Source organism: Capricornis sumatraensis, chromosome 13 (assembly GCF_032405125.1).
Source record: "Capricornis sumatraensis isolate serow.1 chromosome 13, serow.2, whole genome shotgun sequence".
Taxonomy (NCBI): domain Eukaryota; kingdom Metazoa; phylum Chordata; class Mammalia; order Artiodactyla; family Bovidae; genus Capricornis; species Capricornis sumatraensis.
The window spans coordinates 47,767,753-47,839,841 of NC_091081.1; positions in this window are offsets into that span (position 1 = coordinate 47,767,753).

Below are 72,089 nucleotides of genomic sequence, written 5' to 3' on the forward strand. Positions count from 1 at the left end.
ACCATGTCCAAAGTAACATTGGAAGAAACTAAAAACAATTACCTGGAGAAAAGACTTGGGGTAAAAATGAAAGATGGAGCCATGACTGTTCCCTAACATGTGTATGGGTGTTATCCTTACTCCGGTGACCCTGGAGGGCAGACCAGTATTTTTAGGTTATAGGGAGGCAGATTTGCCTGAGAGAGAACTCTAATGATAGATGCAGTGATGTTGTGCATATAATTCCCCAAAATAGAATTGACTGTTTCGGAGATAGTACCTTTCTTCTCACTGGAGGAATTTAATCAGAATCAACCACTTGGTGGTCAAGGCTTTGATGGTGGATTGTACCATCTAGCCCTTAAAATGCCTCTCACCTTGTGATAGTGTTGATGGGTGTTTATTTTGTGGAGCATGTAAGTTTGGTTTTCATCAACCATCTAATGCTCAAAATTCTCCAAGCCAGCCTTCAGTAATACATGAACCATGAACTTCCAGATGTTCAAGCTGGTTTTAGGAAAGGCAGAGGAACCAGAGATCAAATTGCCAACATCCACTGGATCATCGAAAAAGCAAGAGAATTCCAGAAAAACATCTATTTCTGCTTTATTGACACAGCCTTTGACTGTGTGGATCACAATAAACTGTGGACAATTCTGAAAGAGATGGGAATACCAGACCACCTGACCTGCCTCTTGAAAAACCTATATGCAGGTCAGGAAGAAACAGTTAGAACTGGACATGAAACATCAGACTGGTTCCAAATAGGGAAATGAGTATGTCAAGGCTGTATATTGTCACCCTTCTTATTTAACTTATATGAAAAGTACATCATGAGAAACGCTGGGCTGGAAGAAGCACAAGCTGGAATCAAGTTTGCTGGGAGAAATATCAATAACCTCAGATATGCAGAGGACAGCACCCTTATGGCAGAAAGTGAAGAGGAACTCAAAAGCCTCTTGATGAAAGTGAAAGAGGAGAGTGAAAAAGTTGGCTTAAAGCTCAACATTCAGAAAACAAAGATTATGGCATCTGGTCCCATCACTTCATGGGAAATAGATGGGGAAACAGTGTCAGACTTTATTTTTGGGGCTCCAAAATCACTGCAGGTGGTGACTGCAGCCATGAAATTAAAAGACGCTTACTCCTTGGAAGAAAAGTTATGACCAACCTAGAAAGCATATTGAAAAGCAGAAATATTACTTTGCCAACAAAGGTCCGTCTACTCAAGGCTATGGTTTTTCCAGTGGTCATGTATGGATGTGAGAGTTGGACTGTGAAGAAAGCTGAGCACCGAAGAATTGATGCTTTTGAACTGTGGTGTTGGAGAAGACTCTTGAGAGTCCCTTGGACTGCAAGGAGATTCAACCAGTCCATTCTAAAGGAGATCAGTCCTGGGTGTTCATTAGAAGAACTGATGCTAAAGCTGAAACTCCAGTCCTTTGGCCACCTCATGCAAAGAGTTGACTCACTGGAAAAGACTCTGATGCTGAGAGGGATTGTGGGCAGGAGGAGAAGGGGATGACAGAGGATGAGATGGCTGCATGGCATCACTTACTCGATGGACATGAGTTTGGGTGAGCTCCGGGAGTTGGTGATGGACAGGGAAGGCTGGCGTGCTGCAATTCACGGGGTCGCAAAGAGTCAGACACGACTGAGCGACTTAACTGAACTGAACCATCTACTGGATTAAAACAATGAGCTATGCAGGCCAAGTAAAAAGAGGTGGCCACTTCTCCCATGCTGCTGGCAGTACATGAGGATAATTTGATGAAATAAATATCTGTGAAATATTTTAGTGTTTTTGAAACTTTGGCTGCAAAATATGAAAAGGTCTTTTTCTGATCAGTCCTTATCTCAGGGAAGCAAAGAGAAATCATTAATTGCAGATTGAACACAATGAGCTGCCCCAGTTTTCTTCTCCCTCTTCTGAAGATGGGGTGCTTTAGCAGGGAGCTCTGGAGGGCACAGAAAGCCCAAAGTTGGTGAAGTTCATTAACTCCAAGCAAAAATATTGGTGTGATCCTTTGTTACTGTTATAGAGGATAAACCTTCAGGATTTTGAAACTTTGAGCCCCAAATTTGGGAATTTAAAATCTAAAAATGAGAACTTTTAAAAACAGATGTTGATGATTAAAACTAGAATCATGCCCCATCCTTCACTTTTCTTCTCGTTCAGTTGGTAACAGTAGAATTACCACCCCCGTCAACAGATAAAAGGACTGAAAAACAGGAAACAACATCAAATAGTTTTAAATTACTTTGGGAAACTCCTGAAAGTGGGTGTAACATCCATGGGCCTTTAAAAATGAATCATATTTATGATGTGCAGCTACTTAATTGCTTCTCACCGTTCACCCTAACGTTCACTGGTATTTGTCTCTTCCCAACTACACTTGGTCCTTCCTTGATGTGTCTTAACTGCTGTTGGGTTGGTTCCTGCTGGTACCATCAAGTTGTTAAACTAGCTGCTGATAAATATGTTACAAAGTATGTATGAAGAAAGAAACCACAAGAGATGAAAGAATTGGGTGATTTTTTTTTTAATGAAGCTTTTTCTCAGTTAGCCCATAGCAAGATCCTGATGTATTTGGTGGCAGAGAAGGTAGATGGGAAAACATTTAGCTACCCACTTTCTGCATGATCTCTCCAAAACAACAGTGGAAGAAACCTTTGTTGCATAAGCACCTTGATATTCTGAAAGCCCCTTGCAGCCACCTCAGCTTCCTCACCCAGGGGGTCAGTGTCTGCAACATCAGGATGTGTGATCCCCTGGTGCCCATCTGACCTGGCCCTAGCCTGTGTGCAGCCTGGGGCAAGGGCATAATTGAAACTCAAGTGCCATACATTTAAATATTAGAATGTTCTAAATCAAGCTAATAGACTGGGTGTATGAAATGTGTACTAACCTTTACCGTGACACAGTGACCTTTCAGAGGCCAGCTTTGAGGTCAGAATTCACGGTCTCCTTGGAGTTCCCATCTGGAGCGGGGTGGTTCAGGGAGAGCTGGTGCACAGCCTGCTCCCTTGTTGTTGCCTCTTGTCCTCCCATCCCCCAACTGCATCCTACTCTACAGGGGCCTGGATGCACGCATAGGGAACCCCCAACCCACTCAGCCAAGGTATACCTGCATTTCCTTCAACAGTTGCCACTTGGCTGCTTTAGTCGCCATACAGGTAGAGTAGCCCACTCTAAAGAGGATGGAGAGACTTTCCTGACAGTCCAGTTGTTAAGACTTCACCTTCCAATACAAGGGGTGCAGGTTCAATCCCTGGTCCAGGAGCAAAGATCCCACATGCCTCATGGCCACAAAAACTTAAAGCAGAAATAATATTGTGACAAATTTAATAAAGACTTAGAACGGTCCACATTAAAAAATATATATCTTTTTTTAAAAAAAATAAAGAGCATGGACTGGGGGAAACTCCTGCATTGATGCTGGAAGCTCACTTGGGTGGGAAACTCTGAGGCACTGAATAGCAGGGAGGGTCATGAGTTTGAGGTAGCGTCAAGGGCAAGGGTTTCTTGGCCTGACTTTTGGGGTTGTGCTGCCCATGGGACAGCTCTGTGGACCCTGCTGTGTCTCTGTTCCCTCCTGGTGGCGATTACTTCCCTCCACACGGAGGTGGCTGCTGCCTAGACTCCCAGGGCCAGAGTGAGTGGGTGCGTCTCCAGGAGGTGCCCTGTGCTTCTCGGCATGGCAGGCGCAGGGACGGGCTCAGTTCTGAGGTTTCAGGAGAGCATTTTGCCTCAAGTGTGTGGGTCCAGCTTCTCCTTCAAGCTTTGTTCTTGTTCGCTTCTGCATCCTCTCCTCGCTGCTCACACCTGCATCTCTAACTCGGGACCCAGATTTGAAAACCACTCTTGTTACCACACTCACAGACATAGAAAACAGACTCATGGTTGCAGAGGGGCAATGGGGTGGGGGAGGGATGAGGCGGAAGTTTGGGATTAGCAGATGCAAACTACTGTATATAGAGAATGGATAAGCAACAAGATCCTGCTCTACAGCACAGGGAGCTATATTCAATATCCTATGATAAATCATAATGGAAAAGAATATACATATGCATATATATGTGTGTGTGTATATATATATATGGGCTTCCCTAATAACTCAGTTGGTAAAGAACCCTCCTGCAATGCAGGAGACCGTGGTTCAATTCCTGGGTCAGGAAGATCCACTGGAGAAGGGATAGGCTACCCACTCCAGTATTCTTGGACTTCCCTTGTGGCTCAGCTGGTAAAGAATCCGCCTGCAGTGTGGGAGACCTGGGTTTAATCCCTGCGTTGGGAAGATCCCCTGGAGAAGGGAAAGGCTACCCACTCCAGTATTCTGGCCTGGAGAATTCCATGTGGGCTTCCCTGGTGGCTCAGATGGTAAGGAATCTGCCTGCAAAGCAGAAGATTTGGGTTCTATCCCTGGGTCAGGAAAATCCCCTGGAGAAAGGCAAGGCAACCCACTTCAGTATTCTTGCTGGGAAATCCCAGGGACAGAGGAGCCTGGCGGGCTATAGTCCATGGGGTCGCAAAGAGTCAGGCACAACTGAATGACTAACACTTCACTTCACTTCATTGATAACTGAATCACTTTGCTGTACAGCAGAAATTAACACAGCATTGTAAATTAACTATACTTCAATTTTAAAAAGACTTTAAAAAAAATTGCCCTTGTTTACAGTTGATCACCCAGCCCCTCTTCTTGCCCTCTATAGAATAAGAGACTTTCTTAATAAAACTGCAAGAAATTCGAACACATTTTGTGGAAATAAAATCGCAAGACCCTTGATACCTGAAGACTGTAAATTAGAAGTCCTGTGGGTTGTGTGCATCCCAGTTTGGCCACATTCTCAGTCACTGACCAAGCCACTTACTCTCTCCATACCTCAGTCCGCATCTACAAAACTGAAATAACAATTCATGCCTGTTTCTGGTACTTCAAATGGATATTTTCAGGACAAATTTCTAAGTACATATACAAAGAGTATGAAGAGCAATCAAAATAACTCATCACACCCCCTTCCCATATAACTTCATCTAACTTTCCAAGAGCTTTTTTATATTACCAAGAAATACGATTCAAATTTCCCCAAGTTGACAGAAAAGCATGAAATCTGTTTCTAACAGATGTTCCCCGTGATCCCCCAAATGTAAACATGTTTGCGAGATGATCATAAGACAACCTGTTTACACAGGGAAGTACTTAAAAAAGCAAACACAAAAGCATCACCCAAAGCAGTCATTGTGATCAAAGTGCCTCAATTATTAGGGTGTAAAGGGAACTGATGACTCAACTTAGCACCACCGCGGTCTCCAGATTTCAGTTTCATAACAAGAGTTTCTTTTCAGGAATATTCTTCATTGACACACAAATCCGATTTTCTTTCTAAAATGTTTCTCGATTTTTGTCAAACCGAAATGACAGGATCCCTTCAAAAGATGACTTCGATACCTGTATCATGCTCACATGAAAGTCATGTGGATATACTTTGCCATGGAGAGCTGGGGTTTTCACTCCCCGGGATCTTGGTGCCCAGAAAAGGGACTAGGTCTTCTGCCCAGTGACTCCTGGCTCACAGCTCCTACACCTCCCCAGTTAGTCAGACACAGCACAGAAAGTCCAGACTGCGTAGTGGTAGGAAGTGACTTTCTGAATCAATCAAAGTGTGATATTTTGATCCTTTCACATGCATGGGTATTCTGGGCAAGTGCATGCTTCAAGTCAGTGACTCATGGATCAATATGCAAAGTAGGTCTCTGACTGCTGGCTGGCTGGAAATAAGTTTTTAAAGCTGAAACAAAATACAGTCTAGTAAAGAATAAAATTAGAACTTGTGTCAGGTCTAGCAGTTTTTTGGGAAAATAATCACCACTTGTCCCTCAAAGTAATGTACATTGGGAGGCTATCCTAAAGTGGAAAGCTGTAGGTAGAACGTATCTCTGTGAAAACCTGTAAGAAATCTCGCCTAACAGGAAGGTTCTTTTGTAAAGGTTCATTCAAAACTCCTTTAGGATGTGGTTTCCTATACAAGCGAAACTTTAAATTCTTTTACTCTGGGGATGGTGATGTCAGACTCTGGGGCGTTTGTACCTAATGATGCCCACTTGAATAGACAGACCTAAGGGAACAGGTTGAGGACCTGTCTTTCTAGCATCACTTCTGTGGGCATAGGTTCCTGTTTCACCATGATCCTGCAGTCCCTGCGGTGCAAATCATTGCATGATTGTCAGCAAGAGTAGGAATGCCGCTAAGACTATGGCCCCCAAACAAGAGTGTCACCCAGGGAGGAGGGACTGCTAGTGTGGGCTCTTGGTATTTGCAGTGCAATTTCAGTGCTGGGTTTGTGTGCTAACATCTACCTGTGCTCTTTTAGAATACTTAAGACTCCAATCCACATACACACCAAAACACACACATACACACACACACACACACACACACACACACACAATGATTGTAATTAACAAACAAGTTTAGGATTGTGGGATAAAAGGTTATAGCATAAAAAGGTCAATGTACTAAAATCAATGTTATTTCTATAAACTATCAATGGAACGCTCTGAAAATAAAATAGCTCTCTTTACAACAACATCAAAAAGGATGAAATGCTCAGGAATAAATTTAACAAAAGAAATGCAAGATTTATACACTGAAAGCTATAGAACACTATAGAAAGCAATTAAGAAGACCTAAATAAGTGGAAGACATCCACAATTCATGGAGCAGAAGACTTACTGTTGTTAAGATGGTAATACCACCAAACTGATAAACATATATATTCAACACAATCCCTCTCAAAAGTTCAGCTAGCTTTTTGCAGAAATTGACAGGCTAATTTTTAAAAATTGAAGTATTGTTGAGTTGCAATGTTGTATCAGTTTCTGGTGTACAGCAAAATGATTTTACATATATATATAAGAATATGAAAAAGAAGCCAATGCTCTGCGATAACCTAGAGGGGTGGGATGGGGAGGGATGTGGAAAAGAGATTTAAGAGGGAGGTATGTATGTATACTTATGGCTGATTCATGTTGTTATACAGCAGAAACCAACACAACATTGTAAAGTAATTATCCTCCAATTAAATATCAACTAAAATTTTTTAATGGTCCACATGAAAAGAAGAACAAAATTGGAGAACTCAGTTTCTGATTTCAAAACATACTACATAGCTACAGTAATCAAAATAGCATAGTCATAGGATGGACAGTGGCATAGAATCAATAGTCTAGAAATAAATTCTTAGGTTTGTGGTCAAAGTTTTTCAACAAAGATGCCAGCACTATTAGATAAGAAGGAATAGTATTTTCAACAAATGGTTCTAGAATAACTGATATTCACATGCAAAAGAATAAAGTTGAACCCCTATGTTATACTACATACAAAAACTCAAATTGGATCATAAATGTAAGAGTTAAAACTATAAAACTCTTAGAAGAAAACATAGGAATAAATCTTCGTGACCTTGGATTAGGCAACAATTTCTTAGACATGACCAACTATAAGATAACAACAACAAAAAAATGGATAAATATAATTTCATAAAATTCTTCTATGCTTGAAAGGAAACCATTAAGAAAATGAAAAGAAACCCTTAGAGTGGGAGAGGATATTTGCAAAACATACATCTGATCAAGAATTTGTATGCAAAATATAAAAAGAATTCTTACTAGTTAACAGTCAAAGACAAATAATTCATTTAAGTAAGGAGCAAGAAATTAAAATAGACATCTCTCCAAAAGACATACAAATGGCCAATAAGTGCATGAAAAGATGCTCAGCATCATGTGTCATTGAGACACGCTCAGCTGCTCAGTCATGTCCGATTCTTAGAGACCCCATGGACTGTAGCCCATCAGGTGCCTCTGTCCATGGAATTTTTCAGGCAAGAATACCTGAGTGAGTTGCCATTTCCTCCCCCAGGGGGTCTTCCCTACCCAGGGATCAAACCATGTCTCTTGTGTCTCCTGCATTGGCGGGTGGATTCTTTACCACTAGTGCCACCTGGGAAGCCCTGTTAGTCATTAGGGAAATACAACTCAAAACCACAATGAAATAATCACTTTAGCCCACTAGGATGGCTGAAGATAAGAAAATAGTAATAATAAGTGTTGGTAAGAATGTGAAATAATCTAAACTCTTATGCGTTGCTGATGGGATTGTACAGCTGTTTTGGAAGATAGTTTGACAGTTCCTCAAAATGGACATGAGTCTGAGTAAATTTCTGGAGACAGTGAAGGACAGAGAAGCCTGGCCTGCTGGATGGAGTTCATGAGGTTGCAAACAGTTGGACACGACTTAGTGACTGAGCAACAGCAAAGTGTTAAATACAGAGTTACCAAATGAAATCCTTAAGATGTGTTTGTATATGCAGAAAGAGTGAGATTCATTTTAAGGCATTGTCTACCATAGTCATGAAAACTGTTAAGCCCAAAATCTGCAGGCTAGGCCACCTAGGTCAAAGACTCAGGGTGGAGCTGATTTGCGCTTCATGTCTGAAGCTGTCAGAATTTCCTCTTCCTTGGGAGAAGTCAGTCTTTTTCTTAAGGCCTACAACTGATTTCACCCATTTTATCTAGTGTAATCTACTTTACTCAAATCTACTGATGTAAATGTTCATCTCATCTAAAAATTACTTTCACAGCAATATTTTGACATTCTTGGCCAAATGTATGGGTACCATGACATAGCCAAGTTAAAAATAAAATTAGTCATCACAGCCAGTATTTACACTTCCAGGTATATTTCCTAAAGAATTGAAAAACATATGTCTATGTATATCCAGCTCTACTTAAGTGCTCATAGCAGCATCATTCATGATAGCCAAAAAGTGGAAATAAACCAAAGGTCCATCATCTAATAAATGAATCAATAGAATGTGATACATACACACAATGGATTATTATTTAGCCATTAAAAGGAATGGAAACATATTACAACATGGATGAAGCTTGAAAACAGTATGCTAAGTAAATCCAGATAGAAAAGGCCACATAGTGTATGGTTCCATTTATATTAAATGTTTCATTTATATGAATAGACAAATCTATAGAGACAAGAGTTAGATTAGTGATTGCCAAGGGCTGGGAGTGGGAAGGGGGTGCAGGAAGGAAGAAATGTGGAATGATTGCTAGTGGGTATGGGATCTCTTTTTAAGGTGATGAAAATGTTCTGAAATTAGATAATAGTGGCAGTGGCATGCACATCTCCATGAATAAACTAAAAGCCATTCAACTACACACTTCAAAAGTGTGAATTTTACGGTATGTGAATTAGATCTCAATTAAGTTTAAAAAGATACTTAAGACTGCAAATATAAGTGGTCCTGACTGCACAATAACCAGCATCAAGCATTGCCTCTAAAGTGTAGAATGTATGCTGAGTCCCATTAATGAAGAGTTAGAGGGGGAACATGGGAACCACTATATTCTAGGCACCTTCTGTGTCTCCCAGGTGGCACAGTGGCAAAGAATCCACCTGCCAGTGCAGGAGACACAAGAGGCACGGGTTCGATCACTGGGTCAGGAAGATCCCCTGAAGAAGGAAATGGCAACCCACTCCAGTATTCTTGCCTGGAAAATTCCTCGGACAGTGGAGCCTGGTGTGCTACAGTCCATGGGTTCGAGAAGAGCGGGGTACGACTGAGCACAGCACAGCATTCTGTGTCTCAGGAACTATGCTTATCAGTTCAATCACCCTTAAAAAAAAAAAGGAAAAAAACGTATAGGTTGGTATTATCATCCCTATGTTTTCATATTAGGAAATTGAGCTTTCCTTTAAAATAGTTGGCCGAGGACTTCCCTGATGGTGCAGTGATTACGATTTCACCTTCCAGGTGGGATGATTTGGGAGAGTAGCATGGGAACATACATATTACCATATGTAAAGTAGACAGCTAGTGGGAATTTGCTGTATGACACAGGGAACCCAGAGCCGGTGCTCTGTGATGACCTAGAGGGGTAGGAGGGGGAGGGAGGTGGGAAAGAAGTTGAAGAGGGAGAGGATGTATGTATACTTATGGCTGATTCATGTTGTTATACGGCAGAAACCAACACAACATTGTAAAGCAATTATCCTCCAATTAAATATAAACTAAAATTTTTTAATGGCCCACATGAAAAAAATATGTTAAAAATAATAAAAATTAAAATAGTTGGTCTAAGTCTGTCAACTTAGTAAACTGGGATTAGACCCCCATCTGTCTGTCTTCAGGCTTACCATCTTCCCATTGTACCTACTGCTTCCATAGGAGAAACCCTGTCCCAACTGGGCAGAGACTGCAGACCCTGTTTCTTTGATCCATGGACAGGTTAATCCCAGGGGGCAAAGGGATAAAAGGGAGAAGGATGCTTTTAGAGGAAAAACTAATAAGTTAAATACAAAAATCAAGATTGTTACTTTTATGGTAAGGAAAGAAAATGAATTTTTTTTAAAATTATAAGAGTTCACAAAGACCAAGAAGGAAAGAGACAGGATGGAGAGGGGAGAGCAGCATCTATGACAGCAAATCCAAGAGCAGACCCCAGGACCATCCAGGGGAAGGCAAGTCCAGGAGAGACAGGGAGAAGTCGCATATTCCCAGAGCAGCCGGCTGGCTTGGGAGAGGCGCGGCTGTGTTTGCGGTAACTGACCAGAAGCCTGGTAGGGGTGTTCCTGAAGACAAAACAAGAAAGGTCATTTTTCATCAAGACTCGAGTGACACCAGAGGATGTCAGGTGGGATGCTCCAGCGACCAGGATCCAATACAGAGACCCACGCACAAAGGGAACTGTTGTTGAAGCTCATTTACAGCAGGGGTTTTTAACCTGAGGTCTGTGGATTCTTAGGCTTCCAAGGGCCCTTGAACCCCTCCTGTTACATGGAAAGGTTTTGCGTTTATTTGTGCATCTTTTTATGAGGAGAGAGTTATTAGGTTTTTAAAGGGCCTGTGATGGACGAAAGGTTTTAAAAAATCAGCTTAAGTGTTTCTCTTAAAGTGCCAGGTTCATTTTCTGGCTGTGTGATAGAGTGTGTGAAATGGTCTGGCACTCCTAATTTTTGGAATAAAAATGAATTCTTAGCAAATGATCTCACTGCCTGCAGTGCTGTCTGATTCTGTCCTGGCATTTGATAGAACTTGTTAGGGGATTAGGTAAGACAGGATGTTGGTACATTTGAGGTCATTAAACCAAGGAAGGCGGGAAAAAAAAAGCAATCTTGTTAAGTATATTGTGGAGTTGAACTAAATGCTGAGTAGCTAAGAGATGTTCTTTGTGCTTTGTGCCGAAACTTTTGAACCCTTAAGAGTAGACTGAGGTGGTGGAGAAAGCTCCACTGCATTAAAAGAAGGAAATAGAATTCCATGGACAGAGAAGCCTGGCAGGCTATAGTCCCTGGGGGTCGCAAAAGAGTTAGACATGACTTAGCGACTAAACAGCAATAATGTAGATCTGAGAAAAACAACAAAAGTTGCCTTTTCACCAGGTAACCAGCATTCTCACAGTTATGGTTTCAAGACTAGGAGAATAATGAAAAATATATTACAGGAGACCTCATATGTATGAAAAGTTTTGTTGAATGAAGTGCTGCCCTCCCCTCCTCGCTACCCAAAAGGTTATTTTCCACCTGTCTTTTCCTTCAACCTTTTTCTGGTGTGCCCTTTACTAAGTTGACTGGCAACCCCAGTAAACACACATGCCCATCTCTACTCCTGCAGAGAGTTTAGTCACTGACTGTCTGATTTCCTGGATGTCTTTGACCTAAGGATGGAAAATATGGTACATGAGCCCTAAATGCCACTTCTCTGCTTTGGGTGTTTTTCTATGTGGGCAATCAAGGTCATGATATTCTTCAAAGATCAGGACCCAAAGGAAGGTTCTGCACATACATATCTTCACTGCTATGTCTCATGATAGAGGATCAGTTCAGTTCAGTTCAGTCACTCAGTCATGTACAACTCTTTGTGACCCCATGAATCGCAGCACGCCAGGCTTCCCTGTCCATCACCATCTCCCGGAGTTCACTCAGACTCATGTCCATTGAGTCAGTGATGCCATCCAGCCATCTCATCCTCTGTCGTCCCCTTCTCCTCCTGCCCCCAATCCCTCCCAGCATCAGAGTCTTTTCCAATGAGTCAACTCTTTGCATGAGGTGGCCAAAGGACTGGAGTTTCAGCTTCAGCATCATTCCTTCCAAAGAAATCCCAGGGCCGATCTCCTTTAGAATGGACTGGTTGGATCTCCTTGCAGTCCAAGGGACTCTCAAGAGTCTTCTCCAACACCACAGTTCAAAAGCATCAATTCTTCGGTGCTCAGCCTACTTCAAAATTCTCCTTTGATGTCTCTGCTTTTGAATATGCTAGGTTGGTCATAACTTTTCTTCCAAGGAGCAAGCGTCTTTTAATTTCATGGCTGCAGTCACTATCTGCAGTGATTTTGGAGCCCAAGAAAAATAAAGTCTGACACTGTTTCCACTGTTTCCCCATCTATTTCCCATGAAGTGATGGGACTGGATGCCATAATCTTCGTTTTCTGAATGTTGAGCTTTAAGCCAACTTTTTCACTCTCCACTTTCACTTTCATCAAGAGGCTTTTTAGCTCCTCTTCACTTTCTGCCATAAGGGTGGTGTCATCTGCATATCTGAGGTTATTGATGTTTCTCCCGGCAATCTTGATTCCAGCTTGTGCTTCTTCCAGCCCAGCGTTTCTCATGATGTACTCTGCATAGAAGTTAAATAAGCAGGGTGACAATATACACCCTTGACATACTCCTTTTCCTATTTAGAACCAGTCTGTTGTTCCATGTCCAGTTCTAACTGTTGCTTCCTGACCTGCATACAGATTTCTCAAGAGGGAGGTCAGGTGGTCTGGTATTTCCATCTCTTTCAGAATTTTCCACAGCTTATTGTGATCCACACAGTCAAAGGCTTTGGCATAGTCAATGATGCAGTAATAGATGTTTTTCTGAAACTCTCTTGCTTTTTCCATGATCCAGTGGATGTTGGCAATTTGATTTCTGGTTCCTCTGCCTTTTCTAAAACCAGCTTGAACATCTGGAAGTTCACGGTTCACGTACTGCTGAAGCCTGGCTTGGAGAATTTTGAGCATTACTTTACTAGCATGTGAGATGAGTGCAATTGTGTGGTAATTTGAGCATTCTTTGGCATTGCCTTTCTTTGGAATTGGAATGAAAACTGACCTTTTCCAGTCCTGTGGCCACTGCTAAGTTTTCCAAATGTGCTGGCATATTGAGTGCAGCACTTTCACAGCATCATCTTTCACGATTGAGGATAGGTGTCCATTTAGAAAGATCGTAACAATAACCCTGTATGCGAGACAGCAAAAGAGACACAGATGTATAGAACAGTCTTTTGGACTCTGTGGTAGAGGGAGAGGGTGGGATGAGTTGGGAGAATGGCATTGAGACATGTATAATATCATATATGAAACGAATCGCCAGTCCAGGTTCGATGCAGGATATAGGATGCTTGGGGCTGGTGCACTGGGATGACCCAGAGGGATGGTACAGGGAGGGAGGTGGGAGGGGGCTTCAGGATGGGGAACATGTGTACACCCATGGCAGAGTCATGTTGATGTATGGCAAAACCAATACAATATTGTAAAGCAATTAGCCTCCAATTAAAATAAATTTAAATTTTAAAAAATTCACCTGGAGAGAATAATCTGGGTCATTTAGAAGCCTGATAGTATTTTAAGAAACTGCAATATGAAAAGAATTTTTAATTTTAGTATACTTCATGAAATATAACCATTTTAGTGCTAAAAAGCTAATCGGCTTTTTGCAAAAATATCTATATGGCTGAAGGACCTGTAATTTTGTCACTTTAATTTGACACTTTACTGGTAGCATGTGGAAAAGTGGACCTGTTTGTTTTGTGGAGAGGAATATAGTTTCCCCAGAGTGTAGTGGATAGCAGTGTTCCAGAGGAAAGGGGTGAGCTTTGGAGTCAAATTGGCATGGATACAGATTACATGTGATTCTCTCTTATCTCCTCCAGTGTGACCTTGGGCAAGGCACGTTGCCTCTCTGAGCCATGGTTCTCTCATTCACTCAGTAGGCTAATAATACTCATAATATTCCTAACACAGTTCCTAGAATGTGGAAGCTTTGAGTCATTAAAAAGTATGATTATTACTATGCATAAGTAGAGGCCAGTATTTATATTCCAAAGCTACAGAAACCCCCGGTATATTTTGGATTGGGTATTTTCTTTTATATTGAAGTGGAGTTGATTTTTTTTTTCAAGTATACAAGCAAGTGATTCAAATCTATTCTTCTCAGATTCTTTTCTCTTATAGGTTATTACAAGATACTGAATACAGTTCCTTGTGCTATACAGTAAATCCTTGTTGGTTATCTATTTTATATACAGTGGTGTGTACATGTTAAGACTCCTAATTTATCCCTTCGCCCCCTCCCCTTTGTTATCAGACTGTATGTTTTTAACACTTGTTTCTTTTTAGCTTCTTGTGTATCAGATTGTGTGTTTTCAACACTTGTTTTTTCTAGCTGCTGCTTTTCAGAATTGTCAATGGGGACTTGTTCTGACTGCACTATCCTCTTAGGGGTGCAAATCTGAACAAGCTCTCCACTATATTTTGGGAAGGTAAAACTTTGAGTATCAAAGAAGTGAATTTTCTAGCTGGGGTTCTCCAACTAGAGTAACTTGGCATCTGAAATGTGTAAGTGGAAACTTTCAGAAATGTTTTATCTTAATTAATTTTCTCCATCCTGTCTGAAGTGGCTGCTCCCCAGTTCTTTCTCTGTTGCAGAAAAAAAAAAAAAAGCACATTTCCTCATATCACCTTCCCATGCCAGTAGAACAAAACACAAAAGCCGCAAGACCTATGATTCAAAGGTCTTCTGCCTCATACAAGTGACTGTTGAAATTCTGTTTGAAATGTATATTCAAAAAAAAAAAACTCATCTCTGTAGTTTCTTAAAAAATTAACGTTGATGGACCCCTTTCTTTTCAAAGCCCTTCTGGTCATAAAATAGTATGTGACTACTCTTTTTAGTATTTCTGAATATGAATAAGGACTCCAGGGCCACTCACAAGTTAGCATGTTTATTGCTAAAGCTGTCACCAAATTCCTGGTAATATTTTTATACAGCATGGGACCAGCAGAACATTTGAGATTTAACCTTTTCCAGCAGATGGTAGTCTCAAAATGGAATTTGTAATTTTAGAATTAAGTTTTGAACTCTCATCTCGTTTTCTGACCACTGTAATTTCTCTTTCTATTCAATTCAGAGGGAAAGAGTGATAGAGTGTGTGTGTGTCTATATAAATGGACATTTTTTATTAACTTAAAAACCAATACTGCGACTTTGCACAGAAGGTCAGAGTGGCATTTTGAAGCTCCTGAAAGTCAGATTGGCTCAATGGTATCATCCAGGTACAATCCCATTGTGATGCTGAGCAAAATCAGGTTATTTAGCTTGGTGACTCTCCTCAAGTGAAATAATATAAATACGATGGAGATAATTAGCTTAAAAACACTGTATCCCAGAGCGTAATATCTCTGTCCTCTTAAATTTTGGCAGACCTGGATTCTGGTTCAAATAAGAGCAGAAAACAGTTCTTGAATATTTTGTCATGTTTTCTTATTATCAATCTGAATCCCAGTAAGGTAGGAAGAGGTGATCAGGATAGGAGAAAATTGACCACGGGACACAGGAAGCAATATTGGAAATTGGAAAATCATTAAACCAAACCACTTTTATGTTTCTGAGAAATAATGTAGCTGGTATTAGATTTGGGATGTAGATAAAAATATTTCCACCTGGAGTTGCCTGGGGAAAGCAGAGAAAGCTTTGCTCATCAAATCTCATTCAAGCCACTGTGAAAATTTTAGCTAAGAGTGGAGTTGTAGAGTAAAAGAATGCAATCAGCCTTACTTATACAAGAAGTACCTTCTAGAAAACCTGATCATTTTACAGCTAATTGGAATAAACATTCCCTTGCCCACTGCTTTCAGCTGGAGACCTGCTTGTACTTTTTTATGACTATTGCTGTAATTAAATAACCATTTGCTTTTTCTTAGCTGAAGAATGCAGGTCCCACTGACTTTTTCTTCTAAGTAAATTTAAGTTTGTGCAAGAGGGAATTTCTTACAGATAATTTCCCTTCTCTGGGATATGTGACTTTACTTGTAAGCGAGTGAACAGTAACCATTCAGATATCCCTTTTTTAAACTTTCCCCCAGCTTCTCTAACAGTAAATATGAAGAAACGAAAAAGCAGTGCTTTCACGCTTAGTGTAGCATTACCATATCTCCTCACCCACCTTTTCCTAAGAGCAGTCTGGTGAACCACGTCAAGATTTTGTGAGGTCTTTGGACATCAATCTAGCTGAGAAACACCACGAGAGCAGGAAGTGTCCGTGGTGATCTCATTCACCATTGTTTCGAGACACCTAAATGGTACCCAGGAGGAGGTCAGTAAATGCTTGTTAAAGAGATGATTATGTATTGTCCTGTGAGCTTCTGGGGTCCAAAATACTGCCTAGAAAGCTAGTACATGAGGCAGCCTAGAGCCGCACCGTTTAATTAGGTACCCACTAACCAGGTATGCCTATTTAAATGTAAATCAATTTAAATTGATTAAAATTTAAAATTCAGTTCCTCTGTCTCCCTAGGAACTTTTAAGCTCCCGTATGGCTGATGGCCACCATTTTGGACACCACAGATAACTGAATATTTTCCTTATCACAGAAAGCTGGGTTAGAGAGCCCTGGCAGAGTATCAGTAGTAGAAGCGAAAGTTAGTGGCCCAGCCCTTCTGAAGTGAGATTCCCATGTAACCATGATGTTCGCTCACACTACAGAGTAACCCTTTTAGATCTCTCCTCCAGTACTGTAGGAACTCGGTCAGGAAAGGTGGGTGGCCCGCAGAGGTGCCATCTCTTTGAAACTAATAGTCCAGCAACAGTAGGGCTGGTCACCAGACTGACATTCCCAGGGGTCTACACGTATTTGGCTATACTAGTTGTTAGAATAGTGAAATATTTTACCAGTTCAGTTCAGTTCAGTTCAGTCACTCAGTCGTGTGCGACTCTTTGCGACCCCATGAATCACAGCACGCCAGGCCTCCCTGTCCATCACCAACTCCCGGAGTTCACTCAGACTCACATCCATCGAGTCAGTGATGCCATCCAGCCATCTCATCCTCTGTCGTCCCTTTCTCCTCCTGCCCCCAATCCCTCCCAGCATCAGAGTCTTTTCCAATGAGTCAACTCTTTGCATGAGGTGGCCAAAGTACTGGAGTTTCAGCTTTAGCATCATTCCTTCCAAAGAAATCCCAGGGCTGATCTCCTTCAGAATGGACTGGTTGGGTCTCCTTGCAGTCCAAGGGACTCTCAAAAGTCTTCTCCAACACCACAGTGCAAAAGAATCAATTCTTCGGCACTCAGCCTTCTTCACAGTCCTCCTTCTCACATTCCATACATGACCACTGGAAAAACCATAGCCTTGACTAGACGGACCTTAGTCAGCAAAGTAATGTCTCTGCTTTTGAATATGCTGTCTAGGTTGGTCATAACTTTTTTTCCAAGGAGTAAGCGTCTTTTAATTTAATGGCTGCAGTCACCATCTGCAGTGATTTTGGAGCCCCCCCAAAAAAAGTCTGACACTGTCTCCACTGTTTCCCCATCTATTTCCCATGAAGTGATTTTACTAGTTACTAAAGAGCTATTGTTTTAAGCTCTTCCAGGACCTCATTCCTATGCCCCAGAGGCCCTGGCTGTTCACCTAGGATGTCCCCAGCCTCCCCTTAATCCAGCAAAATGAATTAATGTCCGTCCCGTCCCCAGGGGTGAGAGGCTGCTCACCACCTCAGCCCAGTACTGCAGACTGTTACCTGTTGACCTTGACCTCCAGGGGAGACTGCTTCCTAAGAGTCATTGTTAAGAGTGTCCCATCCCTACAATGGCCAAGTCCCTGATCACAGAACCATTAATCTCAAGAAGAGTTTTTAAAGCATATTATTCAACTCCCTCATTTTGCTGAGGAAATCACGTCCAGAGAGTTACTCAGCGGATTTGTAGCCATTTCAAAGATAAAACTCTCCTTAGTTTTGTTTTGTTTTGGGTTTTTTTTGTTGTTGTTGTTCATTTGTTTTGTTTTTGCTGTTGTCAATTTCCTTAACTGTGAAATGGGGATTAGTATCTTTATGCCTTGCAAAGTTGTTTGTAAAAAGAACAGTGATACCCAACATTTTATGTATGTGTTAGGAGTTTGCAAAAACTCTGTTGTCTGACATCTCATTCGATCTTCACAGGAACCTGTGAAAGGCTTGTGCTCAGAGGCGGTGAATGACCTGCCCTTGATAGCAAAGCTGCTCTGAGTTGCAACCCTCTAAGTCTCTTAGGGCTTAGGAAACTATAAACTCTCTCGTAAATGTAACATAACAGAACCACATGGCATTACTAGTTTTAAGCTTGTGGTATTTTGCCATTCAAGATTCACTGACATTGAAAGTGTAATTTTATTCAAGCAATGGGTTGTTTTGTTTGTTTGTTTTTTTAACAGACTTTGGTTTGGCGTTAAAACAGAAGTGGGTTGCTTCGAAGTATATTCATTAAATGAGATAATCCAAATTTGTAATTAGCTTTAAAAATGCAGTTGTGCAGTTTGAGTAGCTAAAGAGCTTGTGGTTCAGGTGGTGAAGCATCTGCCCACAATGCAGGAGACCCAGGTTCGATCCTTGCGTCAGGAAGATCTCCTAGAGAAGGAAATGGCAACCCACTCCAGTACTCTTGCCTGGAAAATTCCATGGACGGAGGAGCCTGGTAGGCTACAGTCCATGGGGTCGCAAAGAGTTGGACACCCTGACTGATTGACTTCACTGTCAATGTCAATGTCTGTTACTAGTGGTGGCTAATTTTTTAAAATTCTCTCCTCCTCCCAAGTAATTAGGCCCTTTGGAAAAAACAAAGTATGTTCTTTGAGGGTGAGTGGTCATCTCCTCTCAGTTCAGTTCAATCATGTCCAACTCTTTGTGACCCCATGGACTGCAGCACACCAGGCTTCCCTGTCCATCACCAACTCCTGGAGCTTGCTGAAACTCATGTCCATCGAGTTGGTAATGCCATCCAACCATCTCATCCTCTGTCATCCCCTTCTCCTCTTGCCTCCAATCTTTTATCATCACCTATTTTTCTCATCCTATAAGCCTGGTATACTTAGAAAATTAATCGTATACCCTATTGTGGCAAAGAAAAATCACTTAGAAGTCCTTTTACCCGCTTGACACCTAATTATCAGAAGAAAGCTATTTTAAGTATAAAGAAAAGCTGCAGTGGAGGAAATCGTCCGCTTCTTGATACATCTTGGGTTTTTTGATAGACTTGATGGAAGCACCCTTTAGTTTTTGAGAAGATTATTGAGGAGATAAATTTAACTCACTCCTAAAATAAAATTAAATTTATACCCCCCTCTTTTTCTATGAACTGCAGCCATTATACAGTGTATACTAAACTGTGCAGAAACTGAGTTTCTAATGAGGGCAAGAGTGGGGTTATTTCATTCCATATAACAAAAAAGAATATCTCTTCCATTTTCTTTTATCAGTGTATGAAAACTGTGTCCTTCTCTACATCAATTGTAGTAGTAAATGGCAACTCACTCCAGTATTCTTGTCTGGAAAATTCCATGGACAGAGGAGCCTGGCAGAGTATTTAGTCCTTGGGGTCGCAGAGTCAGACATGACTGAGCAACTGGCACACGCACACACTACATCAATTATCCTGCAAGGTTAAATACATAAAGGGCAGAGAGAAAGAAAATTTATTAGAAAAGGCTGTAAATGGAAAGGAACTTGGGGTTGTGAACCCTGATTTAGCATTACTAAACTTGTAGTCTCATTTGGGAAGAATGTATTTGTAGGTTTGGTGGTTTTTTAAAGTATATGTGTGTCTTCATTTTTCTCTGTGTGAACAGACTCTCAACTTTCAACTGTGCTGAGATCCAGCCTCCCTCTTGTCTATATAAGACCTTCGACATGTTTACAATTATTTGGACTCTTCTTGGATTTTATACTATTTTCACTGCTTCCTACAGATAGTAATGGCAATACCAATAGAAAACCATCTAAGGGTAACATTTGGTTTTACAGCTTGACTAGGAGTCATTGAGTCTTTGGATTTTCTTGGAGTCATTCAAGACATTAAACTTGAAGAAATCTTTGAAATTGCAAACCTTTAATTCCTCCAGACTGACTAGGGGAGAAGGGGGATTGATGAGCAAACACGTGCTTTCGAACTTCACCACCGCCAGTTTCTGTACCAGTGCGTTCAGCATTACATGAGATAAAGCATGTAAGGCACTCGGCACTAGAGTTGACACATCGTGGGCACTTGGGAGGGTTAGCCGTGATTATTGGCTTGTCTGATTTAATTTTGTCTTCACATCTCTTTCTGCTCCCTGATGGCCATTCTGAAGACCAGTTGAATGTCCAAGAAATAGGAAAATACCAAATGCAAGGGAAATGCAAGGCTCTGGTCTTCCAGAAACAGAATTAATCAGTGCACAAAGAAAAATGATTGTGTTTTTTTTCCACAATGATATGTCAGTGACTTCCATACTCCCTTCACGGAAGAGGGGCAATTCCTCCCTTGTCCAGATCCAACTCAGTCCCATCTAATGAGGGCCACCTGATAGTAAACTTACCTTATTCCCATTTCCCTCTTTATTATGTGAAAAACAACGAGCTGCTCATTATCATCTGTGTGAGAAAAAAAATACAATCTAAATGTGGTTGTCCCTGATTAGAACTTTGTTCAGGTATGTGACCGGCAAGTGCGTCTCTCCTGTGCCTTCAGCAAAGTGGGTTCAGTTCAGTTCAGTTCAGTCACTCAGTCGTGTCCGACTCTTTGAGACCCCATGAATCACAGCACGCCAGGCCTCCCTGTCCATCACCAACTCCCGGAGTTCACTCAGACTCACATCCATCGAGTCAGTGATGCCATCCAGCCATCTCATCCCCTGTTGTCCCTTTCTCCTCCTGCCCCCAATCCCTCCAAGCGTCAGAATCTTTTCCAATGAGTCAGCTCTTCGCATGAGGTGGCCAAAGGACTGGAGTTTCAGCTTTAGCATCATTCCTTCCAAAGAAATCCCAGGGCTGATCGCCTTCAGAATGGACTGGTTGGATCTCCTTGCAGTCCAAGGCACTCTCAAGAGTCTTCTCCAACACCACAGTTCAAAAGCATCAATTCTTCGGCGTTCAGCTTTCTTCACAGTCCAACTCTCACATCCATACATGACAACTGGAAAAACCATAGCCTTGACTAGACGGACCTTAGTCAGCAAACTACACAAATCAACCAAAACTCATGCTGTGGCAAGAGTGTAAATTGGTACAGCTTTTCTGAACAGTCACCAGGACCCTCAAAGCTCACTCTGCTTGACCCCACAATTCTTTTTCTAGGAATCTACCTAGGAAAATACACAGACATTCAGGCGATTTGATATTCAGACACATCTGTCAAAGTGTCATTTGCAATAACAAAAGAAAAGAAAATAGTGTGTCATTCCCCAGATGAGAGAAATAATGAAATAAAACACTTTTCTACACAGACATCGAAAAGCATGTTTCTGAAGAATTTTTAATAACTTGAGGAAATGTTTACGTTCATATAATACTGAATTAAGAAGGAGAAACTAAGCTCTGTTTTTGTGTCTCTGAAAAGAATACCAGTCCAAATCCCTTGTCTCCAGCACTGAATGCATTTGGTTCAAACATCACAAAGGTCTCTTGGTGACTTGTTGGGAAGAAAAATCTGACCTGAATTAATGTGAAGCTCTATTTTATCTGACCAAATAAGAATATGCATCTACTTTGCTGCAGAGATATCTAATGTGTGTGATTACAGGGTACTGCTTCAGATTCTGATGGGGCATCATACAATAAATGGTAGTTTTGCATCATAATACTCTTTAACAGCAAGCAGTTATGAACTCTGAAGTGTATCTGGCCCAGGAGTTTCATTTAAGGGGTCATGAGCCTATAGAACAAAATATCATGAATGATTTATCAGTGTCAAGGTTGCAATTGATGTTTATTTTTTCTTGATTCTTTTCCATAAGTGTTTCAGATGTTCTATAATAAGCATGTATTAATTTATCCTCAGGCAAAAATAAAGACTATTATTTTCTAAGGAAACATATTTGAAGTATCAGAGGATCATCTCATTTCAGTTGGAATCCTCAAATTTATCACTTGCTTCAAATTTATCACAACTCTTTTTGTTGTTGTTTAGTCGCTAAGTCGTGTCCAACTCTTTGTGATCCCGTGGACTGTAGCCCGCCAGGCTCCTCTGTTCACAGGATTTCCCAGGCAAGAATACTGGAGTGTTCTGCCATTTCCTTCTCCATTGTTTTCCATATCTTCTTGTTAATATAGCCAGTTCAGAAGAGCACCCAGTGAGGGATGTGTTTCACCTGTTAGTGAGCCCTGACATTGATACCTGGATTATTTTATCCTGTTCTATTTAGCTGGACTGGTCCTGAGGCACAGGATGTTAGAGGTCATGAAATCAGAGGATGGGGTGTAGCAGGATTGCAGGAGAGAGGGGGCAGCGTTAACATAAAAGGTTTCCTGTGCTAATGGACCATCTTCCTCCCCAATCAGGTGGATGCTCGCTGACCTGTCACAAGGTGGCCCCACAAGGTTTTGGGGTCCATGTCTGAATGGATTGCTGTAGCCTTCTCTTCTCTCCCTTCGCCCAGTTCCCTGCATCCTAAGACTCGAAGCCAGCACAGGACCTGGAAAAATTACATGTAAGTTTTGACTAAGGTTTCTTTCCTCCAACCAAACAAGGCTAAGAATTTTCTGAGATGATAGTAACAAAGTGTCTTGAGAATTATCATTGAGGAAGGGCACAGGGGTTAGACTCTGCCTATGGGTGGTTCCCTAACTCGGTGGATCTTACCCATTATCATGCTTCAGAATCGCCTGGAAGGCTTGTGAAAGTCCAGCTTGCTGAAACTCATGCCCGGATTACTGGATTCAGGAGCTCTAGGGGCCCCTGAGAATTTACTTTACTAACAAATTTCCAGGTGATGCTGATGAGGCTGGTCCAGGGATCTCACTTTGAGAATCACTGCTTTAACTCAAGCGTGACTGAATGGAGGAATGATAAAGGTAGAAACGTGTATGAAACGAAAATGAAGATATTAATGCTGTACTTAATACATGAACTCAACTCTCAGAAGAGACTTTTAGGGTCTTCTCAGCACCATCACCTTTGAAAGTCCATCCAAGTAGATGCCATTATTCTGTGCCAGCTCAACTCCAGGGCACAAGGACAAGCCACTCTCTGCCCTTGCCTTTCAACAAGGGTGATTGACAGTGCTGTTAACAGGCTGTAGTAACAGCTACCATCTTTTCCCATGTGTCCTCATCATGCTTTGAGACATACTCCAAAGGGAAAATCTTTTTTGTCATGGGCTAGAAAATATATTGTTCCCTTTCAAAGTGAATCATCCCAGCATGATCCTTCCCCTCATACTCTTAAATGACTTGATTTGCAAAAGGCATATGTGAAGGAAGATGAACTTCTAATCAAAAGTCTAAGCCAGCAAACCAGTGTTTTGTGGGCTTTTATGTTCTCAGGACTGACATAGTTTTAAGATAAGCATGTTACTGTGTTAGCTTTGGGACAAGCCAGTCACCTCTCTGCTGAAGACAAGAACAATTTAGTCCATGTTCGTAGAATAAAGTAGAAGAGTTTGACTCAACAACTGTGCACTTGGGTATATGGGAGCATACATGCTAATGTACACGTGTACCTATGAACCTGTATGAATTTTGTTTGTTTCTAAGCTTTCAATGTAGAAGTTCTAACAGCATGTTGTTTTTTTGTTTCATTGAGTCAATGTGAGTGTGAAAATAGTCTGAGTGATGCTGTCTAGGAAATGTTTGAGAAATTTATGGGCATTTTGAATCTGTGGATAAGCCTGGTGATTTATAACATTTTACTTGATATGGTTAATGTTATCATTCAAAGCAGCAATTAGGGCTTACAGTTCTTTTATTATAACTCTCTGAAATGGAGAACAGTCACTTTAAAAAAACAAAACAAAACTTTTTAAAATTGAGAGTAGTCACTTTTTAAAAATAAAGCGATTGAACAGTCCCAGAATGGTTGGCATGATTTGGCATTGATTTCATTTTACAGACAAAGAAACTGATTATCAGAAAGGGTTAAAATAATGGAAGGAAGGAAAAAAGAAAGAAAGGAAGGGCTGCCAAAAATCGCATAGAAAGAAGTAGCCAAGGCCACCTGTAAAGTTTGAGGGTCCCTGTGCAAGATGAATATGTGGAGTTGCTTGGGAATAGTCACTTTTAATAAAGCAATTCCCAAGCAGATATGTAATGAAGGAGCATAACCTGCTACCTAGATGTTAACAGAACCCCAAATCCTGGAGATAGATTTAAGTGCATGCGTTTAAAATAAAAATCACAAAGTCAGAAAAATAAGACCAAAAGAGCAAGAGGTGATGAAAGAGTTCTAGAAGGAATTAATTCAGAATTGTCTTCTGGGAGCTGCCCAGAGGGTAACAGGGCTGGTAATCGGGCTGACAGAGTTGTGAGTGAGGTAATTACCTATTATCACTCTACCCTTACAAATGATAACATCTCTGTCAAGCATTAATTGGTTATTCTGCACAGCATTCTGGGAAGTTTCAGTTTATGAAGTATCTTCACCATGAAGTAAAAGAAAGGGGTTGGATCAAATGTTCCTTCATCTCCCTCCTGCTTTCCTGTGCTGGCATCTGTGAGTGTCCACGTGTACACTTCAGGTTTCCCTGGCGGATGACCTTTGATGTCAGTCAGTTTAATAACTACAAGACAAGCCAGGGCAAGTAGAAGGCTGCTGTGACACCTTGGGTGACTTGGAACAGAAAACGCCTGCTGGCCCTGGTGCCCCCTTCCTGGCTCCCTCTCTGCAGCCCTGGGCGCAGCATTCAACACACCAGGTGCCTAGAGTGTCTCTGTAAAAGTCATGGGGACTCTCCTGGTGGTCCAGTGATGAAGGCTTCACACTTTCCAGGCAAGGGACATGGGTTCAATCCCAGGTCAGGGAGATAAAATCCCACATGCCATGTGGTGTGGCCAATAAGTAAATTTTAAAAATAATAATAAGGCCTTGGCAATTCCCTGGTGGTCCAGTGTTTAGGACTTGGCACTTTCACTGCCATGGACCTGGGTTAAAAAAAAATAAAGTTTGAAAAATAAATATTGTGCATTTGGGGACGAGGAGTATATGGGAGCCTATGGTGCTTTCCTTTCAGTTTTGCCATCAACCTAAAACTGCACTAAAACATTTATTAATATAAAAAAACTGAACACTAACCAGTATGATGATTCCTCAAAAAATTAAATGTGGAATGACCATGTGTGTGTGCTGTCACTTCAGCCGTGCCCAACTCTTTGCAGCCCTGTGACTGTAGCCCACCAGGCTCCTCTGCCCATGGAGTTCTCCAGGCAAGAATACTGGAGTGGGTTGCCATTTCCTCCTCCAGGGGATATTCTCAACCCAGGGACTGAACCCATGTCTCCTGCATCTCCTACCTTGGCAGGTGGATTCTTACCACTATGCCACCTGGGAAGCCTAGAATGACTGTATGATTCTGCAATTCCACTTCTGGGTATATACTTAAAAGTAGTGGAAACAGAGCCTTGAACAGATGCTTGTGCATCCATGTTCATACATCATCATTCCTAATAGCCCAAAGGTGGAAGCAACTCATTCAACCATGAATGAAGAAAACGTGAAATATACATACAAGAGACTATTATTTAGTCTTAAAAATATGAAATTCTGACACATGCTCCAGCATGGATGAAACATGAAGATACCAAGTAGAATAAGCAAGACACAAAATGACAGATACTATATGATCCCACTTAGGGGGGATACCTAGACTAGTCAAAGCCATTGAAAGCGTAGAAGGCTGATTTTCCAGGGCCTGGGAATAAAGGGGAGAGAGAAGTTGGTGTTAATGGGTACAGAGTTTCACTCTGGCAAGATGAAAAAGTTCTGGAAATGGATGGTGGTCATGGCTGCACAGTAATGTGAATGGCTTCCCAGGTGGCTCAGTGGTGAAGAACCTGCTTGCCAATGCAGGAGACACAGAAGCTGTGACTTTGATCCCTGGGTTGGGAAGATCCCTTGCAGAAGGAAATGCCAACCTGCTCCGGTATTCCTGCCTGGACAATCCCATGGACAGAGGAGCCTGGCAGGCTACAGTCCATGGGGTCGCAAAGAGCCAGATGTGACTTAGCAACTAGAACAACAGCTTAATGCCACTGAACTGTACTCTTAAAAGATGATTTAAGTGGTAAATATTATGTTGTGTATATTTTACCACACACACACAAAAAATACCCTGAATACCAGAATTTACTTTCCTTCTGAGAATACCAGGCAGAACACTAAGTAATGCTTGACGGGAATGCCGTAGTTTGAGTAGGAGGAAGCATAGGTGTCTACGCCCCTCACAACTCCCTCAGCCCCAGCACTTCCCAGGCACCCTTTGAACAAAGGTAACGGCCCTGCAGAATATTAGACTTCAGTCTCAAGAATGGGTTTTCTATTGGGACAAGGACAAATTTGTCCGAAACCACTAGGGAAATTTGTCATCGATAACCGTCATCTCTACTAAAATCTCATGTATGCATGCAGGAAAGCTGCTTTCCTGGGATGGAGAGGACATGCACACCCCTGTGCTCCAGTCGTGGGACTGCTGCAGTTCTTGTGAATTATGACTTCATTAATGAGTCCGGGTACCACACCCCGGAATGCGTGAATAGTGGAGGGAGTTGACAGGTCTTAGCACTGGAGGCAGACCTGAAGATTTGCCCCAGACTGAAGCCTAGTACAAAGTGGAAACTTGGAAAGAAAATTAGTAGCAAATAGATCTCCTGCAACAGAGCTTCTCACTCTAATGCATGTTTGACATTCTCCCAGTGAAGTGTAGCTTATCCCCCATCAGCAAATCTCTGTAATATTGGATATTACTGCACCCATACCTCACAGAACAGCTGTAGAAGTAACATGGAGGCCTGTGAGGAATAAGAAGGATTGAACCCACTGAGTTAGTCCATTTGGGCCCTAATTTGGGGAAGGGAGGTGGATTTTGCTTTTTATTCTGTGTTTCTAGAAAACCAGCCTTGGAGAACCATCAGTGAGTTCTCTTGGGGCCTAGGTAGCCGTGTTTTCCTCAGACCTCCTTTCCTTTACTGTTTTACTTTACTCTTTTCAGGCCCCACCCTTAGGTTTGACTAGGGGTTGTAATTCCTAAAGAGCAGTACATAAGGATCCATAGTTTCGAAGAGCTCCAAAACTTCTGTCCTGAGTTATCCCACATCCTCCTTAAGATACCAGAATCATTTATACATATGAGCATGCATGTGTGTGGGCCTCCGTGATGGCTCACACCGTTAAGAATCTGCCTGCAATGCGGGAGACCTGGGTTTGATCCCTGGGTTGGGAATGTCCCCTGGAGAAAGGAATGGCTACCCATTCCAGTATTCTGGCCTGGAGAATTCCATGGACAGAGGAGCCTGGTGGGCTACAGTCCATGGGGTCGCAACGAGTCAGATACGACTGAACGACTTTCAAAAAGATAATAATAATAAATGCATGTGTGTGAATTATATACATATATACATACATAAATGTGTATGTATGTGTTTGGCTCAAGGAAAAAGTATAACTAAAAAAGAATTGAAATAAAATCATCAAAGTTGAAGTACAGTGGATATAAGTCAGTCCCTCATTTCCAACCCAAACCTGCTTAGAAATACTCTCCATGCTTTTTGCTTAGGTGCTAGAGAACAGGGCATAGCAACAAAGGTTTTGGAATCAGTTGCTTAGGGAGCTGCTAAGATATCAAACAGTTGAAATGTTTTTATGGAAAAGAGAATTCAGGGCAGCAAGTCTTAAGAGAGGAGAAGTAAACGCTTCTTCATCTTTGACATGACACGTAGATACCGGCACCCTAAGCTTGAGTTGAAACAACATGGATATAGATTCTAATCAAAACAAGCTCAGCCCCAGGAGTTCAGAGACCATGATTTTTAAATGGACACCCTGACACAGATTGCCTACCACAGTCCCCAGAGGGAAAGACATGAGCTAGAGAAAAACCAACAAAGACCAGCCTTTGGGGGCTCTACTGATCGACTTTTATGGCTCTGAGAATCAGATGTACCTGGATACAGGCACTGAATTCATATTTAGTGATGGCTCAGCTACCTGGAACCCAACTAACCAGAACCCTGAATTAACTAGCTTGGTACTTCCCACCACCGCTGCACCCCCACCCCCCTCACACCCCACACCCCACCCTACCGCACAAATCCCACTTCCCTTTTTCAGAGATAGAGAATCAGAAAACAAGGTAGCTTTGGTTTAATAAAGTTAGCAAATACACCCTGGAGGATATTTGTAGCTGGTAACACTGACCTGCTGATTCACTGAGAATGGTTAGATCCTTTATAAGTAGAAAAAGAAACTGCTTTGGAAAGATTTTGAACAGAAAGCATTTTCTATCTAGCTGTCAGTTCCCCAGAAAACTGAAACAAATCAAAAAAGATCTTGTCTCCAAATAGTGTAGTTAACTTAGATTTTATTGTACCTATTTTCATGTCTTATTTGGACTTAGGATAGAAAAATATACCATTCATTTTGTTCTTGAGAAAACATGCAAGTTTTGGCTTTTACCACCTTTCCAGTACCAGAGTTTAAATCTCATATAATTATGTTTATGCTTATTCTGTTTATTCTAGTTGGAGGCTCTCTAAAAGTTGTAATGTTAATGATAAGAATGTTATATAAAATAACTTCATGAACATATATATTTAGCTCTTATTGTCATTGGGAAACCATTGGCATAGTTTTGAAGCCAATTTTTTTTTTTTTTAAAGAATGTGTGTGATTCTTTGTAACATACTGTCTCACAGTCATGTTCTGCTCAAGGCACCACCAAGATTAATTTTCATTCTCTGCATATATGCTAATGGTACAGGTAGTGGTGATGTAACCAGCGTAGTAATAGACATGTCCATATTTCAAAAGGTATTTACTGTGAGTTCCCGACTCAGCCATGGAGATGACAGAGCTGCTCACCAAATGACGTCAGTTGTAGTACAAATAGTTTGTCAATTTCTTTTAATCATTTCCAATCTGTTGCTCTTTAGAAATAGTTCGTGTGCTCTTTTTTGGATGTGCCTGTACTAACAAAGTGACTTTGCTCTCTGAGCCATGATTTAACCCAAGGGATAGCTGCTTCTGCTACTGCTGCTGCTGCTAAGTCGCTTCAGTTGTGTCCGACTCTGTGCGACCCCATAGACAGCAGTCCACCAGGCTCCGCCGTTCCTGGGATTCTCCAGGCAAGAACACTGGAGTGGGTTGCCATTTCCTTCTCCAGTACATGAAAGTGAAAAGTGAAAGTGAAGTTGCTCAGTCGTGTCCAACTCTTAGAGACCCCATGGACTGCAGCCTACCAGGCTCCTCCGTCCATGGGATTTTCCAGGTGAGAGTACTGGAGTGGGGTGCCATTGCCTTCTCCGAAGGGATAGCTACCCTCTTCCAAAGACACACACATTAAACTGACCACTGTGAGGTCCCTTGCCCATGGAGCTCTGGGGCAGTTGGAGCATGCCCAGACCATGGTCAGAGTGAGGAAGGACACTGTTTGCAAAGCTCTGTAAAGTAGCAGTATTCTCAGAGTCCTTGTCATGTTTAACTAGAAGATATAATCTATTGTTTCTAGCAGATTTTCCCTGTATTTTATGTCTGCTTTGTCACCAGCCCAGGTTACTATAAAGATCCCATGTATTAAGTGTTCTTAGTGACTAGAAAGAACAGATCAGAAACTAATGAATTGTTTCCTTTTATCAAAGTAGAATTAGCTTTACCTTCCCAATTATGACAGTAATACATGCTTATGATACAAAATGCATAAAATAGCAGAACAGAATAAAGAAAATAAGTCACTTTTAATCCAGCTACCCAAATGCAACCTACCTGTTAACTTCTACTTTTCTGTGTTTTTCCAGACTTTTTTCCTTTCATCAACTAATTCCAAATTGACAAGCAGTACTCTGGACTGCTGACATCCCACAAGTTGGTGGAATTCAGAGGTGATAACTTTGTTATCACTTTATAGGACAGTGAGAAGGAAATGGCAACCCACTCCAGTACTCTTGCCTGGAAAATCCCATAGACAGAGAAGCCTGGTAGACTATAGTCCGTGGGATCGCAAAGAGTCAGACACGACTGAGCGACTTCACTTTCACTTTATAGGACAGTGATCTCCTAGTTGCTTATTTTTCTCCCTTCAAATTCCATTCATCAACTCTTACAAGAACAGATACCTCTGTAGACTCACCAATATCTTTATCAAATGGAAATTGTTATTGACTTCTTTTTTTCCATTTCTGGATTCTGTCAATAAATAAGATTTTTGAGTGACCCTACAAGATCCTAGTGGGCCTTGGGAATGATAAAAGAAAGATTTAATGTGGTCCCAGATGGCTTTAGTGTTAGATCAATTGGTTGTGTTCTAGATACATAAAAATTTGTAATTGATACACTATAAGACAATTTGGTGGAAGGGGGAAAGGTTGATGAGCCGGATTCCCCACCTCTATTCCCCAATCATACCCCAAACAATATGGACTCCAATAAAATTCTGATTTTATATTCAAATATAGCCCTTTCTGTGCTATGAACCAGAGTTTTCCTTTGCACCATTTGTCATTGTTGTTGTTCAGTCACTAAGTCATGTCCAACTCTTTGTGACCGCATGGAGTGCAGCACACCAGGCTTCCCTGTCCTTCACTATCTCCTGGAGTTTGCTAGACCCATGTCCGTTGAGTCACTGATGCCATCCCACCATCTCGTCCTCTGTCACCCCCTTGTCCTCCTGCCCTCAATCTTTCCCAGCGTCAGAGTCTTTTCCGGTGAGTCGGCTCGTCGCATCAGGTGACCAAAGGATTGGAGCTTCAGCTTCAGCATCAGTCCTTCCAATGAGTGCTCAGGGTGGATTTCCTTTAGGATTGAGTGGTTTGATCTCCTTGCTGTCCAAAGGACACTCAAGAGTCTTCTCGAGTACCACAGTTGGAAAGCATCAGTCCTTTGGTGCTCAGTCTTCCTTATGGTATCCCTCTTCAGAGAAGCATCTCTTCAGATTCCTCTGGTGTGGTGTTCGGTCTGTGGTGTGGGTTGTGCTGAATATCTGTGTGCTTCCCTTTTGGAGGTACGTCAACTTTGGATCAGGATGAATCCTGACTCTTAGCCAAATTTAAGAAGGGCTTTGAACACTGAAACAAAACCCAGATTAAAACGAAGGGGATTGTTAAAGGAGTCGCCTGAGGAAAGTTGTAGGAATGTCATCCACAGACATTAATGCCAGTGGAATATTAAACGTATAGTAAACAGCTGCTGGAAGAGATTTTTATGTTTCAAAAGTGATCTGGGGACTTCCCTGGCAGCCGATCCAATGGTTTAAGACTCTGTTTCCAATGTGGTGGAGTAGGGGTGAGGGGAGGTCAGATTCAATCCCTGGTCGAGGAATTAAGATCCCGCATGCCACGTGGCATAGCTGAAGAATAAAAAATAAAATTTTTAAATGATCCATATTAGACATTGTGTGTAATGAGGTCTCATCATCCTCTGTACAAGCCTTAGGTTCTTTAAAAGCCGCTTTTTCTAGGTTCTTCCCCCTGCATCCCTTCACATCCTTTGTGTCCGAGTATATAGTAGGGATACAGTGTGCTCTGACTTGAATTAAAATTTCTGTGCTATGGCTCTTGCGTGACAGATGAACGAACATGCCGAGCCCAGTGTATATTCTGCTTCCTTCCGACAGTAGTCGAAAGATGCCTTCTTCTGACGATAGTCGGAAGATGCTTTGGTAAATTGTGTGGAACGCCCGAGTCGGGTACCAGTGTGGGAAGTGGTCTGCAGTGCCTTGATCCTCCCTTGGAGATGCTTGTGTGGATACTGAAAACTCAGTTCCCTACCTTCGGTTTCGATTTGACCTCCTCACCTCCCTGAGTCACGGCGTTCGCTCATCAGCGACAGGCATGTCACAGAAACCTGAGACTGTCCCTCGGACTGTTTGTGACACTGTCTCTGAAATTTCCCGTGACACGAACAGCCAGCATTTGTCGTCAAACTTCAAAAACTTTTAGTTGGTTTGCAGTTGACATTGAGATTAACTTTCTCTAACCTAAACCAGTGAAAACTAAAACACTGCTCACCACATGAAAGTTTTGCTTTCGCTGCGTTCAGACCCCTCCCACCCTGTCACAGCACAGTCATTTGGAGTCTAGTGTGGGGAGGTGTGGTTGTACCTCAGTCGTGGATGACCCACTTTTTCGTAACACTTAATTACCCGTGTTTTTACAACAGCAGTCAGAGATCTGATGATAGTGGACTCTAACCCCTCAAAGATTTTCTGATCCATCTCATCAGCACTGCTCTGGGAAGAAGGTGTGAGCTCTGCAGGGCGCGAGTAGCTACCGGGGATGACAGCATTTCCTCTAGTTTCTGGATAATGAACAAGCGCACAGGTAAAGATGCCTTTCTCAGTGTTGACTCTTTTCGTGTCTTCATTATTTGGTGGAACTGACTTTTAAATATTAATCCCTGTCTGCGTGTGTTTGCTACTGCGCTTTGTGGAGGGTTCAGGGGAACAGGCATTCAGATTGGTACCCTGGGACTTTAATAACTTAACTTTTCATGAAAAGCCTAAAGAGATGGTGATCAAAAATAGACTCTCATCTCTATCCTCTCTATGCCCCCAGAAACATCCTCTTCCTCAATTTTTTTTTTTTCTTATTGCTCTCAAGGTGGGTTTTTTCAACATCAGCAGCTCCGCTCGACAGCGAGAGTTCATGTTTGGTGAGCTGAGGACTTGGGGGTGAGTGGATGGAGCAGACAGAGACAAAATGCACAGAAGGGAAGGGAGATGGCAAGGAGATGCTGTGTCCGGGAGAGTGCCGGCCCTCAGCACCCCAAGAGCAGATTTAGCATAAGCACTATTGCTGTAACTTTGGCAAGATCATTCCTGACAGCCTTCTCTGTTCTAGAAACGTTTACGTTTCTGATGTCCCTTTGTTCATTTGAGGAACTTTTAAAACACCGTCCTTGTTGCAAAACAAGATGTTGTACGTATCATCTGCCTGAATTTACAGAACCGTTTTGGGGGTATGTTTCTTTGCTGGAAGCCGGTTGCCAGGCGGCAGGTGACAGGGTGGTGGCGGTGCCTGGCGGATCACGCTTGCCAAAGCACCGTCTGCCCTGCCACTGTGGAGTCTTTGAAAATGCCCAGAGATAAGTCAACGTTGTTTTCCCTGAAAGTCCTGATACAGAAAAAGAATGAAAGTACAAACACTAACTGGAAAAAATGTCACATATTTTAGCCACTTTGCATCCCTTGTTAGGATGAACCCTGGGTTGGGTTTTTTTTTCTTTTTTCTTTTTTCACATTTGTGGACTTGTGCGGTAGGTGGAGCAGTGTGGGTGGCCCAGAAAAAGTAGCGGTTAGAATAAGATTTTCCATTTATTGCCCTTTTGTGCATGGCTAAAAATAAGATTCATACAAATCAGAATATGTAATGCAAGCACAATCACTCTGTTAATTCTGATGACTGGCTTGCCCGCATCTTTGCATCTGTCTGGTAAGTGGTGCGTTGGGGGGAATAAATGCATCTCTCTGTTTAAGCAGCAAAAAGTCGGCCACATTTGGGCGCTGTGTGTCTCCCTGTGATAGTTGATCAGCATTTTCCCCTCCTGAAGAAAGAAAGACACAACTCATACATAAGCAAATTGTGTCGGCAGAAGGTTGCAAGAAATAGTGACAGGATCCTTGAATCATTTTTTGAGAAGTAATTGCCTTGTTTGAAATGCCATTTAACAACATCCATCTCTTTGGCTCAGTGTTAGAAAGTTGTGTTTTGTAGACCCAGAGAACAGCAATGGGAGGATTCCTTAGTGGTGGTGCAGAGAGATTGGAGGTTTTTTGATTGTGTAGGGACAGGGTGTTGGGGAGGTGGGACCAGGGATGGGCACAGACCTGCTGTATGCACAGATGTCGGAGGGGCAGTTAACCAAGTGAAAACTCCCCTTCATCTGCCAGCCAAGTCTCCTGCAACCACAGTAAGGGGTATCGTGTCTGTCTGTGGCTACAGGAAATACCAGACAGAGGTAGTGTCAACCTTCACAGGGAAATTTGCAACTCCGTGATCCCAGCCATGGTGCTGTCCCCGTGCTACTGGCTGAGTGCTGTGGCATTTCCAAAGAATGAGGGTGTCTGCAAGCTAAGAGAGTGTCTGCTGAAGCCTTTCAGTTTGATGTCACTTGGGAAATAGGATGAGTCAAGAGGGCAGTCATTCCAGAAGCCTCTGGAAACTGAAGACTACAAATCATATTCCCCACTGGTTGTCTCCAGGCACAGCAGATGGTGAGGAGGGATGGTTAATGTGAGACCAGAGCTTTGAGAAAAAGAGGACTAATCAGCATCAGATCTTCACTTAGCTACCTGTTGACCTTGATCTCTTCATTGAACCTCTCCTAGGCCTGGATGTCTAATTAAAAACTGACACAGGGGGAGTGCCTACCTCAGAGGGTGGTGGTGGGGAATAAATGGGATAACGTACTTGAAGCACAGAGCCAGCACTCAGTAAAAGGATGGTGGTGATGCTTATTCATGCTGTTGCGTCATACGAATGTGGTGGAGAATTTCAGGGCATTTGGCGGTTCCCTGTTCTGCTTGGAGTACACATTTTGGAATTAAATGGACACAAGATCGTCCTCTTTGCTCACTGTTTCTCAATCAGAAGGCTACAGGTCATTTACAAATAATTTGGTTCTTCATAGGCTACTACTGTTGCTTTGGGGGTCTCGGTTTTTTATTTTGCCATTAAATTAGCACCATGAAAGCCTCTCTTTCATCTTAAGGTGAGCACTGTGTTGAGCATAATCAGTTATTTTTGCCTTCCCTCTCAATTTATTTCAGCGTGAATATTTCAGTTCTGACATCTGTGCACACTCACTGTAATACCTGCTGATGTACATCATGAAAGAGAGAGTGCTAATGTTGTAATCAAGGAACGCTTTAAAGTATTTCAGTTGGGAATGGGCAAAACTTGAGGAGCAGTTAGCTTCCATGGTGGTGGAATTCCCTGTAGAAAATATCACATCTGTTGTCATTCTGGTTACTGATCAATCCTGTAGAGAACCAGATGCTGACAAGCAGAAAACAATTACTGTTGCTTCTTTTTAGTATTCTTGCAAATTATTTTCTCTTGAATGTAATGTATATCAAGCTTTCTAGGAGTCTTTTTCTTCCCACCAAAGTTTTTCATTAAGTAAATATATTGTGTATTTCATAATCAGGTCATCATTGTAGGTACCACTTAACCTTTTTAGTGAAGTGAAGTCGCTCAGTCGTGTCTGACTCTGCGACTCTGCGATGGACTGTAGCCTACCAGGCTCCTCTGTCCATGGGATTTTCCAGGCAATAGTACTGGAGTAGATTGCCGTTTCCTTCTCCAGGGGATCTTCCCGACCCAGGGATCGAACCTGGGTCTCCCACATTGTAGACAGACGCTTTACTGTCTGAGCCACCAGCGAAGTCCACTTAACCTTTTTGGTTAACCTTTAATATTAAATGTGAAGAGTTACTTACATTAGATTACATACATCAGATTCGTCAGCTTCCTCCACGACATTCCTGGGATTCAGTTTTTTCATTTATCAAATTAAAAAGATACATTATGACTGCACCCTGACTTGGCCTCACCAGGGACCTGACAAGAAGTGATAAATGAGACTAAGAAGCTAAGGAATTAAAACAAAGTACAGGTATAAAGCAGTGATGGCTTGGTTTTATCAATTGATGTATTTTGCTAGTTTAAAAAATTCTTCTCTCCAAATTTTCCTTTTCATGATCTGTCCTACCACTTTAGTCACGGGTACAACCTTTGATTTGTAGTATATATGTTAGCATCATCCCTAGATTCTCTGGATTTTTCGTGTTAGGGACTCTTATCGGTCCAGTGAGCTGGAGACATTTCTCAGATTGACTAAACGGGCAAAACCTCTCTTTCATTAGAATGGTACCCAGGGAACAGACTTATGAATCTGGTGGGGCGGGGGGTGGGGGGAGGTTGCCAGTGGAAGGATAGCGTGGAATGTATGGAGAGAGTAACATGGAAACATACATTACTATATGTAAAATAGATAACCAATGGGAATTTGCTGTATGACTCAGAACTCAACCCAGGGCTCTGTAACAGCCTAGAGGGATGGGATGGGGAAGGGAGGTGGGAAACAGGTTCAAGAGGGAGAGGACATATGAATACCTATGGCTGATTCATGTTGACACTTGACAGAAATCAACACAGTACTGTAAAGCAATTAATTATCCTTCACTTAAAAATAAATAAACTTTTTTTAAAAAGAAGGATGGTACCCATATTTTTTCAGTGCATCCGTACAGTGCTGCTTTTTCCACTTTTTTTTTTTTTTCTGTTGAGTGAAATGGAAGAATGCTTTTCAGGCAGAGCAAATCATTCTAGAAGACTAACAAGTTCCTAGCATCACAGATCCAGCTTCCCTCCCCTCCATGAACACACACACTCCCCATTATCTTTGCCTGTCTTATTGTGCTTTGCCACAGACTGAAGTTTCTGCAAAAATGGTGGGCAAAAGGAGGTGATAAATTAGGCTCTGGGTCTGATTTCCTCCCACACCTTCATAAGGGATGAGAGAGATTCTGAAATTCATCTCGTTGATATACCGCCTGCTTCTTCCTTCATAACAGCCGGTTTTAACCTATCCTTCATGTGCAATTTGAGGGTACTGGCCAGGCTGGGCTCATTATTCCTTTGGTTGAATAATGTAAAGCATTTGCAATGGAGATTTGCTCTAATGATGTATTTTAAGTGCATGTCCATGTTGTTGGTTTAATGCACTCAGTCATGGAATGCTTTAGAGTTTATTGCTAATGGATGAATCCTCAGGAAAATCGGCATTTTCAATCGGATTGACATTTGGAGTGAGAAATAGAAATCTAATGAGAGCATTTCAACCAAGGTTTGTAATTAGGGCTGAATGGAGTAAATTTGTCCATGCGCACCCCCAGAAGGGCACCGTGGAAGGTGAAATTGCTCACTCTGCTGCGAATGAGGCACAAGGGCCGATGGATCGGTGTCAGGCCACGACACTGTGGAGTATAAATGATACTGTCACCAAGTGCTGCACAGGGTATCAAGGGAATTCCACTCCAGTAAATTACATTACTCAGACAGACCTGAAGGCATTGTGCTGGAATGAGAGGCAGGAAGAGAAGGCTGTCAGCACCCTGCGGAAGATATTACAGAGCTGGCTGCAGGGGTGGACGTCACCAGTTTCCATTATACCTGGAGATTCTGTGTCCTCCTTTGTTAATTAGTTTTCAGAGGTTACAAATGGGTACCTGTGAAAGCAGTCATGTCTCCTGGGGGTTTCAATTGACCACAAGGGAGTAAATGCAAGTTGATTTGTATAAACTAGTGCTAGATTCTCTTTCTTGTCATTTGTAGTTGGTGATACTACACGTTCATCCATGATCTAGCCCTTGACTTATTTTGGGGCTGATCCAAAAATATTCTGTTGGCCAAAATGTTCGTCCAGGTTATTTGATAACAGCTTATGGAGACTGAATGGAGTTTTTGGCCAACCCAATACATTAGGGGGATGTAACCATTCTTCTGTCTGTAATACTGCTTTATTTTCCCCCACCCCTGGCTTCATAGAGACACTCATTTCTTTCATCCTCATTTAACACATCTTTCCTTTCATCACCTTCCATCCCTAAGGGCAACAAATTGTACCTGCACCTAACATTTTATTTCGTGAAAGAGTTCCAAGTGAAGAAGAGTTGATTCCTCAAGTGCAGTTTATGGCAAAAAAAAAAAAAACTTTTTTCACTTCTTCTGTTTTCTTTTATTCCCCTGCAGTGAAGTGAGGCTTCACTTTTGGGGGAAAATATTAGGAGGAGAACATAAGAGCATCAATTATATGACTGCCTTCTTGGTCATGTTGGAGGTGTTCTGGGGACTTTGTCCACTTTGACCTCCAGTGCCAGTTCTTAAGAAAGCCAGACCAAGCGCTCTGGAGTTACATGGTTGCCTCTTAATCAGAAAGCAGATGTCCTCTCTGAATGGATAGAGATGTAAAACTACATCTATTCTGACTTTCTTAAATCCATGTTACACTTTGTCTTTAGTGAAGTAAACCTGATAAGTGTCTCTGATAATCTGTTAACAAGGAGAATGCATGGTATACTACAGAATGTCTCTAAAAGGCTTCCAAACAGCAAATTTTAAGCAAGCTTTGTGAAACAGAAAATGCAGATAGCAGTGAAAATAATTTCTTGAGTTTGACTTTTATTCTTTCCAAAATAATACTCCCATCAATATCAGGGCATCGAAATTTAGTCTTTATTTTGTAGCCATCGTTGCAATCTTATTTTGTTCATCCAAGCATAAAACTTAGTAAAACCAAGATACTTGGAAAACTAGTTTTGAGGGCGGATAGGAGAAACCTTGGTTCATGATAAGATGGTTGATATTTCTGTTTTATGTAAGGTTCAGTTCAGTTTAGTCGCTCAATCGTGTGCGACTCTTTGCGACCCCATGAATTGCAGCACGCCAGGCCTCCCTGTCCATCACCATCTCCCAGAGTTCGCCCAAACTCACGTCCATCAAGTCGGTGATGCCATCCAGCCGTCTCATCCTCTGTCGTCCCCTTTTCCTCCTGCCCCTAATCCCTCCCAGCATCAAAGCCTTTTTCCAATGAGTCAACTCTTTGCACGAGGTGGCCAAAGTACTGGAGTTTCAGGTTTAGCATCATTCCTTCCAAAGAACACCCAGGACTGATCTTTAGAATGGACTGGTTGAATCTCTTTGCAGTCCAAGGGACTCTCAAGAGTCTTCTCCAACACCACAGTGCAAAAGCATCAATTCTTTGGTGCTCAGCTTTCTTCACAGTCCAACTCTCGCATCCTTACATGACCACAGGAAAAACCATAGCCTTGACTAGACGGACCTTTGTTGACAAAGTAATGTCTCTGCTTTTTAATATGTTGTCTAGGTTGGTCATAAGTTTTCTTCCAAGGAGTAAGTGTCTTTTAATTTCATGGCTACAGTCACCATCTGCAGTGATTTTGTACCACCACTTTAATGACTTTTTTTTTTAATGTTGTTAGTTGATGATTCTAAAGTAATCATTGAGTATAAAAGGCATGATATAAAATGTCTTAGCATCATCTGTCATCCTCAGCACACAAGGACTGTGCTTATAGACATTGCTTTGTTTACTTAAGTGACACAAAAAGGCTGGGACTATATGAGAAATGAGAGTCTCTCCCTAAATAAATTCCCTAGAATTTTTCCACCTTTGTATTATGTCCGTTTTGACGGTAGTGTGTACCTTATGTCTTCTATTTTCTTTTCATCCATGCCATCGTTTGGGAGATGCCATGTGTTTCGTTGTTGGCCCCAATAATACACGTATGACGTGTTTCTTTGTCCCAGCCTTTGATGCAGAATGCTATCAAAGTACACTTTTTGAGTTTTTCTGAATTGAATTCTGATGGAAGGTGTTTAACAGTACCTAAAACATGGCTGGTTTAGATGCTCCTCCAATCTGTAGAGGTTCCTTTGTTCCTGCCTACTTATCCATGTCTGATTATAGTCTCTCTCTCTCTCTTTTTTTTTTTACATTAAAATTGGAAGGGGACAGGGGGAGCTCCTTAGGAGAAGTAGGTCTGTGGAGAATTGTGAATCCTCATTCAGAAGCTATTCTTAGTTCTGAGAAATATAATGAACTTGAGCTTTGGGTCCTGCTGCATCTCCCATGAATGATCTTGCCATCGTCACCACCTCTCCCCTTGATTATGTTTTCCCCAAAGACTACTGGTATCTTTCCTCTAATATTCTGAATGGAGCATCTACCAAGGAAAACACATCTTGGAAGGAACTGGGTCCGTTATCAAAAAGGCCCACCTCTAAGTTTACTGGATGGTTTTTTTTTTTAATTAATTAACTTGGTTTTGCTGTGCTAGGGCTTCACTGCTGCGAGGGCTTTACTCTAGTTGCAGCCAGGGGGCTATTCTCCAGTTGCCGCATGTAGGCTTCTCATTGCAATGGCTTCTCTTCTTGCAAAGCACAGGCTCTAGGGCGTGCGGGCTTCCGTCCTTGCAGCCCCTGGACTCTGGAGCACAGATTTGATAGCTGTGGCACACAGGCTCAGTTGCTCCGAGGTATGTGGGGTCTCCCTGAATCAGGGATAGAACCTGTCTCCTTCATTGGCGGGGGGATTCTTTACCACTGAGCCACCAGGGGAGCTTGAATGAGTCTTTTCTATTATTTATCTATCTCTGGCTGTATTGGGTCTTCGTTGTGGCACACAGGGTTCTCTCTAGGTGTGGCACTTGGGCTCCGTAGGACGCCCAGGCTTGGCTGACCCACAGCATGTGAGATCCTAGTTCCCGAACCAGGAACTGAACCCACCTCCCCTACACAGGAAAGTGGATTCTTAACCACTGGACCACTGGGGAAGTCCCCTACTGGATAAGTCTTAACTGTTCTATGAAGTGCATCTATCTTGCATTACCTTGAAGTCTGCTGTGTCGAAGAAACTTTTCCAGAGATCTTGGATTTCCTTGTCAGAAGTCAGCCCATTAATGTTAGCACTTCACTTAACAGGATCGTTTGGTGTTTCCAACTGACAACAGCTGCCACACACTCCACGTTCCCTAGTTCCCAGTGCTGCAGAAAAAGAGACTTTTGTTCTGACTTGATGAGGAAAAAAATGCAAACAACAACACCAGCCCTACCACCAGAGATCCTATGAAGACATGTTCAAATGAACAATAAGGCCGTTTGTTCACAGATGACATAAGGATATAAGAATTTAAACAATAAGACCTCTTGTGAAATGTGGCAGAATATGCCCCCACAAACGTTGTGAAGTTCTCTGTCTCAGGGAAGCCAGTTTTTACACAGGCTTCAAAAAACCCATTAACGTATAAAGCACCTTTTAAAAGAGAAAAGAAAATCACTTGTCTCACTATAACATTAAAGCAATTTCTGTTCCGAGGAAAGCTAAAATGCATTCATTTATAGAAAGTACATGCACTGTAATTTATTAAAAGTATAGTACTCTACTAGGGAGTATAGTGCCTCTTCCCTCCTTGGCCTGAAATGGGAAATCCATCATGCGGTCAAGACCTTTCTTCCTTTGAAGGATATTTATTTCTTCAAATGAAAAAAAAAAATCCTTAAATCACTTGAGAGTCAAGATGAAGTTTGCTTGACAATAATTCTCTTAAATTCTCTAATACCGATATACTTTTTGTTTTTCTCTTCTTCTTCTGGGACCCCTCTATGGGCAAGAATAGAGACACAGATGTGGAGAACGGACTTACGGACACAGCGGGTGAAGGCGGGTTTGGGACGAATTGAGAGAGGAGCATTGAAATATATACACTACCATGTGTAAAATAGATAGCTAGTGGGAAGCTGCTGTATAACACAAGGATCCCAGCCTGGTGCTCTGTGACAATCTAGAGGGGTGGGTGGGAGGGAGGTTCAAGAAAGAGCCACATATATATACTTATGGCTGGTTTGGATCATACAGCAGAAACCAACACAACGTTGTAAGGCAATTATCCTCCAATTAAAAATGTTTTAAAAAATGAATTTTGAATAAAAGCCCTCTGACATTGGTAGAACATGGGGAGGGAATAATTCTGCTTTAAAGAAAAAATTTTAATTACTTTTATCTGAAACTTATCCCTTTTTTTTTGCCTTGCACTTTTAAGGAAGGTTTGGTGTATTTGTAAACCCTAACAGGATGATGACAGAGAAATGCAGAGATTTCCTTGTCAGCTTAGATCAGGATCTCTAATGATGCCCCGAATTATTCCTATCTTGATGATTCTAGGGCTTAAAATGTGACCTTCCTACTTCAATAAAGAAAAAAAAAAGTTACCTTCCAGGAAAACTCAGAGGGGAGGAAAAAAACACAATTTAACTGGCCAGAGGTGCTCATTGAGCTGATTTAGTATTAAACTCTAAAGATTTTCAAGTATTTGCAGATGGATATATATACAGCATCCTTGCAGAATCCTCTTAATTGAAGAAATGTTTCATCTCTATCTCTGTTGACAGAGAAGATTGCCTACTGATAATTGCTTTGCTTAAGTGTCTGATAATATGCCAGGAATGAGAGCATTCTGTGTTAGGTCATCTTTAATTATGCATGTACCACCTGTCAGCTCTAAATCTACCAGATTACATCCTCGTGAAGTCAGTTTGGAGATGGTTGGAGGGAAGCCAGGGTGATCTCTTTTAGAAACAACAGAAATAGAGAGGAGTAAACATGGCTTATAACCCACAGCTTTTTTTTAAGGAGCCTCACTCATCTTCATTGTTCCTGGGCAGGAGTAAGCTCTTAGTGCAACTGAAAGACGTTTGAAATCTCTCCCAACCTACCTCGAGTGGCGATAAATTGCTGGGTGAGAGGGCGGTAGTCCCATCTGTTGCATTTCCTTTTTGCTCCCTCTCGTCACTGTAAATGAGCCAGGGAAAAGCTCAGAAACATTTTTTATAAGCTATGTGAGGACAGGAAATATGTTAACGATGTTAGATTTCCTACATTTCAGGGTTTTTTTTTTTTTTTTTTTTTTTTTCTGTAGTTGGTTGGCTTTTTTTAGAAGGACAAATGTGGGTTGGAAATAATGCTGTTCCCCTCTGTCAGCTTTTGGTAGTTTTATTCTCACTTTTCAGGGTTGTTTGGGACTTTCTGGTAGGATGTTTAGGGTTCTTTTCCTGAAGGTTCTGTTCCCTCTTCTATGCTCTGATAGCATCATGGATTTGTGAAGAGTGTCCCTCTTTGTTCACCTGTCAGGGGTGACAGGGAAGCCTTGAGATACTGTGCACTCCCTACAGAGGAGGAGGTTGGGCTCAGCAAGGAGCTGAAGGCAGAGAAGGGATAGTGGACAGAAACAGCAGGTGTGTGTGATGACACGCCGAGCCTGACTGCCCTCCAGCCTGAGAAAACTGCCTCAGTAAGAGTTTGTAAATAACAACCTTAGAAACTGGAAATTGGCCTCCTGAAATGCATTGTTCCAAACTCTGCTGCCTCGAGGCACTGAAGAGAAACCAGATCTGCTCATAAACAGGTGAAGACCAGCACCCCTGTGCTGTTCTGTCAGACACCATGGTCCGGCTCATGGCCCTGAAGGACCCCCTGGCTGTCTTCTTATACTTGAGGCACCACTTTTCTGACAATACATTTGATGAAGGACAGAGACTCCATGAACTGGGGTCAGGATTGGAAAAGCCATCATAGAGTGTGTCGTATAACCAGTGGGTGAAGGAGCTAAACAGAGTTAGCTTGGAGAAGAGAAAAAGAAGGAGACACACAATAGCCATATTTAGATGCACGAAAGACTTGATTATTCCAGAAAAAGCATAGCCAAAAGGTACAAGCTATAGAGAAAGTGATTTAGACTCAGAACAAAAATTTTCTTGGAACTAGCACTACCCCACAGTGAACTCAGTGGCTTCATTTGGAACAATGAACCCCTTTTCCACCTCCTGTTACTAGAATAAAAATTGTTATCTTTTAGGACCATGTTATGGGGTCGCAAAGAGTCGGACACGACTGAGCGACTTCACTTCACTTTTTGGACCTGTTACAGACAAGATGCAATGAACATGAGCTTGGGCAAACTCCAGGAGATGGTGAGGGACAGAGAGGCCTGGTGTGCTGCAGTCCATGGGGCCGAAAAGAGTCAGACACAACTGGGCGACCGAACAACAACAACAGCAACAATAGACAAGATTAGGGCTTCCTTTGTGGCTCAGTGGTAAAGAATCTGCCTGCAGTGCAGGAGATGTGGGAGATATATGGGTTAGGTCCCTGCATGGGAAGATCCCCTGGAGGAGCAAATGGCAACCCACTCCAATATTCTTGCCTGGGAAATCCAATGGACGGAAGAGCCTGGCAGGCTACAGTCCATGAGGTTGCAAAGAGTTGGACAGGACTGAACGACCAAACAACACAATAGGCAAGATTGCAGCACTGCGTGGCAGCACAAACCAGATAACCGTGATTTTATTTTGCAAGCTCAGAATTCCCATTCCATGCACAGTCACAATCCAGGACATCAGCCCCAACCTCCACGCGGTACCTGGCTGGTCTGGTACTCAGTTCTTCATCTACCCACAAGTTACAGGCTGAAAGTAGGGATGGTGTCGGGGGAAGGGAGCTGGCTCCTTCCTCTGGGAGTCTGTCCAGTGAAACGGAAGGAACCCTGGATTGCATCTCAGTCCCCACACATCCTGGCCTCTTGCTAGCTGCAACTGTGTCAGCGACTCCATCAAAGCTTGGAAGCTGCCTTTTCTTGCCAAGCAAAATGGAAATAATAAGTATTTGCTTCATGGAGTTACCTGAGGCTTCAACAAGGTGAAGGAGTCTCCAGTGGACATAGGTGAGTGCTTGCTCCACCACTGATGACATCCGAGCTCAGGGTTGTCACAGGTACAAGGGACAGAATGGCCTTCCTTGCAGGGTTGCTGAGAGCTGGACAACCAAATAAAATGTCACATATAAAAAAATGGCCCATATAAAAGTCCCCAGCACAGTGCAGGTGTTCAGTATTGTCAGCCTCACTCTACTCTCTGGATCTGGAGAGGCTGGGAGAGGGCGTCCTTTCTCACACACATCCGCTGCTCACATCCCCAACAGGTGCTGTTTGACCTTCTGCAGAGACCTGGCCTGAGGCTTGCCCACCTCCTGTTGCCTTGTCATCTCACCACCGAGCCACCTTCTCTCCTTCTCCTTTCTTCTTCCTCCTCTATTTCCTTCTCTTCCTAATCCTCTTGTTTTCTCTGGCTAACTTCCCTCTGTGCATTCTGGGTAGGATCGTTTTGATGAACACACATTTGAAAATACTATTTTCAGTCATATTTTTCTTCAAAACAAGAGGTTTTAGGTAGCTTGGGGTCGGGGGGGGACCTTTTTCATTTTCCTCTGAATTTGCTTTAACTTTTTTTTCTTCAGTGTTAACATTTTCCCCTTCTCCCATCCCTTGGGCTTGTAGTCACTCAGTTGCCAGACACAGGGTAGCTGAGTGTCTCTGGACTTGGGAAAGTGTCCTTCACAGTGAACCTAACCCATATATTAACCCAGCCAGAGCAAATTGCTAAATAAGTAGCCCCAGAATGTCACCTGCATCCTCTTGGTCCCACCCTGTCCTGTGGAAAGGGGATGGATGGAACAGAAGAGTCAAAGGGCAGCCATGGTAAAGCTTCAACCATTTTACTGAGTCAGGAATTGGAGCCCTGCCAGATTCAGGCATCTTACCCATCTGTCCATCCGTCTATCCGTCCATCTGTCCGTTTATCCATTCATCCACTAAATATTCAAGAAACAGGTCCCTGTGTAAGACCCAGCGTAAGATCCTGGGCAGACATGAGGCGGGTGATTGGATTCCTGCCCTCTGCCTTCCTCTGCTGTTTGAGCAGGTGGGATAGTGGCTCTTTTCATCTGTATTTCAGTATTCCTGCAGTCCTCTTGATAGATCTAGTTCAGTAAATGCAGGAGTGACTGTGAAAGTTGTATAAGGGAGGGAAGGAAAGAAGGAAAACCCTCAAAGGAAGAAAGGAAATTGTATTATATGTAGTGCCAGGCATGTAAATCGGTACACATGCTGAGTGCAGTTTAATGATTGCAATGAGAACCCAGGGAAACATCGCTGCATATGGAAATTTGAATAAAGTTTCCAGGGAAGTGATGCTAATTATCCTCATTTTTGTAGAAGTCAAAATGGAAACTGCATTCTCCGAGTACATCCCCCAGAATATGCATTCCTCCTGATTTTTCTCCCACTAAGTGATGTTTTTACTTAACAGGAGACTGCAGCTTAAAAACAAAAAGAAGAAGAAGACTGCAGCTTTAGCCCTCCAGTCATTTCTGGTTTTTAAATCAGAAAACTGAATTCTTTCCTTTTAAGGAAAGCAAAGAACAGTTTGCTTCTCCCCCACCACACCCAAGCACCTTTTACCTGCAGAGTTTCTCTGGGCCCATTGACCTGGTGGGAGGAGGGTTGCTCTTACCTCTTGGCTCAGCCTGTGACTCAGCAGCTGCCAAATGAGGCGCCCCTTTCCCCCCCACAGCACCTCCGCATCTCCACGGGAGGGGTGGGAGGAGGCCCACTGCCTGTGCGCACCCCTGGGTTGTCCCGACAGTCATGCGAGAAGAGATTTATACAAACACGCTTTGAAAACGCAGGTGCTAAATATGTAAAGAATTTTATTGCGAAATGCAAAATGTCGGCTTGATTTTTCACAGTACATTTGTGTCTTTCTAAAATCGTAGACACAGCACCTGAGGTCATTTGCTGTCTGCGAGTTTGTCAACTGCCAAATTCCTTTCCAGAGATGAAGCTTGCGGGGCCCTAAAATAGAAGTCAGTTTTCTCCTTTTTTTTCCCAGAAAGTTCTCAGGACCTTTGTGTTCCTCACAAGTATGCAGGTGATGTTTTTTCATGAACCAATGCAAAGATGTTTGAGCTTTAACTTGCCGCTGCCCTGGGATTCCACACCACTGTGTTTCTGTTTTCAGTGCCCATCCTCAGAGTTCACGGTCAGGCAGAGGATTTACAACATATACAAACGACTGTAGCATAGGCGGCAGGCTGTTGCTGTTATTCAGCCCCTTGGTTGCATCTGACTCTGCAGCCTCACGGACTGGAGCACAGGAGGCTTCCCTGTCCTTCACCCACTTCAGCTTTGCTCAGACTCATGTCCATTGAGCCAGTGATGCCATCCAGCCATCTCATCCTCTGTCATCAGGTGCCAATCTGTTTGATAGGTCAAGCTGGGAGCAGGGGCATATCTGGGAGAAGTAAACTAGCCTTCTAAGCAGAATAAGGAGAAAAAGAAAGACACATTCAAGCATCCTTAGTGCTGTCCTACCATATAATATCGTGTTTGTCTTATCCCTCTTATATCACAGGATCCTGAGGACAGGGACTTTCTGACTCATCACCACTATATTTAGTCATGTGAGCTTACAATTAATAGGTCCTAGGGAATGGCTGCCTGAGCAAATATATTCTGTATGATCTCATATAAAATTTTAATCTCAAAATCAATGCTGCCATTTGAAACAAAACTCAGTAAATTCATTCTATATGTGTATATAGCATTTGGGGCTTTTCCAGTATTTTTTTTTTTTAACTCTGGGGAAAAGAAAACAAACAAACACTGACTTCAGGAGGAGTTCTAGAACAGAGTCAATATAAGGAAAGTGATTTTGTTTACGCTTGAAGTATGAACCGAATGCAGAGAGATTTCCAGAAACTCTTTGCAACAGGAAAAGTGGCTGCTAGGGGGGCTGTTTCCATGTATAATCAGGTTTCCCTTTTGTCAGGTTTAATTAGATAACAGAAACTCCTTTTACCCAGTAATCTATACTGTACAGTGATTCAAACATTGTACTCATTTTATTACTAGATTTTCCCATCCTTTACTAAAATTCATAAGCTCTGCTACTGCTGCTAAGTCACTTCAGTCATGTCCGACTCTGTGCGACCCCATAGATGGCAGCCCACCAGGCTCCCCCGTTCCTGGGATTCTCCAGGCAAGAACACTGGAGTGGTTTAGTGCAGAAATATTTGTCAAATTCTTTGATGTATCTCCAGGGACTATAAGTTTTCCTGTCATGTAGCAGGTGCTTAATAAATGCAGGAGACCTGTGTTTGATTCTTGGGTCAGGAAGATCCCCTGGTGAAGGGAATGGCAACCCAATCCAGTATTCTTACCTGGAGAATCCCGTAGACAGAGGAGCCTGGCGGGCTACAGTCCATATGGTCGCAAAGAGTTGGACATGCCTGAGCAACTAACACTTTCAATAAATATTGCCCAAGTGAATGGATAGTCGACTGTGTCAAGTCCTGTGGTAGATTCTGGGGGCTCAAATGATGAATAAGGTATAGTCTTTTCCCCCAAGAACCTCATCATCTAACTAGGAAGACAAACATTGTAGAGTATGGAAAAGTAATGACAAGCTTTGCAAAAACTTGTTTGTTTGTTATTATTGTTGTTATTACCTTGAAACAAGAAGTCTCAAGAATTATTGGTTTTTATTTCTTGTTCTGTCCATTTGTTTTACTAACCTTTGTCCTAACTTACTAGGTTTCCTGGGTGGTAGAGGCTCATGATAATCGCCAAATGCAATCTGTGCTAAAATTTGCACATAGAATGAAAGTTCAAATCAGACTTCCAGGGTCGAAGTCAATGACCATGTAAGCACAGACATTGCTGGTTTGTAATTGTTTTTTCTAGCATCCTTCCCAGTCCAGTTTCCCTTGCCATCCCTCTCGCTCTCTCTTCCCTCTTAAAGGTCAGTGTTCTACAGCTACCTGAATTTCACCGACCACCTAAGTGCTGAGGACTTGACTGTATTCTGTCTGCAGGCCCACTTCTCTCCAGTGCTTCATAGAGAACAGCCTACTGGATGTCACGTGTGTTCTGTCCAGACTGGAATGCATTATTTCACCTCCCACTCCCTCTTGCAAGAGCAATCCCTTCATTTCCACCTAGTTGACAAGCCCATGAGTCATGCTTCCCTTCCATGCTCTCTATCCAAGGAGTCAACTCTGCTTTCAGTCGCTCAGATCCAGGCCTCAGTCTGGATCAGGCTCTGCAGTCCAGCGCCTCAGTCCTCACCCAGTGACCATCTTGTCTGCAGCCACCTCCCCTCTCCTGGCCTCTGTTGTCCACAAAGAAGTGGTCTTTCTAAATATGAATGTGAACCCATACATTCAAAACTCTTCAACGCCACCCATAACCTCTTATAACCTCTTGCATGTCTGGCCACTGGAAATTTCTTTTGTTTTATCTCCTGGCACTCCATCTTCACATCTGAGTTCCTAGGCTTTTTCCACGTTGCCTCGGTTCAGTGCGTGTTTACTGAATGAGCCAATAAACCCAGAGCTGAGAGGAGGAAGACCACTCGCATGGAACCCTGACAAGTGAAGGTGGGTGGAGGAGTCTATGTGACGTGTCCAGGAGAGGCGGCCAGGGGCTCAGAGCTGTGGAGGTGGAGATACAGCTGGGACAGCACGCACGCACATTCACTCCCCTCCCTTGCCCTTTGGCCACACCAGACCATTTAATGTGTCCCTGTTAGCCTGTGGTTTCACAGGCTAACACTCTTTTGGACCCTCTCTTGGTCACCCACTTGGCACACCCGGCAGACCACCTCCTCTGTTGGTCTAACACCTAACCTCCTTGCAGATAGTGTTTCCAGCCCAAAAGTGCCGTGGTTTGACTACCACCCTTGTACTTCTGGCTTTGGTAAATCCCTTCATTCCTGAGGCTCACTCCTTTCGCTGCCTCCTGGACTAGTCTGCTTTCTCACTCCTGAGTTTACTAAGTTGTCCTAACTCAACATGCTGAAATCCTCCCTACCCTCCGCCACCAAACTCATCTTCATAAATATCAGCTTAGCCTTTTGCTCCGGTAACATTTGGTTGAAACTCCCAGGTCTGACTTTCTGGGTCCTTCATGTTGCCTTCTCACCTGCCCTCCCCACCCCAGCAGTCCAGAATCAAGTGTCCAGCTGTGTTATTACTTCCCCTGCCTAAATGACCTGGGGTAGAGGAGGCAGACTACAGCCCACAGGCCAGCCACCTGTTTTTTTAAAGTAAGTTTTTATTGGAACACACCCCCACTCAACACAGTCCTTAAACTCCTCCTGTCTAGATTCCTTGCCATTCTCAGAATGCACACTGTGCATCTTTGTGCCCATTCCCAAATGTGTCTTTTGAGGTGCTTCTCACCTGCCACCTCCTCCATGCTGTCTCCCTGATTGCTCCTATGGAAGTTCCTCTTCTGCACTCACAGGTGCCAAGTTTGGAGTGTAACTCAGACGGCATATGTCACATACTATTTGGCGTTTGATTCTGCCTCATCCACCTCATGCTTTGCATCCTCCTGGAGATCAGGCATTGAGTCTTTCGGATTTGCATTTCCTTCTGAATGCCTTTCACAAGGGATATTTTCAGTGAAAGCTTATTTTATGAATAAATGAATAACTGACATTTTACCATTTCCAGCACTTTATTTGCCACATTTCTAAGAGGCCATTGATTTAAATACAATATTTTATGTACCACTAAGAAAGAAAAAAATACTAGGGAAGTGCAAATCAAAACTACAATGAGATACCACTTTACACCTGTCAGAATGGCTATCATCAAAAAGACAAATAGCAAGTGTTGGCAAAATGTGGAGGAAAGGGAACACTGCACACTGCTGGTGGGAATATAAATTGATGCAATCACTATGGAACATCAAAACTACCATACAATCCAGCAATTTTACTTTTTGGTATTTACTTGAAGAAGGCAAAATACTAGTTCAGAAAGATATATGCACCCCAACCTTCATTGCATTGATGCTTTTGAACTGTGGTGTTGGAGAAGACTCTTGAGTCGCTTGGACTGCAAGGAGATCCAACCAGTCAGTCCTAAAGGAAATCAGTCCTGAAATTCACTGGAAGGACTGATGCTAAAGCTGAAACTCCAATACTTAGGCCACGTGATGTGAAGAACTGACTCATTGGAAAAGACCCTGATGCTGGGAAAGATTGAAGGCAGGAGGAAGAGAAGATGACAGAGGATGAGATGGTTGGATGGCATTAATGACTTGATGGACATGAGTTTGAGTAAGCTGTTGGAGTTGGCGATGGACAAAGAAGCCTGGCGGGCTGCTGTCCATGGGGTTGCAAACAGTCGGACACGACTGAGTGACTGAACTGAACTGAACCTTCATTGCAGCGTTATTCACAGTAGTCAAGGTGTAGAAGCGGTCTGAACGTCCTAGGTGAATGGAAAAGATACACACACACGCACACGCTTGAGATTACTCAACCATTGAAAAAAAGAATGAAATAGTGCCATTTGTGACAACACGGATGAACCTAGGGAGTAAGATGCTGAATGAAATAAGTCAGAGGAAAATCAGCGCCATATGACTTCACTTATACGTGGTAAAACACCAGAGAACCAAAACAAAGCAGAGACAGACTTGATACAGAGAGCAAACAGGTGGTTGGGGAGGCTGGGCAAAAATTGGTGGGTGGAATTAAGAGATAGGAGCTTCCAGTTATAAAATAAATAAGTCACAAGGATATTTTGTATCACATAAGGAATATAGTCAATGATACTGTAATAATGTTGTATGGTGACAGACTTGTGGTAATCATTTCATAATGTATTTGACTGTTGGATCACTATGTTGTACACGTGAAACTGACATAATATTGTAAGTCAACTTCACTTCAATTTAAAAAGAGAGAAAAAGACTATAACAAGCTATCAATTTTAAGATATATCCTGATTTTTTAAATATTATTATATAGGAAAATCTTAGAATCAGTAAAATACAGAATAGTAAATCCAATTCAGATAGACAAGTATCAAATCAGATATTTATAAAACACCTAAATGAACCGGGCATGAGAATCTCACAAAAGCTGTATAAGAGAGGTAAGGTGGGTAGAAGTATTCTTATTTTACAGAAGAAAAAGTTGAAGTTCAAAGAGGCTGCAATGCATATACAGAGTAAAACAAACACTGTAAATGAGGAAGCGAAGTCTTATGGCTGAGTCATAGCTCCCTTCCTAAAATCACCTGTGGATATCAAAACCCTTAAGTCAGCTCTAGGTCTCATTATCAACATGTACCATTTTCTTTCTTTTCAAATTACATGCACATCAGTTGGCCTTTCAGTTTGTTTTTCCCAGCTGTATTGTTTTGTCATGTTACCCCAGGAACATCCTGTTACTTGACATAACATAATGTAATGGGATGTGATATTTCATGCTGCTTAGCAAAAATCAGAATGATTGTTGGATGCTTAGATTTTCTTGGGTAGTAATTAGCAGACAGAATCTCTCTCACACACACCCCGATAGGAGTTTCTCAACCATCCATTAACCTCAAACTAGTAGAAGGCTTTTCAAACCCAACACTTCTCTTAATTAATTACTTCATCTGACTACCTCCTTTTGGATTTTCACAAGCACTTGCCGGAATATACATTGAGAGACAAAGCAGTTTTTGTTAGTAAGTTTAGGTATTTGTGACACTTTGGAAGGAATTGGTATGTGCAGATTTTGACTTACAGAGATATCAAACTAATTTTCCAGAATAGGGACATAAAATCTCTTTCCTATATATGTCTGGTTGCATTTTCATGTTATTTGGACAACTAGGTGAAATAAGTAAAACACAAATTGAAGTGTCTCCCCAGATTAGCAGCAACTGGAGAGTGTTCACATCTTGGCAGAGTCCATTCAGCCTTTCATCCGTCCAAGGGAGATGTGTTGAAATCCCCCCACTGTTCTCGGGATTACTCAAACTTTGAATAGCTTGTTGATTTCTTGTCACTGCACTTAAAAAAAAAAAAAAAGCAGTTGGAGAGAGGGAAAGAAGTCAGGAAGACTTAGCCAAATGATACAAAATAAGCTCTGAGTAGGAAAATTAAGAGAAAGGGATTGTTTGGCTTGGAGAAGAAATAATGAATTTAATTTCTATCTCCAAATACTTAAGAAGTTTGTTTTTTGGTGGGTTTTTTTTTTTTTTTTTTTGGTGAAGAATGTAACAGTTCAACTATATACCCTTTTGACTACTAAGCACAAAATAAGAGGAAATGGACTTCAGTTTGTGTTGGACACATTACATGGTGACAAAGCTCTACATGTGGTTTCCAGGGGATACCACAGTGAAGGAGATGTACATCCTAAGACCTTAGGATTTACTTGCCTAAAGTGCCTAGGGGATCAAATTAAATTTGATTTGAGCTAATAATTGAGTTAATCTCCTATTTTCATAACTACCCCAAATAGCTTTGGGGTAAGGCTATGGTTTTTCCAGTGGTCATATATGGATGTGAGAGCTGGACTGTGAAGAAAGCTGAGCACCAAAGAATTGATGCTTTTGAACTGTGGTGTTGGAGAAGACTCTTGAGAGTCCCTTGGACTGCAAGGAGATCCAACCAGTCCATTCTGAAGGAGGTCTGCCCTGGGATTTCTTTGGAGGGAATGATGCTGAAGCTAAAACTCCAGTACTTTGGCTACCTCATGCAAAGAGTTGACTCATTGGAAAAGACTCTGATGCTGGGAGGGATTGGAGGCAGGAGGAGAAGGGAATGACAGAGGATGAGATGGCTGGATGGCATCACTGACTCGATGGACATGAGTTTGAGTGAACTCCAGGAGATGGTGATGGACAGGGAGGCCTGGCGTGCTGCAATTCATGGGGTTGCAAAGAGTTGGACACGACTGAGTGACTGAACTGAACTGAACTGACTGATTATCAGATATTGCCCTATAGCTTCTACTACTAAACATAGGTAAACTTTAAGCTAGGATGTAGCATCCCCTCATGGTTAAGATTACAGTCCCCAAGTCCTTGTACAATATATATAAGGACTAAACTTTCTGTCCTGCAGGTCATGTGTATGACTCATGTTTCATGTCACAGACATGTTCCATGTCACATATTGAAAGACTTTTGGGCATTTGGGCTTTTCAAGAATGTTGCTCCTGAAAAATATCCCCTTTCTTTTCTGGATGATTAGTTTGTCCCTTATACTGTCTTTGCTATGGACATGTTAAATCTTTAATGTCACCCAATGGGGGGAGAAAAACTCTCTTCTGCCAAACCCTCCTCTAGCTTCTACTTTATTTTTCTGCTCCCTTTCACATAAAATGTCTTGAACTTCTTGCCTATATGTGTTATTTCTACTACCTCATCTAATCCTACTACTCTACCACAACTATTCATATCAAAGCACCAATGATCTCTTTGTTGCCTCCTTTTTCTCAGCCTCTCAACAGTATCTAATACAGTCAACCACTTGCTTCTTCCTAAAATTCACTGTTCTTTGGGCCTTCATGACAGTACCTTCTGGATTTTTTCCTTCTCAATTGCTACTGCTGTCTTCTCCTCTATTCAGTGTCTGCGTTGGTCTCCTAGGGCATAGCTCTGAGCCTCATCTTTTCTTTCTCTGCAGTCTCACTTGATATTTTATCTGCTTCCAGAACTTCATGGTACGAACTCCCCAGTTGATATCTCCAGTTCTGATTCTTCCCTTGAATATCGGATTCATATGTTCAGTGGTATACCTGACATATCCACTTGGATGTTTGATAATCATTGTAAACTTAACATATCCAAAACAGAATTTAGACTTCCAGTTTTTTCACACATTAAGATCTTGTGTGTGTTCAGATGTTTAGATGTGTCTGACTCTTTGTGACCCCACAGACTATAGCCAGCCAGTCTTCTTTGTCCATGGGATTCTCTCAGCAAGTATTCTGGAGTGGGGTAACATTTCCTCCTCCAGGGCAACCCAGAGATGGAACCCCCATGTCTTACATCTCCTGCATTGCAGGCAGATTCTTGACCGTCTGAACCACCAGGGAACCGCAAGGCATAGCCTAAACAACTAAATAAAAATAAAAGAATAAAAGTGGTATATAGTTTCAAAGGCAGTTTTTTTTTTTAAGTCAAGCAAGGATAAAAACTGAATGAAACACAGAAAAAGTAGGGCAAATAGAAATCAAAAGTATATCAGCTGTCACAATATATATAAATTTTCTGGCTAAAAGACAGAGTTAAATTAAGATTTTATAAAATAATAATTCAGCTGTACAGTGTTGCAAAACACACCCCTGACATGGAAGGACAAACTAAAAGGATGGAAAAATATATTTCAGCAAATGGTACTCAAAAGAAAGCTAGAGTAGCTTTATGGATATCAGTCAAAATAGACTTTAAGACAACATTATTTGCATAGGGAACTTTATTCAATATCTTGTAGTAACCATTAATGAAAAAGACTATGTATATACATGTATAAGTGAATTGCTTTGCTGTATGCCAGAAATCAGCACAGTATTGTAAATCAGCTATACTTCAATTTTTAAAAAGTGAAATAAAAAAAGGACAACACTGTTAAGGTAAAGAGAGTACTATGTATTGATAAAAGTTTTAATTTATTGCAAAATGTATAACATTTCTAAAATAGCCTCAAAGTATAAAAAACAAAAGTTAATAAAATTGTAAAGAAATTTCTTATGTTTCTCTAAGTTACTGCTCAGTGAAGCAGATGACAAATAATGAGTAAAGATGGAGAATTTAGACAGCACAATTAAACAGTTTGACTCATGGACATAAGGACCTTGCACCAAACATTTACAATACATGTATTCTTCACAAAGAAGAGTTATAAAAATTGACCTCATACTAAGCCACAAAACAAGTCTCATCAAATTTCCAAGAATCACTATAATAATGATCACATTCTCTGATCATAATACAATTAAATTAGAAGTTAGTAACTAAAAGATAACCCCCCACAAAATCCCCCCTATATTTGGAAATTTTAAAGCATTTCTAAATAACTCATTGATCAAAGATATCATAATGGAAATTTTTAAATACTTAGAATTGAATGATAATGAAAATATTACATCTCAAAACTTGTGGGATGCAGTGATACTTGAACTTAGAGGAAAATTTATAGCCTCAAGTGCTTTAACCAGAAAAGAAAAAAAAGTGAAAAGTAGAAAGTGAATTTTGAGAAGTTATAAAAAAGATGAAGAAAACAAGGGAGGATGAATAAAGATGGGAACAGAAATTAAATGGAAAATAAAAATACCATTTAAGGAATCAAGAGAGCCAGAATTGCTTCTTTGAATGGAGTTCACAGCATAGAGTTTTGTAAAAGGGCCGATAGTAAATATTTTTGACTCTTGGTAGTACAATCTCTGTCACTCAACTCTGCATTGTAGTGTGAAAACAATTACAAATATGTAAATGAGGATGTGTGGTTCTATTTCAATTAAATTTTATTTACAGAAACTGGTGGCACAGTTTTGGCTTCTGGCTCATAATTTACTAACCACTGGACTAATGTAATGGGAAGACTGACATGCAAAAAATAATGGCAAAGCTTGGCAAAGTGGCTGGATATAAGATCAATATACAAAAATTGGTTGCATTTTAATATACTAAGAATACAGAAAAATAACTTTTAAAAGTTATGGTTTATAATAACAACAAAATATCTAAGTACCCAAGAGTAAATCTAACCAAATTTGTGCAAGACCTAAATAAATTTACTTAAAAATAAATAAACTTATTTTCTCATTCCAAGACCAGTGGTTTTCAATTTTTTGGTCTTAAGACCCCTTTATACTCTTTTCAAAAAAAATTTTTTTATTGAAATATAGCTGATTTATAGTATTATGTTATTTTCTGCTATACGGCAAAGTAAATTAGTTGTTTGTATACATATACAACTCTTCTTTAGATTCTTTTCCCATATAGGTCATTATAGATATTGAGTGAAGTTCCCGGTGCTACACAGTCACCTTTATACTCTTAAAAATTACCGAGAATCCCAAAGAGCTTTTGTTTATTTGAGTTCTTCCATCTATACTTACCTTATTAAGATTGCTTAAAGTATTTATTAGATAATTTTAAAACGACAATAATAAGCCCACTATGTGTTAACATAAATAGCATGTGTTTATGAAAAAAACTAAATCTTTTAAGACAAAAAGAATAGAGAAGAATGGCATTGTTTTATACTTTTTCAAATCTCTTCAATGTCTGGTATATTAGAAGACACTCGTATAACATAGTTGGATTCTAATATCTGTTTAAGTGTTCAATCTGTTGTTATATGATGGTTTGGTTAAATTAGATGAAGAAAATTCCACCTCACACAGATGTATAGCTGGAAAAGGATAAACTATATTTTAAGAGTCTTTTCAGACAGTTGTGGATACTTTTTTGATACGACATCAAAAGTTGACAAATGGTAACTTCCTGAAGGTTGGTTGCCATGCTGAATCTAAAACCATGTCAATGAACTTTTCATATTCTGTTATGTTAAATGCATTGGTCTGCTTTGCATATTGAATGATCTATTACCAAAGCATGATTTCTTAAGTCCATGATTGGCTGTTTGGAAAATAGTGGTTTACTGAGTCATACAGATATTCAGAATGGTGACACATTTCATTTTACAATGTCCCCAAAATTCACATGTTCAAATTACCACCATATCAAAAGTATTAAAGTTTGAGAAGCTGGCAAGCTCACAGTAGCAGATACACATTTTCAAAAATTCTGTCTTATAGAAGCTTGAATTTTCTCCTTGGCAGCAAATTCTGCCAGTTGTTTTCCTTGAAGTAACAGCTTACCTTTTTCATTCTCAAGAAAATACCTGCTAGATATTGAAATCTGAATAACCGTAGTTCATAAGGCATTCTTTCAAGTAAAAATGTTGTTCCATGAAAGTTGTTGTTCAGCTTGCAATTCAGACAGTCCCGCAAATATTTTTCCTTGACATAGCAGTCACACCTCAGTGTACAACAGTTGTTTTGCTATACAGAATGTTAAAACGATATTACTCAGATGTTGAAATTTAATGTAAATTTAATACAAATAGTGGTTCTTACTACTTGATCGAGTGCGTTCTTCAGTGAAACCAGCATCGTTTTACTGTGAATGTCTGGTGGGGAAGAACTAACACAGTGGAGGCCACTGCTTGTGTCACGCAACGGCACCAGCAGTTTTACCCACTGTTAAATTTGCACCATCAATGCAGATGTCAACCCGTGAAAAAAAAACAAATAGCGTCTTAGTATTATAATGAGAACAGTAGTGACTTCATTGATTTTCTGAAAGGGTCTCAGGATCCCCAGGGGGTCCACAGACCATCTGGGATCAGCTGCCATAGATAGATCTTCATGTGGCTGTCTCCTTCATATCATTCAGACCTCAGTTTAAATATCATGACCTCAGAGAACCCTAGTCTATTTAGCCCCTAGTGACTCCCTAACATAGCACTGTATTTTGCTTTCATCAGAGCACTTATCACTACTTGATAGTGAAAAGTTTATTTATCACTATTGAACTATTGAACTGTTTATTTGTTTATGTGTTTAGTATCTGTCTCCCCCGACTGGAATATAAGGCCTGAGAATGTAGTGACCATGTCTGTCATGTTCAATATAATAACTGTGTCTCCAAAACCTAAAATGGTATTTGACACCTGTGCAGTCAGTAGATGTTTGAGGAATGACTGAGTCCCATTGAGATGGGGCACAGGGAGTTGGGGGCGTTCTCACCATTTCTCACTCAGATGGCCTCATAGCTGTAAATAGCTATTTTGCTTTTACTCTTGGTTCTGTGGATAATAGCAGAAGGAATTTCTGAGCTCTGCATTTTACATGTATTAATTCAGTCCTCACAAGAACCCTGAAAGCTGTTTTATTTACCACTTTTTATAGAAGCATTGGAAGGTCAACAAGAACTATTTTAAATCAAAAGATGTGATAAGAATTAGAGCCAAAAATTGAAGTTGTATCCATCAACTTCCTCCCAGGTGAAAAACAGCAGCTCAATGGATGCACGTTAAGACATACTCATAAGAATCACTCAGAGGACCAGGGTTTCAAGAACTGCCTGCCAGTGATGAGGCAGTAGTCATTCAGAAAGTGTGTTTGTTAGAGGGAATTTTTTTAATAATTAAAATTGAAACTCTGAAGTTATAACAAATGAGCAGCAAATTTTCAAAATTAACTTCCTTGTACATTTTAGAAATGTTTACCTCAAATTTTAATTCCCAAGAAACCGTTGTTTCTTCTATTCTTGGCCCCCAAGTTCATGAGCTTTCTTTCATAGAAACTGTAGCAGATGAGCATGGAGTTCCCATGTCACATGCAGACCAAAGATCTCTCCTTTGCTCTGCTTTCTGTCTGGAACAAGGCTACAATAACATGTGATGACATACATGTCAGCATGAAGACTTAAGCCTAACGTGATCTCAACTATTTTATCTTTACTTCATAGATTATGCCACAGAAAAACTATGACTGAATTTTTAGGCGTCACAGAGAAGTCAGCGGTGAACATGGAATATGAGCCCTGTCTTCTATTGTGTAGACAGATGCTGTGTTCGCTACAGGTTTTATGTGTAATCTTTAATACCAAGGAGAGACTCACCAAGAGTCTTTCAAGGGAGCTTCTAGACCAGCCCATTAGACACCGAGAGATATGGAACCTTTGACAGTCAATTCCCTAAGATTGTGTTTGCTAGCACTGAGAGTTATAACTTTCAAAAAATAAAGTAGAGCACCAATGTTCTACCTGAGTTCTTTTTATTTTAAAGGCTGCTTGTGAGAATTCAGGACCATTTCGCCTGCAGGGGCTAGTGGTGTGGCTACAGTAGGGACTGGCAGGGCCTTTTTCTTCCACTCATCTGAAAATCCATACTTATCTATGAAATCAGTTCGCCGTCAGAATATGACTAAACTCCTAGGACCATCAGAAGAGATTATAAGTCAGTCCCAATTTTCTGAAAACCACCTGAAGTTCTGAGCACACAAAGGTGCTCAGCTTTACCAAGGAAACTGGAGGATGAGAAAAATAGAGGGGAAGGAAGAAGTGATTTGTGAAAATGGAGTGGCAAGGAAGGGATTCTGACCACAGAGCAGCACTGATATCCAGGAGACAGAGGGAGGGAAGGGGGCCTGTCTGGAAGAGCCTCTGCTAGCCTCAGTCTTTCCTTGGGTGGACTGTGAATGTGCCAATACAGTTCAGGCTGACTCTGGATTCTCACCAGCCGTGGGAGAGGCAACTGTCTAACTACACTGCAGGCCCTTCCCACTACCCCAGCCCTAGTAACTTCCTCAAAGCACCCAAAGGATAATGATTCGTACAAACAAGACCAGTTTGTCAAGGCCTAGGCTTGGCCTCTGCTAATGACTTGCTCGATCTTGAGGTCACCCTCCCCTTCGTTCTTATAATTATGGTGTAAAAACCAGTCTCTGCTAATCATCCCTGAAACACAACAGGTGAAATATTTGCAAAGTGTTCAAAGGGATCTTCTGATACGTTGTCTTCTTGAGTTTTTTAACCCAAATTCCCTTGAGGGATGACTCACTCGTCTTGTGTACATCCCCACCAGCAACTCAGTGTCTGTAGTTTGTGACAGAAGATTAACATAGCTCAGGAAGCCTCTTTCAGACATGTGTCTCCCACTCCCAGGGCATGCTTGCTGTGGAGAGTCCCTACTCTAATGTGTTTCATATAAATTTCTGATTTTCATAGTATCTACTTATCTTGGGACTTTATTTGATTCATTATAGAGTTTTTATTAACATTTTTTGTTTTTATTTTTGGTCTTCAATATCTGTTAAGATTCTGCCAGGATTTGAAGAGTCTCTATCTTCTGAAGTAGAAGCACCAAGCCATAAACATGTAGGGCTGCTGGAAGGACCTAGAGAATATTATACTAAATGAAGTAAGTTGAACAGAGAAAGACAAATATTACATGGTATCACTTATATGTGGAATCTAAAAAGAGAAAAAATAATAATACAGTTGAATCTACTTACAAAACAGAAACAAACTCACAGACATAGAAAACAAACCTGTGGTTTCCACAGTGGAAAGAGAGGAGAGGAGGGATAAACTATGAGTATGGGATTAACAGATACACACTACATATAAAAGAGATAAACAACAAGGACCTACTATATAGCACAGGAAGATATATATATATACAAGCTCAATCGTGTCCAACTCTCTGTGAGCCCATGGACTGTAGCCTGCCAGGCTCCTCTGTTCATGGAGATTCTCCAGGCAACAATACTGGAGCGGGTTGCCATGCCCTTCTCCAGGGGATCTTCCTAACCCAGGGATTGAACCTGGGTCTCCTGTGTTTCCTTCATTGCAGGTGACTTCTTTACCTGCTGAGCCGCTGGGGAAACCATACACACACACACATACACACACACACATACACACACACACATACACACACACACACATACACACAACTTAATCTCTGTGTGTGTGCTTAGTCACTCAGTCATGTCTGACTCTTTGTGACCCCATGGACTGTAGCCTGCCAGGCTCCTCTGTCCATGGGATTTTTCAGGCAAGAACACTGGAGTGGGTTGCCAGGGATCACTGTGCTGTGCACCTGAAACTGACACAGTGTTGTAAATCAACTATACTTCAATTTCTAAAATGTAAAAAAAAAAAAAAAAATTTAGTGCCTTTAATGTAGGGCTGCCCCCAGGCAGGCAGTATATAGGTGATAGCACAGACCATCTTTGCTTGGAGATGCAAATTATCAGGGTCATATTTTCACGTTAATATTAAAAGGCATTGTCACCTGCTACCCAAATTCCCTGGACTGCCATTATTAATCATGCCTAAACTCACCTGTAGTCCTAATTGGAAAGATTCTAATATTTTTAATCACTCCACTTCTGAATATGTACAAAGTTGATCTTGTTCACAGGGATATCTTTCTAGGTCAGTGGAGAAAGTATTCAAAAAAACCTGTTGACTCTACTCTGCAGCAGCCTCCTCCACTGTACCTTCTCTGTTAATATCACTCAAAGGGCCAACCAGAAAAGTCTGGTGCTTTTTCTACTTTGCTCCTTAGAATTGTTCACAGTGAATAGCTCTTATAATGCCATCTGTTTTCATATTTTCAAATGTGATTATATTCCTATGAGCTGAGAAGCTATTGGTTTAGGGTAATATATTTGAAGTAACGAAAAGAATTTGGTGGACCCACTGACCTGCTTTTGATTTCTGAGAAATACAGCTTTACTATCTCAAATTCTGCAAAACTTGTTCTGGGTTTATGGCAAATATTATTTTATCTTCATTGCGAAAAATTGTTTCTGCCTGTTTTTTCAGTAGAGACATGTTGCACATGAAAGATGTCTATGAAGTGAAGTCACTCAGTCTTGTCCGACTCTTTGTGACCCCGTGGACTATAGCCTACCAGACTGCTCTGTCCATGGGATTCTCCAGGCAAGAATCCTGGAGTGGGTTGCCATTTCCTTTTCCAGGAAAGATGTCTATAGATGTTGGATTTGTTATCTTTTCTCCCCTTTCTAATTGGAAATACACTGTGTATACCTGTTAATATCTTTTCTTTCTGGAACTACTCACTCCTATTGATTCCAGCCTGTACTTCATGCTATGACAGGGTGCTGAGTTCCCAAGCAGCTTGAAGAGGGTTGACACACAGTATCCACCTACTGAGGAATGGAAACATTCCAGAGAGCTCTGTAATACACTTTGTTCCCAAATAACTTGGGCTACAGGCTGTATTTCCTTGAGAGTGCAATGAAAAAATCTGAATTGGTCACCTAGACAGGGAGAAAATTTCACCTGTGTACGCTCATCTCTCTGTGTATTATTTCTTTGTCCAGTTTCTGTAGGGTCGGGTTATATGACCCTGTTAACATGTTGCTGCACACAGACTTGCTTATTCATTCATTCAGCCCACACGAGTTTACTCCCTGGATGATCTCATCCAGTACTATAGCTTTTAAATACTATCTCCACCCTAATGCCTCTCAAATTTATATCTCTAGAATAACTTTGCCCTGAATCTCAAGCTATGTGTTCAGCTGCTTATACAATATCTCTGTAGGGCTGTCAAACAGTGCTATCCTCATGCTTAGCATTTCCAAAACCAACCCTTTGTTCCCCCCTCAACCCCCACCCCGACACTGATCCTCCCCTGAGGTTTCCCATTTCAGTACATGACACCTCCATTCATTTGGTCATGTAAGCCGAAATCCTTGAAAGCATCCTTAACTCCTCTCACATCCCACATCAATCCACTAGCAAGTCGCATCAGCTCTACCTTCCAAATATATGCCAGGTCCAACCACTTGTCACTGCTTCTCCCATTCCCTCTCTAGTCTAATCCATCATTCTTGCTCACCTTGGCTGCTGCAAGTCCCCCTGACATGCTTCCAGGCTGACCCCACAACAATCCACTTTCCACAGAGAAGCCGAACTCATCTTTAAAAAATAGAAATCAAGACTTCCCTGGTGGTGCAGGAGTTGGGACTCTGAGCTTCCACTGTTGGGGGCATGGGTTCGATCCCTGGTTGGGAACTAAGGTCCTGCATGCCTAATGGTGTGGCCAAAAAGAAAAAAAGGAAAAAGAAATCAGATTCTGTCACTTGCCTGCTTTGGCTTCCCATAGCACTTAGAATAAAATCCAGACTCCTACCCCAAAAGCATGCCTTTCACTGCTGTGACTACCTTGGCAGCCTTCTGGGCACACCTTCCAGGCTCTGGGTAGCTGTTAACTCTGCCAGGCAGGCTCTTCTCTCAGATACCTGGATCGTTTACCCTCTCACTTCATTTGGAATCGGCTTCAATGAGACACTCTGTGACCACACTGTCTAAAGCAGAACCTCCGTTCTCAGCCTCCAGTTCTCTTGCCCTGCCTTATTTTTTTTCTCTGTAGTGCATTTGATCAGGAATTTATTCATGTGTTTTTATTGATATATTGCCATCTACCCTAGTAGAATGTCAGTTCCTTGATAGCACAGCTTTGCCGGCTTCACGGCTGTGTCCTCAGGCACTTAGGACAACACATGACATCATGTACTATACACATGGGGGGTGTACATTCAGTATTGATTGAGTGAGTGAAAACACGTATTGAGTAGCCAACTCTGCTTCAGATGTTATGCTGCAGGAAAGGAAAAAGAAACAAAGCATGGTTTCTGCCCTTGAGGGACTTGCCCTGGGTGGCAGACAGACACAGAAGTAATTCTGTGATAGTGATATGACTAGGGAGCTGCGGAAGCTGGTGCAAGAATCCCTCAGCTGTGCCCGCAGGAGTCGGGAAGTAACCGGAGGAACTGACATCTGAGATTATTCTTGAAGGATGAGCAGGTGTTTGGCAGAGAAGAGTGGGAAGGGCAGGTGATGTATGGAAACTTAACATACAACAGCATGGAGCTGTGATAGGACCAAGATCTTGAATATGACCAACTGATTCAACTGATGGGAGAGTTGTATGAGGGGAGTTTGTACCATGAGCTTTCAGCAGGCAATAATTTATTTCAGTCCCAGTCTCCAATTAATCATATGAATAGATCTTTATGAAAGCTCATTGGATCATCTTCATAGATGCTGCAAAGATATGATGAAATTCAAAATCCATTTTTCATTTAAAAGGCACTTAATAAAATAAGAAATGATGGTATCTCCTTAACATCATCAAGTATAGGTATTACACCTAAAATTGAGCATCATGCTTGAGAGGGAAGTACTAGAATCCGTGTTATGTCAGAAAGAATGAACACAAAGGTGCTTAACATTATACATTATTTTAAATGTACTATATAGCCCATGCAGTACTCAGTTCAGTTCAGTCGCTCAGTTGTGTCCGACTCTGCAATCCCATGGACTACAGCACGCCAAGCTTTCCAGTCCATCACCAACTCCCACAGCTTGCTCAAACTCATGCAGTACTAGAGAAAGAAATTAAAAGCATAAAAACTCAGAAGGGAGAAGTCAAACTGTGTTTGTAATTTGCAGATGATATGATTGTATACTTGGATTGGGTGCTTATTTCTATGAATCAGCTGAGAAATTGTTGTAAACAATAACAGAACTCAGTAAAGGTTGCTGAGTATCAATTTATTATGTGAAAAATGAACATTCTTCATGTACAAGATCAACAGCTACCTAGATGATATAATGGTGAAAAAAGATCTTTCTTACAACAGCAAAAAAAGAAAAATCCAAAAGTAATGTAAATATACACAGAAATACATTATGCATATAAACACAGGTATTGAGTTTCACAAAAAATCTGTAAGATATAAATCTTTATTCTTATAAATAAATGAAATTTTTTCATTCCCCTGAGATGCAGAGGGAAAAAAGATGTAAATAAGTGAAAAGGCAATTCATGTTCTTATAAGGAAAATCTCAACATCAGAGATTTAACACAATCCTAATAAAAATAACAATAGAATTGTTTGTAACCACACAAGCTGATGCTGAAGTTCATATGGAAAAAAATGTTTTTAATTAGGAATAGTCTAGAATTTTTAAAAAATAAGAAAATACTTTTTAGATATCAAAATATATTACAAATATATTTATACATTTCAGTTAGGTCGTTAATTAGATAGGTCCATGGTGGAGTATGGAGTCCAGGAATAATCTCAAATACATTTGAAAATTTAGGTTACATTAAAAAAGGTGTCTCAGATCAGTGCTGTTAAACTGGACTGTTCAATACATGGTGCTACAATGACAATAATAGCTGCCTGGAAAAAATGAAGTTTGTTGAAAACAGAAACAGACTCACAGATTTCGAGAACAAGCTTATGGTTGCCAGGGGTGGAGTGGGGGAGGATGGAGGGAAGGGATAGTTGGGGAGTATGTGATAGACAGGTACACACTGCTATGTTTAAAACTGATAACCAACAAAGACCTACTGGATAGCACATGGAACTCTGCTCAATGTTACCTGGCAGCCTGAATGGGGGGGACAGAGTTTGGAGAATGGATACATGTGTACCTGTGGTTGAGTCTCTTCACCATTCACTGGAAACAGTTGTAACATTGTTTGTTGATCGTCTATTGCTTTGCTCCCTTGGGCTCTCTCAGTGGTATCCTACTCTTTGAAGCCCCATGGACTATAGCCTGCCAGGCTCCTCTGTCCATGGAATTTTCCAGGCAAGAATACTGGTGTGAGTTGCCATTTCCTCGTCCAGGGGATCTTCCTGAGCCAGGGATCGAACCCAAGTCTCTTGCATCTCCTGCATTGCAGGCGGATTCTTTACCACTGCGCCATCTGGCAAGCCCTAATCAACTATACCCCAATAGAAAATAATAAGTTTTAAAAAATGAAGTTTGTTGATAGCTAGTGTTTTATGAAAGTGACAGTCGCTCAGTTGTGTCCAATTCTTTGCAACCCTATAGGTATAGTCCAGGAATTCTCTAGGCCAGAATACTAGAGTGGGTAGCCTTTCCTTTCTCCAGGGGATCTCCCCAACCCAGGGATCGAACCCAGGTCTCCCACATTGCAGGCGGATTCTTTGCCAGCTAAGCCGCAAGGAAAGCCCAAGAAAAATACTGGAGTGGGTAGCCTATCCCTTCTTCAGGGGATCTTTTCAACCCAGGAATCGAACCAGGGTCTCCTGCATTGCAGGCAGATTCTTTACCAACTGAGCTATCAGGGAAGCCCCAGTATTTTATACCAAGGTTAATTCTAATTGAATTGAAGACATATATTAAAAAAAAAAAAAAAAAACTGGGCTTTGGTGGCTCCGTGGTAAAGAACCCCCCTGCCAATGCAGGAGACACAGGTTTGAGCCCTGGTCCAGAGGATCCCACTTGCTACAGAGCAACTAAGCCTGTGAGCCACAACTATTGAGCCTATGCTCTCGAGCCTGGGAATCTCAACTACTGACGCCCAGGTGCCCTAGAGCCCATGCTCCAAAACAAGAGAAGCCACCACAGTGAGAAGCCTGCGCACTGCAGCTAGAGAGTAGCGCCCCTCACCACAGCTAGAGAAAACCCTGCACAGCAGTGAACACCCAGCAGAGCCAAAAATAAAATTAGATTTAATTTTAAAACCCTACAAATACTATGAGAATTTAGGGGGTAATTGTTTGCATCCACAATTGGGAAACGCTTTTTTATTTATCATATACGTGCTAAAAGCCTTAAAAAGAAAGCCATAAAATTAATCCAATTATATTACAATGAAAATTTTTTGAAGGGCAAGCACCACTGCATACAAAAGCAAGTGACAAACTAGGAAGAATATTTTGCAAGTCATTGTAAGAGAAGAGGCAGATTTCTCTACTATATAAAGAGCCTCTACAAGACACTAAGAAAAAAGACCATCAATGCAATTGAAAAAAATAAGTTTAACAGAGAATTTACTTCTGAGGACATATAAGTAGCTGTCCATAAATATATTAAATATACTAAAATGAATATATTTTTAAACTTTAAAATATTTTTAAGCTTTATTTATTTATTTTTTTTTAACTTTTGAATTTATTTTTTTTCCACTGTTTTATTTTTATTTTTTTAAATTTTAAAATCTTTAATTCTTACATGTGTTCCCAAACATGAACCCCCCCTCCCACCTCCCTCCCCATAACATCTCAGTGGGTCATCCCCATGCACCATTTTAAGCTTTAAAATGAATAAATTAAAAAAATTTAAAGCTACCATGAGATGTTATTTACCTACCAAAGAGACAGATTTTTTTCCTCACAGTTTGATAACACTATCTATTAGCAAGACTGGATAAAGAGGTACTCTTGCACATTGCTGGTAGGAATTTAAATTGGTACAATATAAATGGAGAACAATTTGGCAATATCACAACTGCAAAAGGTTATATAATTTTAATGCTTATCTTCCCATCAGCCTTAGGGAAAAATATATGGATGTGCAAAATTACAAGGTTATACATTGCAACCTTGTTTATAATAACAACAAGTCAAATGGCTATGAATAGAGAATTGGTTATATACATTATACTCTATTCTCGTAGTTGAATTTTGGTTGTAACCAAAAAGCAGGGATGAGGAAATTTTCATACGTTGGTATAGGGTGAAGCTCAAAATATATTTTTGAGTAAACGAGCAAGGTACCGAATAGTGGTATGTTAGGTTTTGTGTAAAAAAGGAGAAGGAGTTATCTATAAATGTATATATATATTTGCTTAAATAAGCATAAGATTCTTCTAGAAGGATATACAATTAGCATGAGTTGCCTCTAAGAAATGGAACTGTGTGGTTGGGATGGATCGATTGAGGAAATTTGCACTATGTACCGTTTGTACCTTTTGAAATTTGAACCAGCCAAAACAAACCAAAAAATGTTAATACTATTTTTGAAATCCTTATCAGAAGAAACCAGTGTTACAAACAGCATGGATGAATCCTTCAAATATAAGATGCAAAAGGAAGCCAGACATACACATCCCCCACCCCCACCTCCCTGCCACCAGAAAAAAAGTAGTATATTTTCCCATATATTTAAAGCTAAAAAGGAGACAAAATAAATCTATGGTGCAAGAAGTTAGAATGGCTGTCACCCCTGGGTGGGGAAGATCCCAAAAGGTCATGGCAACCCACTCCAGTATTCCTGCCTGGGAAATCCCATGGACAGAGAAGCCTGGCAGGCTGCAGTTCATTGGGTTGCTAAAGAGTCGAACACAATTTAGTGATTAAACAACAACAGATGTCTTGGTGTGGAGATAATGAATGGGACAGGGCAGGAAGGAGACTTCTGGGTGCTGCTGGCATTCTTGATCTGGGTGGTGTTTACATGAGTAACTTGAAAAAATTCACTGTAGTGTACTCTTATGGTTGATACACTTTTCTGCATGTGGACTATGCTTCATTTTTTTTTTTAATTACCAAAAAGGAAAAAAAAAATCTGTAGGATTAGTTTCAGAAGCCTGCAGTAACAAAATAGCACAAACTGATATTCTTAAAACTACAGAAGTAGTTGCTAGAAGTTCAAAATCAAGGTGTCTGCAGAGACATATTCCCTCTGAAACTTGTAGAGGAATATCTGTCTTTGCCTCCTCCTAGCTTCTTGTTGGTGCCCAGCAATCCTTGACATTCCTTGGCTGGTAGAAGCATCACTGTAATCTCTGCCTCCATCCCACATGCTGTTCTCTTCTGCCTTTCCACAGAGTTCCTTTTATAAAAACACCACCATACCCCAGTGTGGTGGTGGTGGTGGTGGTGTCTAGTCTCTCAGTCATGTCTGACCCTTTTGTGACCCCATGGACTGTAGCCCACCAGGCTCCTCTGTCCATGGGATTTTCCAGGCAAGATTACTGGAGTGGGTTGCCATTTCCTCCTCCAGGGAATCTTCCTGATCCAGGGAACAAAATCGTGTCTCTGCATCTCCTACATTACAGGTGGACTATTACCACTGAAGCACTGGGGAAGCCCCACCGCAGTGTGACTTCATCTTTAACATTTACATCTGCAGTGATCCTATCTCCAAATAAAGTCCCATTCTGAGGTATTGGAGGTTAGGGTATCAACTTTTTGTTGTTGAACACAATTCATAACAAGGGTTAATGGATAATTGTTTAAGAATATTGGAGTTTCTTTAGAAGTCCGTTATAATACCATTTCAGTGACTGATTTGTGAAGTGTACCATTATTGAGCTCTTTGGTAAAGAAGTAACCCAGTTCTTTGCCTGCTAAGGGTGTCTCTCCTTGGGAATCATTCAGCTGCTGGAGGGGAAAAAAAAAAAAGGCCTAGTCCGCTCACTACCCACCGACAGGTGAAAAGAAAATAAACAAGGAGTTTTGGGGGGTCCTTTGGTAACCCCTTCTTGGTTGTACATTCTGTAGAACTAAGGGCTGAACCCTAATAGATTACAGCTTGGCACACAGTGACCATCCATCTCTATCACTGAGCAATAATGCTGGTTTGGAGTTGGGCATTTTTTAAAGGCCTCCTCATTTTTCATATTTACTCCAAGGATCCTACAGAGCCCTCATTTTTCTATGGGTACACGTTTTATTTTTCTATCGAAGAGTCAACCAGTTTCCAAATGAGTAACAAACCCAGAGTGTGGTGTGTGGCTTCCCTTTTGGTTGTACATCCAGATCACCCTTGAGATATAATTAATCCTGCAATTCTCACCACCATTGAAGTTATTTTCCTAGTTTAATGAAATGATTATTTGGTTGTCACTGGTTTCTAGTGTGTGTTCAAAAAGTGTTGGTTAGCCAAAGGGAGGAAAACAGAACAACATTAAGCCGCTTAACTGTTGAAGGAGGCTTTTAAATCATTCAAAATTCAACCATTCGAGGACAGATAAAATTTGTCTATGCTAGAAAAACATTAGAATAGTGGTTGCCTTAGGCAGGTGTGGGGGGATTAACGGGGATGGGGAATCTTTCTGGTGTGATGATTATATTCTGTAGCTTGATAAGGTTCAGATTACACAGTTATTTACATTTATCAAAACTCAGTGAGTATGAAATGATTTGTACATTTCATTGAATGTAAATTATACCTCAGAAGAGAAAAACTATAAACAAATTTTGAACTCTAGCAAGTGATATGTCTGTTAAAGTATTTAGGGGAAAGTGTACCAATGTTGGCAATTTATACTTTGATATGCACTTATATGGATTGACAGGTGGATAGAGGAATGGATATAGATGCTTATTATAATGTAATAAGCATAATAAAATGCTTACTGCAGCATCTAGATATGGGTATATGGGTGTTCAATGTAAAATTCTTTACACTTTTACACTCTTCTTCTACCCACCCCTAATTTTATACTTATCAGCCCTGTGGAAATTAAATATCAAGAAAAGGGCCTAATTTGGGAGCAAAACATTCTCTCCATATTCTTCCCCATGACCCCCTTTCTCCTTCATTTTTTCCAATACAATTTATTAATAGTAGAAACCTAGGAGTCAGAAATATTTAGGTTCTCCTGTGTCTATTGCTGAATAGTTCTATGATCTGGAGTAGATTACTTTGAGCCTAGATTTCCACTATTGTAAAAGGAGAGAATTCAATCAAGTGATCTACAAATCCCTTCTAGTACTGGAATGAAACTTTGCTTAGTTTTTTTTTAACTGTGTCTTCCTGTACTATCTTTTGGGCAATCAGCTGTAATGAAATCTTGAATCCAGACCCTGGCTTACTCTAGAAGGAATAACTCCCTTTCCCAACAAGACACACACTCTGCTAGGAGCTCATTTTAAATAATGCTTAAGATTTTAGTCCCAGTGAATATTCCATCTGCTCCTCCATATTAGCCAGATTTGAAGTTAGTCGAATATTTAAGACATTCAAGAGAGGAAAGCCATGATGCCTTACATCTCTTCCAAAAATATCAGTGAAAGCAGAGAAGAAAGCGATTTTTCTGTGTGTAGATCTGTATGTTTTGCTTCACTTGGGCTTCTCCCTAGGTGAAAATTTCATTTAAATACTGATTATGTAAAGAGACTATCAATTACGAGCCAGGTATTTTCCCCAAGGACTGAGAGCAAAACAGAGTAAATATGCCTATTGGGGTGTGTCTATTTCCATTCTCAGGGTATGATAGAACGCCAAGGAAAGACTGATTTGGTGTGTCACAATACAGAAACAACCCAGAGAGGATAATTTGATGAACTTTGAATCTCTTCCTGTGCTACTTACCGATGACAGAGACTCAGCTTTCATCGTGTGGGTTCTTTGGCAGGTCTAACTACCTGAGGAGTAATTACACAGACAAGGTCATCCCAGATGTAAATTACATACCGATTGTAGTTGTCTCCATGTTGCGTCTTTCCCAAAGCTTCTGTTTCTGTGTTTGCGTATTCTGGCCCATATATCTACATATTTTCTCCCTTCCTTTCACTGTAAACCAAATGAGTAGTGGGACTACTTAATAATGAAAGAGGCTAATTATCAAGGACTTGACTTTACTAATATACTCAGGTTGGAGATGTTTTTGGTGACGAGACCATGGGCAAGCCATCTGATTTGGCCCATTATTACATTTTCAATTATCTTTGGTGCGCAGAGACATTAATATAGCTGAGGATGACATAGCAAATTACCACAGCTCTCTAACCTTTTAAATTGCCACTGTTGTAATCTGTAATTATAGAAATCAGTGTGAGGATTGTGGCACTGCATAAGTATCTTTCTTGATACTTCATTGCTGAATGAATTATTAATCAGAATCAGTCTTGTATAGTATTTGCAGCAACTCTGAAGAATAATGTATAATTAAATTTCATTATTCCTATTTTTGTGCTAATGTTTTATGATGTTGTAATTGATAATTAATTGGCCAAAAATTCACACAGTACTTGGGAGTTTCAGGTGGCTGGAAAAGGTTCAGGATGCTGAGTTCATTAACTAAGTAATGATCATTCTGTAAAGATCATATAGTCCAGTCCAATCTGATGGAAAAACTTTTGAAATTGTTATATTAAATCATTAAGCTTTTCGGTGTTTCTTTAAAATAAGGTAATAACTGTGAGTGCATATTAATAATTAAGAAATCTTAATAGATTTCCAATCTGGTCAGTTTTAAGTAATCAGATGTTGATTATGACTATCAGGCTTACTACTCTAGAT